The sequence below is a fragment of the Gigantopelta aegis genome, chromosome 8, assembly GCF_016097555.1.
Source record: "Gigantopelta aegis isolate Gae_Host chromosome 8, Gae_host_genome, whole genome shotgun sequence".
Taxonomy (NCBI): Eukaryota; Metazoa; Mollusca; class Gastropoda; order Neomphalida; family Peltospiridae; genus Gigantopelta; species Gigantopelta aegis.
In genome coordinates, this window is record NC_054706.1 from 58,944,460 (window position 1) to 59,014,459 (window position 70,000).

The 70,000-nt window shown below is 38.0% G+C and overlaps 2 protein-coding genes across 2 annotated transcripts in view; both read right to left on the minus strand.

Moving 5' to 3' along the window:
- Positions 1-15,727: 15,727 nt before the first annotated feature.
- Positions 15,728-47,842, minus strand: LOC121380253 (broad substrate specificity ATP-binding cassette transporter ABCG2-like). The gene is made up of 17 exons (XM_041509091.1): positions 47,018-47,842; positions 44,113-44,172; positions 42,603-42,717; positions 41,347-41,499; positions 38,273-38,430; positions 37,372-37,523; positions 35,226-35,327; positions 33,253-33,313; positions 30,944-31,052; positions 29,634-29,699; positions 27,829-27,914; positions 26,881-26,970; positions 25,301-25,425; positions 23,909-24,063; positions 21,490-21,579; positions 19,494-19,558; positions 15,728-18,054 (listed from the first exon to the last, which is right to left on the minus strand). The coding sequence occupies exons 1-17, from the start codon at positions 47,287-47,289 to the stop codon at positions 17,904-17,906; spliced, it is 2,010 nt and encodes a 669-aa protein (XP_041365025.1). The 5' UTR covers positions 47,290-47,842; the 3' UTR covers positions 15,728-17,903.
- A 5,359-nt stretch (positions 47,843-53,201) lies between these two features.
- The window catches only part of LOC121379757 (broad substrate specificity ATP-binding cassette transporter ABCG2-like), a 52,857-nt gene continuing 36,058 nt past the window's right edge, over positions 53,202-70,000 (minus strand). The window contains exons 13-17 of the mRNA XM_041508405.1: positions 69,073-69,197; positions 64,064-64,218; positions 62,388-62,477; positions 57,119-57,171; positions 53,202-56,582 (exon numbers count right to left, since the gene is read on the minus strand). Of these exons, the coding sequence (XP_041364339.1) occupies positions 56,432-56,582; positions 57,119-57,171; positions 62,388-62,477; positions 64,064-64,218; positions 69,073-69,197 (574 nt within the window). The 3' untranslated portion in view covers positions 53,202-56,431. The remainder of the gene's footprint in view (positions 56,583-57,118; positions 57,172-62,387; positions 62,478-64,063; positions 64,219-69,072; positions 69,198-70,000) is intronic.

The window sequence follows — 70,000 nt, forward strand, 5'->3', positions numbered from 1 at the left end:
CTGAGTACGCCCTCTGGTGAGCTGGTGGTTACGTAATATTTAACGCGTAACGTCAGGAATGAGCCTTAGAACTAGAGAAACACAATCTACCTGGTTTTTGCGGGATGATAAATAGTCCTACATTGCAATGTTCTGTAATAATACACATCCCAGTAAGCCAGCAATAAGTATATTCAGCACTATATATATCTTATTTTTCAATACAAAATAAAATACCATTGTCAAAGTGGCTACACAACAAGTCGAAATGTTTTATCCATGCATTAACCTACGTACTAAAATGATACACGGTGTGTTTTCTTAGTTAATTGGTCTATGCTGTTAGTTGCTTCTACCTGTGATTCCCGATTGGCAGGTGTGTATTTGATTGGTAACCAGACGAGCCAATTAATTGATGCTGTCTAGACACAAACATACATACCGGTATTGTGGAATATTACCTGTCTCCCCTAAAATGGTAATGGACATGGTTTATTACTGTAAATAGTTCTGTAAAACTATTGATTAAGTAGACTGTTCCATCTAAAACCACAGAACTGACCAATTACGTAGACCCAAAGAAAAGAAAATTATCACTTGGGTATCGTGGATTGTTGTTTTTGCTCCAACGTAGCATATCAATAGGCCTAATAGTGTATATTTTTCCTTTGGATTATTTAACAGAAAAAAATAATATAACCCCATTTTGTTCCGTTAATGCAACTTGAAATATATTTAGTTAAATAGTTTATTATATTATTACGTCATTTATGCTGTTTTACAAGTCAGGTTGATCAAAGAGAAGCGCCTTGTCGAAAATTACTGCTTTTGTTTACACTGGACATACAGGAGATGGTCAGGAGCTGACGTCACTTCGCCCAAAGCTATACCACCGGACGTCACAAAAACGAAACAAAATGGCTGCTCCCAGTTAGCAGGAATAATCATGTTTTTTTATTAACTCTAAAATTACGCGTTTTTTATTTGCTAAAGTGTCAGTATGTGTTGGTGGTCCGGATATGCATCTTTCCAACACATAAGGCTCTTGTTTGGGTTGACCCTACCTTTTGCATGTACAAGAAGTTAAACTTTGTTTTGTTTAACGACACCACTAGAGCATATTGATTTATTATACATCTGCTATTGGATGTGAAATATTTGTGGCCGAATTTACGAAGCATGTTTTTCTTAAACGTGGCTGTTTAAGCATTGTAAATGTAGGTAGTTACACGCGTGTATGTCATATGGATAGGCTTTGTAAATTCGACCCTTGGTAATTTTGAGTCTTGTAGAGGAAACCTGCTATATTTTCCCATTAGTATCAAGCAATCTTTTATATGCACCATGCCACAGACAGAATAACACATACCACGTCCTTCAATATACCAGTCGTGGTGCACAGGCTGGAACGAGAAATGGCCCGATTGGCCCACGGACAGGGATCGAGTCACCTCGGTGATACATTCAGCCGATTTGATGTTTTACTCGTTCCAACCAGTGCACCACAACTGGTCAAAGGCCGTGGTATGTGCTTTCCTGTCTGTGGGAAAGTGCATATAAAAGATCCCTTGCTGCATTAGGAAAAATGTAGTGGGTTTCCTCTGATGACATGTCAGAATTACCAAATGTTTGACATCCAATAGCTGATGATTAATTAATCAGTGTGCTCTAGTGGTGTCGTTAAACGAGTACAAAAGGTCTGAATGTGAATGTTATAAATTTAAAAAAATAGTGTTAAAAGAAATTGTTTGTATGTAATGTAATTCACGGTATAATCTTTACATTTCACAAGAGAAAAGAAACTTAAAGCTTGTTTTGTTTAACGAAACCACTGGAGCACATTGATTTATTAATCATCGGCTATTGGATGTCATATAGTTTTTGAGAGAAAACCCGCTACATTTTCCCATTAGTAGCATAGAGACAGGATAGCACATGCCACGGATTCTGATATACCGTAGTGCACTGGCTGGGACGAGAAATAGCCCAATGGGCCCACCGACGAGGATCGATCCCAGACCGATCGCGCATCAAGCGAGCGCTTTGCCACTGGGCTACGTCCCGCTCCAAAGAGAAATTAATAAATATGTTTGTCATTAAGCAACTTTGAGACAGCCCATTTAATATATTCTAAAAGAGAATCTAATTAATGTTTCTCAATTCAACCATTTATCATTTTCCCCTTTATATAAATCCAGGGTTGTTTCTTTTAAATGTTGTATGTCATTGTGACGAAGCAAAATTTAGTTTTATTGAAAAGGATTGGCACGAGTTAACCACCTTACTAGGCTAACATGACATGCGCCCTGTTATTACAGGGGATATCCGTTACACTACACTTTTTTACCTCTTATTGTGGTTACTAGTGTGTCAAATATAAGTCATGCGTATCACAAAGCAAACCGGTAAAGCCGTTTATATTGATCAAATAAGAATAAAAATAGCAGCAAGGTAAACTGCACTGGATTTTCGACAAATAGGAAGAAAGGATGGAAGGAAGGAAATGTGTTATTTAACGACACACTCTACACACGTTTATATGGCGTCAGACATATGGTTAAGGACCACATATATATTGAGAGAGGTAACCCGCTGTCGCCATTTCATGGGCTACTCTTTCCGATTAGCAGCAAGGGATCTTTTATATGCACCATCCCACATACAAGATAGTACATACTATGGCATTTGTTACACTAGTTGTGGAGCACTGGCTGGAACGAGAAATAGCCAAATGGGGCCACCGACGGGGATCGATCCTAAACTGACCGCGCATCTAGCGAGCGTTTTACCACTGGGCTACGTCCCGCCCCTTCGACAAAATAGTGTAATATGTATAGTTATGATCGGACATGAGCACACTTAACCATTAAATATATAATATATATAATATACATGTATGTCGCACTGGGGGGATGGGGTGTAGTATAATATCTCCATTGTTGTTTCTTTTATTACTGGTGGGTGATTTGCATAATGGGTAATGTTGTGTATATATACTCTTCAAAAGAAGAAACGCAAAACCACATTGTCGTAACATTTGGAGAATTGATTTAATTATTGAATGGTGAGTCCGATAATTACCAAATGTTGCAGGATTGTTCACAATTCACTCTAGTCCATTGTGAGTAAGTGATAGGACACACCACCAAGGTCAAGGTCATCTGGAGTCAATACCGGGTGTGGCCTCCGCGTGTGTTGACAACTGCCTGGCACCGCCTGCCCATTGAAGCAACCAGAGTACGGATGACGTCCCGGGGGATGGTGGCCCACTCGGCCTGCAAGGCTGCTGCCAGCTCGGGCAGGGTCCCACTGTGGTTGTCGCTCCCGGAGGCGTCGGTCCAACTCGAGCCATAGATGCCAATTGGGTTCAAATCCGTGATATCGATGGCCAAGGAAGGACATTAATGTTGTTGTTCTGTAGGAAAGCCGTTGTGAGACGTGCTGTGTGAGGCCTGGCGTTGTCATGTTGGAACACTGCGTTGGCGTTGGCCATTCAACTGGAACGATGTGTGGCCGGAGGATCTGGTCAATGTAGCCCTGTGCATTCAGGTTGCCCTGCACGTGGACCAGGTCAGTTCTGCCAGTGTGTGAGATGGCTGCCCACACCATGACACTACCCCCGCCGAATCTGTCCACTTCCTGCACGCAGTTTGCCGCATAACGTTCACCACGACGCCTATACACGCGACATCTTCCATCATGACGTCGGAGCAGAAATCGGGACTCGTCACTGAACCACACCTGTCTCCATCGCAGTTGAGGCCATTGTCGATGAATCTGGCACCACTGCAGTCGGAGTCGACGGTGTTGTGGTGTTAAGATGACACCTCGAAAGGACGTCTGGCACGAATTCCTACCTCACGTAGGTGGTTCCGTACGGTCTGGTCGGATATCCTGCGCAAACCTGGTATTGCTGGGCTGTGGAGGTGGCAGTAGTCAATCGTTCCCGAAGGTGGCGTACCCGGATGTAGCGGTTCTGCCCGGGGTAGTGACCCGTGGTCGACCGGATCTAGGGAGGTCACGTGTTGATCCATGTTGCTGGTAACGGTCCCACAGTCTGGAGATGGTGCTTGGGGACACATGGAATGCCCTGGCAACGGCCGTTCTGGATTCGCCTGCGTCTAGTCGGCCGATGTTGTGGAGCAAAAGAGACATAGCATTGTTTCTCTGCGGTTCACTGAGACGTGGCATGTCCTGGATTGTCAACTGTCGGCCAGATACAGAGGCCAGGCAAGCGAACACCCTGCACTTTTATACTGTCGGTGTTCATGTTGCACGTGCAGACAACGCACGTGCAGTGGTGACATGGTTTGCACGTGGCTGCGTTTTTGCGAATATTCACATTTTGGAACTTTATTGTACAGTAGCTGCGTTTTATCGAATGTAACCGTGGGAATGTGTTTGGGACATGCAATGACCTTATATTCACAAAGCATGAACCGGTAGGAAACATAAAATCGGAGTTATAACCCATTTGTACCCTTTTGCGTTTCTTTTTTTGAAGAGTATATATATATATATATATTATGTAAGTGTGACAGATGTGTGAAACGTTTTTCTGTAATATGAACATCCTGGGATGGCTCAATATAAGCCAACAAAGAGATTGACCAAATTAGCTGCTTTAATTTGTTTATAATCAAGTTGTTGTGTTTTTTAACAGCACTGGGGAGGTTCCCACTCCCACCCCTCCCTCCCCCCACCTGACTCTCTCTCTCTCTCTCTCTCTCTCTCTCTCTCTCTCTCTCTCTCTCTCTCTCTCTCTCTCTCACTCTCTCTCTCTCTCTCTGTCCCTCTCCCTTCTGTCCCTCTCCCTCCTGTTAATAAATCAATGTGCTCTATTGGTGTCTTAAACAAAAGAAACTTTTAAAACTAAAATACCAAGACAAAATAATTTTTTACAAACTCATAGATGTGTTCCCCGCATTTCAATCAAATGCTACATAGAGAATGGCTGTTAAATACCATTTATCTTACAACGAGTTGTTATAAAATGTATTTAAAAAGTTGTAAGATAAATGGTATTTAACGGACATGAATGTATTATTCTATTTCTAACATATCCTCAAAAACCAGATTTTAAGCACATTTTAAAAAAAAATTTCGATTAAAAATTATTTACAGCCCTTGTACTTTTAGCTAACTTATGTGTCACATACAAATGATTGTCGGGTTAACTATACGTCACAGTGTAATCGATTTCGATCATGCTGTTTTTTCATTGGATACATGGCATTGGTGACCTGGTCATCACCTAGGAGCAGCCAGTCGTATGTCTTGAAATTGTGCAAAAGGTGTACTCATTGTGCTTTCCATTCATATTTTTAAATCGGAAAAATACTTGCTGTCAATTTTTATAATTAATGTCAACAGCATAATTTAACAAAATCTATATTTTAATAATTTTGTTTTGCATTGAATGTGTTTATAATGTTGTTTGATAGATTGATAGATAGATGTGTGGCGTAGGAATGCAAAGTTTCATTGATAACTAGCTTAAAGGGACAGACCTTAGTTTTTAAACACTAAGGCATATTTTTCTTCTTGACTCTACTTTCAACCTCGTAAAAAAAAATTAGTGTAGTGATTTCCTGACCACAGGTCTGTGTGATGTGTAGTGCTGTAATGTAGCGTAGCCTATAACCCTCTCGCTTTCAGCTGCAGCCACTGAATAACCTGACAAGGTGAAAAGGAGAGCAGATGCTCGTAAGTTCCACCCTCCCGGTACATAACCTCTCCACAGACAAGATTCCCTCAGTACCCCTGCTCTCTCAGCTTGGCACACTACGGTAACTGGGCCATCGTGGACCTAGGCTAGATTGAGGGGGATCTCGGAGCAGCTGGAGCCCAGAGCTGCAGTGTGCATGGACACAGTCTGACACTCACTAATCCAGTCCCAGCTATGGGCAACTAGCACGGACAGGCAGAGGACGTAAGTCACAGAAGACTGTCTAGAAGGAAATCTCTGACCCAAAAACCAGAGCAGGCTAGTCCCGATAGTCTTGTCAAGCAGCTAGGCTAGGAGAAGATGACTCCAATCTAAAACATCATTGGGTAGATAACACTCACTAGTCCTGGTAGACAAGTTATCTAAGAGAAGAATAACTCAGATAGTAAATCACCCGGGTGTAATGGACTCGATAGCCTTAGCTGGTAACCATTCTTGAGGAGGAGGATTAATACCCCGAAGACATCAGCCATCACGGCATAGGAGATAATCGGATGTCTACGCTTTAAAACATATGGCTGTACAAGTAACATTAGAAGGATGTGGTGTCGTCCTGTTTGACCGCAGCCAGGATGGGACGGCGCCGAGCTCCCAGTCTCGAAAGTGGTCCAAACCAAACTATTGACCGCAGCTCTGAGTCTCCTGACACGACTTGGGGAGATCAAAGTAGAGCTACCAGTCAACAACAACTTCGCATGATGCATTGGAATGCTGAAGGAGTGCGACAAAAGAAGACAGAGCTGCAGAACTTCCTCAAAACCTAAAGCATTGACATCTGCTGTATTCAAGAAACCCCCTTAACAGCTCTCATAGACTCTTTGTCCGAGGCTATGAACTTCAGACAAGACCGGTAAAATCGAACAAAAGGTGGAGTTGTTACACTCGTCAAGAACACTCTCTCCTCTGTGGAAGTGGAATTTGAAAGACCAAGTGACGCAGACACAGAATACATCACTGTAAAACTTATTCTACAACACAGGAACGTCACTGTCTGCAATCTCTACAGACAACCAAACAAGATGATTCAGTTTAACAACATTCAGCCTGATGATGAAAATTGGATTGTAGTAGGCGATTTCAACAGCCACTCTCCCAGCTGGGAGTATCAAAGCCTAGATGCCAAGGAGAAGAGGTAGAACATCAACCATGTGATCCTAATAAATAAACCAGATGACCAACACACATTCTACTCCAGAGCATGGCGGAGCACCAGCAACTCTGATCTTGCTATTGCCACTGTGACATCCAGAAGATCACTGCTAGAGAAGTGTGCCAGCAGCTCGGAGGTAGTGACCATAGGCCAGTCATCCTGAACAAATCAATCGCACTGAAGGTAAGTTGCAACCTAGCTGGAACTACAAAAAGGCAAAATGGGATCTCTTTAAAAAACTGACTGACTCTTATCACCAGGAAAATCTCTATTTCAAAGAAGAGTGTTGACAAAAACGCCTGCAGCTTCACAACTGCCGTCCTCGATGCAGCAAAGCAAACAATACCGAGGGGAAGAAGACGAAACTACTAACCATTCTGGAACTCCACAAAGAGCTAAGTGAGGCCAGGGATATTATGGAAAAAACTCCAAATAATCGAAACATCGCTAAACACAACCAAGTCAAAACAGCATTTATCGACAAAAGGATAAAACAAACTCGGAAAAGCTGGCAGGAGAAAACCTCATCCTTAAATCTTGAAAAGGACACAACAAAACTTTGACAACTCAAGAGAACCAAAACAATTCTCAAAATAGATAAAGGTGCTGTCACAGGGAAAGCAGTGGCAAAGTCTACCAATCTAAAAGTGAAGCAAACTCCCATCAGGTAAACAGAAAAAAGATCAGAGAATTGAAGAAAGCTCCAGACCCAGAGATTAGCTCATTCATGACAAAATGTTTGAGCCTACATGAGCTTGCAGATGCACTGATAAAGCTCAAACAGAAGAAGGCACCAGGCCCTGATGGAATCACAAATGAAATGCTAAAACACCTCGGACCTGGAGCGAAGCGAACCCTCTTGCATATTGTCAATCAAAGCTGGCATACAGGGAAGGTCCCAGCAAAGTGGAAAGAAGCCCACATCAGACCTATCCTTAAGAAAGGAAAAGACTAGCTGCGTGGGCAAACTGATGGAAAGAGTCACCAACAAGTGACTTCTCTGGCATCTGGAGTCCAACTCTATCCTGACTCCTACACAGACAGGCTACCGACAGCATTACAGTACAGAAGATCAGCTGGCTTACCTTACCCAGGAAATCGAGAATGCCTTCCAAGAGAAAACGAAAGTGCTTGCAGTCTTCTTTGATCTGTCAAAGGCTTTGACACAATCTGGAGGGGCTGTTGCTCAAACTTCTGGAAGTAGGTATCAATGGGAAGATGCACAGATGGCTGAGTGGTTACTTGTACCAACGCACTGCAGGAGTGGAGGTAGACAACATAGTCGGCAACATCGTCAAAATGAGAGAAGTAGTGCCCCAGGGAAGTGTGATATCACCAACCCTGTTCCTTGTCTACATAAATGACATCACAGCAGCCATACCAAAGTACATCTCCAACACCCTACATGCTGATGACCTTGCTATGTGGAGCTCCGAGGAGCAACCTACAGAATCCGACTCATCATTAACAAAGTAAATGATTGGACCAAAAAATGGGGACACCAGCTCAACCAAACAAAAACAGTTTCAACACTCTTTTCCCTTTCTACTCAAAAGGAGAAAGTGAAGCTAAAACAGACAAGAGCTGTCAGGAAACTGTCATTAATGAAAAAACTGGCTGGGACTAACTTGGGTGACACCTCCAAGATCTTCAAGCAGGTATACACTGGAACTATAAGACCTACCATGGAATATGCCTCTCCAACCTGGACAACTGTTTCAAAAGCAAACAAGAATAGGTTGGATAAAGTGAAGCACATGGGCCTCAGAATCATCCTTGGTACTATGAAGAGCACTCCAATCAGAAAAATAGAAAAACCAACAGACCTTGAACCTCTGGAGTCCAGGCGAGAATATAAGGTCCTCATCCAAGGAGAAAAGATGAAAAGATTGTCGTCACACCCCCTACACCAAAAATTCCAGGACAAGAAAAAAAAACAGACTAAAAAGGAAAACTCTCAACTACTATGTGAAGGACCTGTAAACAATGGCTACTGATGAGCTCATGCAAAATGCCAGTCAATATGAAGAGCTTTCTCCATGGCTGGTCACTAACGCACCATCTCCCAGATATCAAATTGAATGTTCCAGGACTTACAACAAAGGGGAAGCAATCATCATCTCAACAGCTGGTACTCACCGTAGAAATGATAGACAGGCGATGTCCAAAGACAACCTGGATCCATGCATTCACAGATGGCTCAGCGGAGAATGCTATACGAAAAGATGGAAGTGGAGCATACATCATTAATCCAGATAGCTTCTTGGCCTCCCTCTTCATTCCAGTTGATGAGCTAAGCTCGAACTACAGAGCAGAATTACAGAGCGTCTGATAGAGAAAGGAAAGAAACAGAATACACTGCTGCTTCTAACAGACTCCTTGTCAGCTCTCCAGTCACTTTCACCAGGACCTTCAGAACTTCTGATTAGACAACTGCAAGAAAAATTGAATGCTCTTAATCAAAGCTGCAAGCTGATACTACAGTGGATCCCTGCACATGTAGGAGTTGCAGGCATTGAAAACGCCGACCAACTGGTCAAAACAGACAACTGCCTCCCACAACCCAACTCTTTCATATCATACAGTGAAGCCAAGACAATCCTAAAGGTAAAATTCAAATGTGATTGGAAGACGAAGAATGGTGGATACAATCCTAACTGTGACAGCATTAACCAACTAGACAGAAAAGAACAAACTTTAATCTTCCGTCTTCGCACTGGACATTGTGGCCTAAAGAAGCACCTAAAAAGGATAGGACTTGCAGAGGTGGCCCAATGTGAATATGGTGCTGATGAGCAAAACACCGGAACACGTTCTACAAACCTGCCCGCACCTAGAAGAAATTCGACAGAAAGTTTGGACGGAAGACACGTCCCTCAACACCAAACTCCGGGGACCTGTCGACGACCTCCGGAAGACGGCAAACTTCATTTCCACATCCTTTGTTCATTGGTGTGCGGTGTAATAAATAACATACTATACAGTGCATGCTGTTGTGTAATTATATGATAATTTTATATAGATTTTTTTTAAACATGATTTTGTTTGGTAATGGAGTGCCAACTAGTAAACATTTTATGTTTACATATTTTTTATCTGCCATCTTGAATATCTGGCAGTCATTTTTTAAAATGGCTACCTGAATTTAAAAAAAAAAATATTTGCATGCATATATATATATATATATATATATATATATATATATATATATATATATATATATATATATGCCATGAAGAACCTGACACAAAGATAATCTTTGCATCAGAAATTGGTAAACAAGGATACAATGTTGATATTTACTCATTATATAATCAGTGTTCTTTCTCTGTTACCCGAAATTGGCCCTAAACATTAGGACAAGCCAGAACAGTGACGTGATGGATGACGTGTTTACAGACACCGCAATGAACGTTTGCCAACAACTGCATCGCCCAAGTTGACAGATTCGGTGGAGGGAGTGTCATGATGTGGGGAGCCATCTCATACACCGACAAAAGTGAACTTGTGTTCGTACAAGGCAACCCGACAGCTGTACGCTACTGGGATGAAATTCTTCACCGTCACATGCTTCCCATTTTGGATTGACAGAGAGAGAACCCTTTCAGCAGGACAATGCCAGGCCGCATAGGGCACATGTAACAATGGATTTCCTACAGAATGAGAACATTAATGTGCTGCCATGGCCATCAAGATCGCCAGATCTCAACCCCATTGAACATCTATGGGACGGACTGGACAGACGTGTACGCCAGCGTGACCCGAAGCCTCAGATGCTTCTGCAACTGTCACATGCACTGCAGGACGAATGGGCTAGGATTCCACGTGCCCGGATTCAGACTCATTCAGTCCATGCCAAGGAGATGTTGCGCAGCGATTGTTGCTGCTGGTGGCCACACAGGGCACCGATTTCGGCGCCCTTGTGTGATGCTGTTTGGTAACGAAAACCGCCTCCACTGCCCTGTCCATAGCAAGAACATTGTCACATACTCATGTAAGCTTTGACTGTGATACGATCATAAATAACAAAATTATGCCACTTTGTATTAGAGATAATTCCATTAATATTTTGCCTATGCAGTCTTTTTTGGACAGAGTATAATTTGTAAAACAATTTTTAAATCCAGTATCTAATTTGTCAATTGCTATACATTATGAAAAACTTGTGATGTTTCAATCCTATTTTTGTCCTAGTTTTCCCTTTTATTTTCCTACTTTTGTCCTACTCATTTTATAAACGCAATCCCAGACTCTCCGAATATTGAATAAAATGTGAGCCACTGAATACTGCATGAAAGGTGCAATCATAAATGTGAAATCATTAAAGAAATCCACCGACATTAAAAAATAACAAACAACAAAATGTACAAATATTTTTAATCGATAGAATTAGCATGAAACTGAACCTGTGATTTACATACCGAGGGGTATCAATGACAAATTTTTAAAATAATGTAAAACTACCTTAATTATCTTTAGATGTGGCATCTTATCTTTCAGTGGAAGTTTGTAGGCCCCATACAGAAAAAGTTGTATATTTTATAAAAGTGGTTTCCATTAAACTAGGTTAAATATTAAATAAAATTATTTTCGGATGTGGTATTTTATCTATAATTGGAAGTTTGTATACAGAAAAAGTATTTTATAAACGTGGTTACCATTCAACTTTCTTAAATATTAAACTAAATGTGTTTAATATGTTCAGCTCCTACCACTAAAATTACATACTCGAAAATGCCCCAAATAAATGTATGCAGAAAGATGTTTCATATCAAAATGGTTATATATAATTAATAAGTATTAAAAACATTGATAACCTGTTTCCTTCAGACAATGCTTGATAAAATTATACAAAGGGCAAATGTTTAAGGAATCCCATTTTTTAATTGAAAAAAAATCCCTATATTCTTTGTGAAAAACCCTAAAACTTGGGGGGGGGGGGGGGTGATAACTGGGAGAGGGGGTTGTGAAAGTTTACAATAAAGCTAGTATTTACTTGCAACATAATGATTGCAATTTTTGCAGGAAATGAAACTCCTGAATTTGCTGCAATGGTAGCATGTTTCCTACCCATAGAACTTTTATTAACAAATAACATTACATAATACATGTTCTTGTTTCAGCAATATTGTTGTTTTTATAAATTAGGAAATAAAATTAAGTTTGTGCTTGGCTTACTATACAAAAATAACATTTTAAATAAGAGGGGAAAAAGAAGTTGATACAGTAAAATGTAATGCTAGTTGCCACCACAAGATACATACATGTATAAATAGCAAGTTAAAAAGAGTTGTACATAAAAATATACAAAAGGAAAAATAAAAAAATAAATTGATATAATGTATACAATTTCAAGAATTAAATGACTTATATAAAAGGGCATAGACTATATTTATATAAGTTTATTCACGTTTAAGAATAAAAGGACATCTTTAAAACGGCATTTTACATTAAAGGCATACTGTCACAGATTTAAGAACCTTATTTCTCTAAAAATGGATAATAAATGAAAATTACTTTAATATTTGAAACCAAATCTAGCTATCGCATCACCATAACTGAATCACGATGGAGTGAACTCCAAGTCAACCCTGTTGACAATATTAGTTTTTGAATTATAGACCATTGCCATAATTCAATTATTTTTATGAAATATTAATAAGTGGAGTATGGTGGCTATGTAGATGGTTGAATAAAGTACATTTAGGGACAAATCAAATTTATATATTTTTAGGTAATACTTTGTTAGGTTATTTAATAGGTCAGTGGTCTGTGACATTATGCCTTTAACATATATTTTAGAAAATACTTTCGTTGCACGAGTATCTTTGGTCATTTGGCTATACATACTGCAGTGTCATGAGGTAGCCTAAATACTTGCTGCATGACAAAACATGTATCAGTATTTATAACAATATAAAATATACATATACTGTTAATAAATTACAGAATCTGGTGTGCAATATGTATGGCCAAGGATCAAAATGCACAATTTAAAATATATATACATATATATATTACAAGCAGCTTTTGCTTTCAATCTTAGTTGTGCCAGTATTCCAGATAACTGATAACTGATACTTTCTAGTATTTGTTTCCAGATTAAAATCTAAGAAGCAAAGATTGAATTCCACTCCACGAAATAAATGCATAAATCCTGGTTTAAACTGCAATCTCAGACATTTAATATTTCAGCATTTGGAATAGATAACATTTCTTTGGGTGATGCAGCCTTTTATTTTGTTTCATTAAGGCATTAGGAGAAACATGGCTACTTTCTTACAACCTATCATTTCAGGTTTTCCACAGAAAAACCCCAATAAAACAAAAATTTATATATTTGGTTGTTTTAAATATTAAACAATTTAAAAAACTGAAAAACATCAATACATTATTTTAAAACAAATTTTTAAACCTAAAAGATACATAAAAATTAAATTCAGTTGGCAGCAATAAATCTTAAACAATTTTAAAAACTGAAAAACATCAATACATTATTTAATAAAAACAATTTAAAAACCGAAAAAGCTACATAAAAGTTATGTTCAAATGGCAGTAATGAATCATACAAATTTTCAATTAATTGCATTGTTAAAAATTCCTTAAGTCTACTATCATTATAAAACTGTAGGAATGAATAAAGGAATGAATGCTTAATGACATCCCAGCACAAAAATAACATTGGATACTGGGTATCGAACAGAAAGCTGTAGGATGCATTATCATCATCATAATTCAAAAACAATTGCACAATAACCATATACACATATACATATCATTAAAAACATTATATAACAGAAACATGAGCTTTACAAAACTTCATCATTCAAATATACCTGTACTGAACGACAAAAGAAATATAAATTTATATTAAATTAAATTTAGTTCTCTTTAAATTATTTCAAATTAATCAGCTGGAATCCCATTATTTTTTCTTGTGTCTTTTAAAATAATATCTTGTGATCATTGTATGCCCATTTCGACAATCTATTTACTGAATTAATTTTTTTAATTATGCATGTTAAAATATTCACATTTCTTTTTTGTTCAGTATAATACCAAAAATATATATAACTCCAAGTAACATTCATCACAGCAATATAAATATCACATGTAAGAACTTGCAGACTAGAGATCTAACAAGGGCAGTGTAACTAATTGGTGCAGTGCCAGATTTATAAGAGGGCAATTGCCCCGGCTCCCCCCCCCCCCCCCCCCCCCAAGACTAAGGATTTCCTTTATAAATTTTTTTTAAATAATTATAAAATTAGTTAATTTTTTTATTTGTCATGTAATTTAATTTCTATGTTGAAGGGCCCCCCAAACCTGAAGTGCCCCAGCCCCCCAAGGTCTAAATCCGGCCCTGGCCACAAGGCAAACCTTTGGTTAAGCATATTTTAGTAACAGTTAATGTTAATACTGAAATTAACTACATAACATAAACAAGCTTTGGTACCCTAGGCAACATAATACACGCCCTGAAAAAAAGGGTTGCCAAAACATGACTCGATGTGGAATTTACTTGTAAAAATAGACAAGCATGTTTTTTCAGCACCATCTTTCAAATAAGGGAAGTAACTGTCAGTGTATAACTTAGAACAAAGTGATTTGACATATTCAGTCCGACGCCCAGCCCCTGGCCATGCCAGAGACCGGATGTTGGATGGACATCCCTGAACCTTTTTTGGATATAGGCGTGTTAATAAAGTTGAAAGAAAGATTTGACATTATTATTAATTTTAATTTAATATGCATACCTTCTGTCACTATAATTTTTCTAAATAGGGTTGTAATATGTGTCAATATAAAATATACTTGTTTTAAACAAGCATGAAATATTTTGTAGCACCATCTTTCAGATAAGGGTATAGTATGGAAACTGTCTATGAATAATTTAGAATAAAAGGTTTAGGGCCTACTATTATTATCATTTAAATTTAATATATGCATCTTCAATCCCTAAATTATTTGTGAAATAACTCTAAAAAGCATCACTATCATTACTACATTGAATGATATATTCAGCTACATTTGTACAAAGTGCATTTAAATTTTAGTACAAAGAACTTAAAATGTCAACCAATTAAATACTGTATACATATTTAAAACAACGTTTATATCAGCTCTTGCAGCCCAATGCCATATACCAGTCATTAAAACAGATGCTTTCTTTTTGGTTATAAATGTTTTGCATAGATTTGTGAACTATATATTGCATAGTCATCCAAAATGGATGTTTTCTATATCAACCGACAATAAAACATTGTGATAATAAAAGTACCATTAACTCTTGTATACCTCATATGCCATTAATTATCTTTTTAATACATTTTTGAAAGATCATTATTTCACAAACTGATTTCTGTTATCATGTAAAAAAAAATTCAGCACACTCCAATTTCCATCATGAGTATAAAATATCAATATATATTCTTCAAAAAAAGTAGGGGAACCTAAAATATTAATGTTAATATCAACTATTAGACTGAACATACATTTTTACCACAGACATCCTAGTAAAGAACGTTCAGGTCTGTTTATCAACACACCGAAACACATTCTATAGTTTGCACATGCAGTTGCCCCGTACACGTGTGTGGGGTGTCATTCTTTATTTTGAGAATTTCCAGGAAGGTCGATTAATCACTGTGGAACATTATTTCTGTCAATCTTTTTCATTCTGTTGATCATACAGTTGTTATTGTTTTGTTTTTAGTCATTTTTATTGTTTGAATTTGCGATTTACTGATAAAAAAAACGTTATCTTTCAAATTTCACTTCTGACCCCAATCGTCCTTAAAGATCTTTGGTGGTTATAAAGCCTACTGTAATACTAAACTACCGGTTGTAATGTTTGCCCAATTAATTCACTATTATCATATAACCATTCCCCACAGCTAATGTACCTTACAATTTTGGTAATTGTAAATTCTTATTATAGTTCCCCTATTTTTTTTGTTAAGAGTATATATCACAGACACACACACAATGTTGCTATGAATTATACAATAATGTGTATCGAAGATATGTCGCTATAGGATATGTGTTGCTGGTACTTGGGGCCCCATGCTTATAAAACTATTAAGAGACCAGACTCGATCTCTAATGACGTCACATACATACAATTTGTATGGCATTGCCATGAGGTTACTGTCCCAGACTCTTATTAGTCTCGAGTCTAAGACTAAACATTTTATAAGCACCAGACGAGAACTCTTCGCTGAAAGGTCTTTCACTGACCGACTATTCTAACCCTGACCCTAACCCTAACTATCTGCCAGTGAAAGGTCCAGTAATGCATGTTGCTATGGTAACCTAGTAAATGTATATAACAAATAGTTTTGCTGAGAATATTGTCAACATACACAGTCGATACAAGGATGGAATGAGAATATATAAAAGATGTTTATCTCACATAAGTGTTACCCTGAGAATTAAATTACATATATATAATCCATGTATAAGATCCAATTGTATATAACAGATATGGTGTTTACCTGACCATAAGATCATCTTATATAGCAGATGTATACAGTTTTAATATGAGCAATAAAAATCAACTTGTTGATATTGTTGCTATGAGAATATCATTCATAAAGAAAACATACTGTGAGAACAAATAGAAAACTCACATTATCAGCATAATATATAAAACAACCCATATTGTTATAAAAATAAATTAACTTATATCACGGTCACCATGTTCTATATAACAATGAGCAAGTAAACAAACAGACATCATGATGTTCAATAATAAGCAATATTAACTTGTTAAATATTACCAATGTTATCCAATTAATAAGCAGAAAACAAATGGATACCATGTTGTACAATAATAAGCAAGTAAACAAATGGATACCATGTTATCCAATTAATAAGCAAGTACCAAATGGATACCATGTTGTACAATAAGCAAATTAACTTGTGCCAAGGATACTGTTTTGTCCAATAAGCAAGTTAACTTACATCATAGATACAGTGATGTACAATAATAAGTAAGTTAACTTACATCATACATGTAGATACAGTATTGTACAATAATAAGTAAGTTAACTTACATCATAGATAGTGTTGTACAATAATAAGCAAATTAACGTACATCATGATTCTGTGTTGTACAATAATAAGCACGTTAACTTACATCATGATTCTGTGTTGTACAATAATAAGCAAGTTAACGTACATCATAGATACAGTGTTGTACAATAATAAACAAGTTAACTTATGGTACATCATGTATACCATGTTGTACATAAGAATAAGTTGCATACAGTGTATCATGAATATGGTGTTGTACAATAATAAGCAAGTAAACTTACATGTTGTGCAATAATAAACAATTTATATACCATGGATACTGCATTGTACAATAAGCAAATTAACTTGTATCATGGATATAGTGTTGTACAATAATAGGCAAGTTAACTTACATCATGGGTACCGTGTTGTATAAGAATAAGTTACACATAATACCACGAGAAAACTGTTGACAATAATAAGCAAGTTAACTCACATCATGGATATGGTCTTGTATAATAATAAGTTACATAATACCATGAGGAAATTGTTGACAATAATAAGATAGTCAACTTACATCATGGGTACCGTGTTGTATAAGAATAAGTTACACATAATACCATGAGAAAACTGTTGACAATAATAAGCAAGTTAACTTACATCATGGATACCAGAGGCAGATCTGGGGGGGGGGGGGGCCTAAATTGTGCGACAGTTATAATTTTATTATATATTAATTTTCGTTTTTTTTTTATGATCCCCTCCAAACCTCCCTCAAAGTTCAATTGGTATTCTGCTTCACGTCATTGGGGGCCCCCCATAATGGATTTTCTGGATCTGCCACTGAATACAGTGTTGTATAAGAATAACTTACACATAATACCATGAGAAAATTGTTGACAATAATAAGCAAGTTAACTTACATCATGGATACCATGTTGTATAAGAATTATTTACATAATACTACGAGAAAATTGTTGACAAGTAACCTGACTTGAATCTCAGACATGCATGTAATACTGTTGAAGATTACTTCCATTTTTTCAAGCGCCTCAGCTGTACGTATGTCAAAGTTAACAGTATGGCAGTCATGATAATCAAGGCGACCACCGGTTTCCACAGGTCCCAGACTGTAACGTACTTAATTCCCTGAGTATCGAGGTACGAGGCACCAGTGGTGCTGAAATAAAAGGTAACAACTCTTACAGTTAAAGTCAAAGAAATATTTTTACGTTAACTTTATAATAAAATTACGGTCTATCAGCTGTACAGTTTAAATCTGTTTTATTGTAGGGCTTTATTTAATGACAGACTCAACACATTTTATTTATGGTTATATGGCGTCAGACATATAGTTACGGACCACATAGATATTGAGACAGAAAACCCGCTGTCGCCACTTCATGGGCTACTCTTTTCAATTAGCTGCAAGTGTTCTTTTATATGCACCATCCCACAGACAGGGTAGTACATACCACGGCCTCGATATACCAGTCGTGGTGCACTGACTGAAACAAGAAATAGCCCAATGGGCCCACCGACAGGGATCGATCCCACACTGACCGCTACAGTTACAGTCAAAAAATTACTTTTACGTTAATTTTATAATAAAATTATGATCTATGAGCTGTATAGTTTAAATCTGGTTTTATTGTAGCCCACTGGTAAAGTGATGACTTGATGTGCGTTCGGTCTAGGATCGATCCCCATCAGTGGACCCATTGGGTTATTTCCCGTTCCAGCCAGTGCACCATGATTGATATATCAAAGGCTGTGGTGTGTGCTATCCTGTATGTGGGATGGTGCATATGAAAGATCCCTTGCTACTAATGAAAAATTGAAGCAGGTTTCCTCTCCATGACTAAATGTCAAAATTACCAAATCCAACAGTGAATGATTAATAAATCAATGTACTCTAGTGGTGTTGTTAAACAAAACAAAGTTTAACTGTTTTATTGTATACTTTGTATTCCCAAACAACCACAACACACATCACAATAGGGAATTATCATGGACCGTGAGGAAGGAACCCTCTATCGGAAGTGAACTGTGTTGTGAGACCTGTGTCTTGTCGTCCCAACCCCTCCCTCCTGAAATCACCTCTGTCAATATTCTCTTTACACATTTTGCTCATGCATGATGGCTATTATATAAGCCTCACCCTGTACATGGCCAAATTACCAATTGCTAATTTTTATACAAAGTGACTACACCATTTAGTCTTTGGCTATTAAAATACTCCTTAAATTAATAATATTGTAATAATATTTAAGGAAACACTCTAAATATCTGAAAAATTTACTGAACCAAAATTTATTTCAGAGTGAGCCCTATTATATTCAAACACACTTTATGGGTTGTAGCAAATCAACCGAGTTTATTTTGTGAGTGCTGGGTCTTCTAATAAAATGGCTAGGGATTTTCGAAGCCATCTTAGCGCAACGAAATCATAAAACCATCATAGGCTGTGACATCACTACACCACATGACATAGTGATGTCATAGCTTACGATTGTTTTACAATTTCGTAGATTAAGACTGCTTCGAAAATATGGGCCCTGCCATCCACACAGCCCCACCCTCAACAATCTGTTTTTCTGAGTCCCAATTGTAACTCACCAGACATTAGTGCCATTTTCCAAGGAACAGAACGTCAGCCCATGAAGTTCGTTTATACTTAGTGCCTGAAAACAAAAAAAAACAGAAATGTTTTATTAAAAGCAGAAACATTTCATTATTCAGCGAAAACTTTCAGCTTTCATGACATGACTCAATACTGCTAATTAGTATGAATAAGGATGGTGTGTTTGAAAATCTGTTGTTCTGCAACCACTGTTTGCACTGGCAGACAACAATGTCTGGTTAAAGCAAAGTGGTAAACTGTGAGTTTAAAAACAATTTTTTGATATAACAATTTTAAGATCAAGAAGAATAGAAAAGGAAGGAAATGTTTTATTCAACGATGCACTCAACACATTTTATTTACAGTTATATGGTGTTAGAATAATTCCATGAATCTTCTTTGATATCATACTGCAAACGGCTTGCTTCTTTAGACTGATCATAGAAGGTTTTTTTACATCGAAAGTCAAAATAACACACGACTGACAGGAGAATCCTATGCAGCAAGCTTAAAGACATCTCTATTCTTGCCCTCATAGAATAAACCAAATTTATTACATACCTATACCCTATCTTACTATAGTGATAAAGACATTATGAAACTGTGTGATAAATTTATTTTGTATCGCACATACGTGCGATCTGCATGGACTGGAACTTTTAAATGGGGAATTCCCTATTTTATTTTTTACTGCAGTTAGCGCTGTTTATTTACCGACGTCATATATGATTTACAAATTACATCACATCGTATTTGAAACATTACACAAGGCTGCTGCAGAGTATGATTCTTAACATTAATAAATCCATGAAAGGAGTTTTGATCATAGATTTAACAAAGTGTTGTTATGACGTTAAATTAAAAAACGTTTTTTGTAAAACATAAAAGAAGGTATGTATGTCAAATACAGAACTTCACATATGTTGTTTTCACTTCCTATTTATTGCACTTGTTTATTTTGTGAAAGCACATGCCACTCGACCGTTACGTGGTCTCGTGGTATATATTCTTGCGCAAAATAAACTTGTGCAATAAATAGGAAGCGAAAACAACGTATGTGAAGTTCTGTATATATTCTACATGATTAATCTATTATCTAGCTTCGATACACCATCATGCCTGTGTTAAGCATTCACCAATCATAATTAACATCACTGGATTTGAAAACATTATTGTCGTCCATCTCTATTCCTTGCAATAATCCATCTGAGCCACATCGTTTAAAATATTCACAAAATGAGAAACATTCATTTAATATCTTATACAGTGAAACCCCTCAAAACCAGACTCTCTGTAAACCGGAATTCCATCAAAACCAGATGTTTTTCGCAGTCTCATTTTAAATATAACTTTTATAAGTATTGAACAGAACCTCTCCAAACCAGATACCCTTTATAACCAGAATGATTTACCTGGAGTATCCAGTTTAGCAGGGTTTCACTGTAAATATATTGTAAAGGTTAGGGCTGTTTGACAATTGATGACATAGGGAGGAGGCACCATATTTATTATCCTAGGCCCTACATGTATCTTTTCTTCTATACATACATGGTTTAAAAAAAGTTTTAAAACATTAATGTGCATGGGGGTATACAAAATAATCTCTTTTACATAGAGGATCTGCCCTATCTTTTCTTCTATACATATATAGTTTAACCAAAATTTAATTTTATGCTTGGTGGATATACTTGTATATAACAAATGTCTCTTACCCACCATAACTTGGCAAATATACTCATACTCATCTTTTTCCCTATATACATGTACTAAAATAAAATTTGATTTTGTACATGGTGAATATATTTACCATTGTGTGACACCCAATAGCCGATATATTTTTGTGCTGGGGTGTCGTCAGTCAGTCAGTCAGTCAGTCAGTCAGTCAGTCACTCAGTCACTCACTCACTCACTCACTCACTCACTCTTCTACCCCGAAGCCCACCCTATGTGATCAATTTTAGAACAGCCCTTGTTTTAAACACATATACTGACATCCATGCTGTAACGAAGAATGCTGAGCCATCGTAGCCAACCCAGCCAGTCGCTCATGGTGTCCAGGTTTATCAGCAGACCACTGAAAAGCTGCAATAGAAGAAAACAGAGGTTGTTTAAACACGTACGTGTGTTGACAATTTCAAGACATACGACTGGCTGATCCTAGGTGATGACCAGGTCAACAGTGCCATGCAATGAAAAACAACACAGTGGAAATCGGTTACACTGTGACATATAGTTAACCTGACAATCATTTGTCTGTGATGCATAAGTTAGCTACAAGTGCAACGGCTGTAAATAACGTTTAGTCGATAAAGATGTTAAAATTTGTTTAAAACGTGGTTTTTGAGGATATGTAAGAAATAGAATAAATACATTCGTTTCCGTTAAGATACCATTTACCTCACAACTCATTGTTTAGAAACGTATCAAACTCTCTTTCGCTCATTAGATACCTTTTAACAGCCACTCATGTATTATTCTCTATGTCCATTGTGAAATGTGTTCTATTAACAATGAAAACATATTACCAGTAGCTAGACTTAAATATGCAATACACAAATTATGAATGGCAAAATGAAAAGAGGGCAGCAACCTGACTTGACAACCAAACCACTGGATGAAAAATAAACTGAAATCTTCTTAAATACAAACACTCAGATGTTTCCTGGGCTTTAAGGTGGACACCAAAAATAAATAGCAATTTGGTCAGAAAAAATCGGTAGCCGAATTCTGACAACATTTAGCTAAATAGAATTATTATTTAAAATACACAAATAAATGACACACAGTTTTTAAATTTGCTTTTTTAGTGAAGTGGTGATGACATATATTTGGAAACCATTTAGCTATTTGGCAAATGACAGCTTTGTGGTGTTCTATTATTAGTATTATTAAGCCCACGATACATCTACGAAGTCTCCGAGACCTTGTTTCCGATACTTTTTTCGTAATGTATCATCAAACGTCTTCGACGCTTTGTTTCCGAGACCAGTATCTGGAGATAGGTCAGTGTTCTATTTGTAGAGAGAAGTTTCCGAGACTTCGTTTCCGAGACCAGTCTCTGGAGATAGGTCAGTGTTCTATTTGTAGAGAGAGGTCTCCAAGACTTTGTTTCCGAGACCAGTCTCTGGAGATAGGTCAGTGTTCTATTTGTAGAGAGAGGTCTCCAAGACTTTGTTTTCCGAGGCCAGTCTCTGAAGATAGGGCAGTGTTCTATTTGTAGAGAAAGGTCTCCAAGACTTTGTTTTCCGAGGCCAGTCTCTGAAGATAGGGCAGTGTTCTATTTGTAGAGAGAGGTCTCCAAGACTTTGTTTCCGAGACCAGTCTCTGGAGATAGGGCAGTGTTCTATTTGTAGAGAGAAGTCTTCGAAACAAAATATCAACTACCAATCAGAATATATAAATAAATCACATGACATGACTGGTCATATGGTATTGGGAAAAATGCACAGTAATAATAATATTAATTGGAACAGAGAGAACATTGAAGTATTAGCCAGACTTTAGCAGGAAACACCTTGCTTGTACAACACTAAAAGTAATATATACTACAACAGAGTCATCAGATATTACACTTTGTGAGACATACACTGTTGATAACAAGGTTTTCATTCTTTTAAAATTTTAGCTGTTAAATTATTTATTTCACTGTTAAATATTTACTGTATTAATATAATTATTTTATTCAACACTTTATAAACTGTTAATAATGCAGTTGCATGCTTTTCTGCCATTGTGCAAAGAAATGACAGTGTTTCCAAAATAAAGTCTCTCAAAATAAAATAAGTGTAGGCCTATCATCAAACGTCTCCGAGACAAAGTTTCTGAGATTTTGTTTCAGAAACAAAGTCTCAGAGACTTTGTAGATGTATCATAGGCTTTAGTATTAAACTTCGGATCATATACATGTATGTCATCCATTATACTACAATACAAATTAATGATCTGCAATCACTATATTCAATAATATCACAACAAGCTTAAAATCCATAACTCAGTTCACTGTTCACTGTTAGTCTGCTTGTTAATATATAGAGATATCATGTTTTTTGTCAAATATGATTTATACATGTATGTCATCGAGTGAAGTTAGCAATCATATCATAGTGTGATATGATTGCAAACTTCACTCGATGAGATATAAATCATATACGACAAAAAAACATGAAATTTTCTATTTATTATATAACTTTTGGCAATTTACCTTTATTTTTAAAATGCCAAAAGCAAAAGAGTTCTGGCTTTCTTACAGTGAAGATAACACTGTCTACAGTGACGATAACAGATTTTAGAGTGAACTAGTGAAATTTTCACTCTAAAATGGGTTATCATCACTGAGTGAATGATAACACTTTTATTTCACTGATATTTTAAGGTATTTCACTAAATGTTATATAATATTGTGTGTTGTTACCATCATGAAGCTGTATATAGTTGAGATGATCAAGTTGGCTACGGCTCGGAGACGCATGCTGGCGCTGATGGCAAATGCCAGACTGCACGCCGCCAGCGTCGTGTGGAACAGAGTTATCAGGAAGATGAAGAAGTGACTAGCTGTTGGCTGTAGACCTGAAATACAATTTTTTTAACTGTATGAAAATACAGAATTCAGTTTGCTAAAAGATAAGTCACAATACCAATATTAAAATAACATTCTGAAAACATAACTGACAGCAGTATCGACTGTACTCAGAACTGCGGCCTAATTCACTAAAGTCTCGCTAATTTGCAATCACACAGTGCAATGCAAACTGTCTTACAAGGACCATGTGATATTGATTATAAATGCAGAGCTTTGTAAGTTAGGCCCCTTAAATACAAATTAATTTAGGGGTGGTAAAGTGCTCGCTTGATGCACGGTCGGTTTTGGATCGATCTCCGTCGGTGGGCCCATTGGGCTATTTCTCATTCTAGTCAGTGCACCATGCCTGATATATCAAAGGTTGTGGTATGTGCTATCCTGTCTGTGGGATGGTGCATGTAAAAAATACCTTGTTACTAATGGAAAAATGTAGCGGGTTTCCTCTCTAAGATTATATGTCAAAATTACCAAATGTTTGACATCCAATAGCTGGGGCGAGATTTAGCTCAGTCGGTTGAGTGCTCGCTTGAGGTGCTTGCATCACCTCTGTAAGCCTGGGCCCTCACAAAGAAATACTTTGTCCCTGGGGTTGGAATTGCCATATCCATATCCCACAACAGTGATATATTCAATTTATATTGCACTATAGAAAACTGTTTTAGCCTACGTCCCTGAGTTTAACATTGTTATAGGTGTAAGAAGATGTCAACAGTGATATATTCAATTTATATTGCACTATAGAAAACTGTTTTAGCCTACGTCCCTGAGTTTAACATTGTTATAGGTGTCAGCAACAGGGCGGAGAGGGGAGAGGGGCAACTGTATATTAATTTGACTTTTAACTTGGGAGAAAATAAAATTTTGTTTTGTTTAACAATACCAATTGTGACTAGAGCACATTGATTAATTACTCATGGGCTATTGGATGTCAAACATTGGGTAATTCTGACATATAGTCTTAGAGAGGAAACCCACTACATGTTTTTAATACAGCAATGGATCTTTTATATTGACTTTCCCACAGACAGGAAAGCATATACCACAACCTTTGACCAGTTGTGCTGCATTGGTTGGAATGAGAAATAAAAACAATCAGCTGAATGGATCCACCGGGGTGGTTTGAGGCAAGCCTGTGAGGCAAGCACTTCATGCGAGCACTCAACCAAGCTAAATCCCCTCTCCCCTCTTACCTCCAGTGCTTATGACCGTGCAGTGAGTACATACCTATCATCCAGTAAGCTACAGTACTTAACGCCGCTGTCGGAAGAAGCCTCATCGGAATAACATCACAGAATATTTTAGACAGGAAGAACGCCGACACTCTGTAAAAACCACTTATGTTTTCATGCCTGCAACAAAGAAGAAAAATACTTTAGTGTTATTAATGAAGCATATACCCGGTAATAATCCCAAATGTTATAATGTTTAGATTTTATTTTTTTTATTTAGTTACATGAACTTGTGCTATAAACAGGGATTCTAGATTATGGTAGCCCCACTTCCATGGCTAGTGATACATGTATTCAATGTTGGGCTAGTAAATAACTACTATTACCATGCCCTATGGCAAGTGAACACAAAAGTTGTCATATGCTGCAATTTAGTCTATTTTTTAAATATGAATATCCTAACCCCACTCCCACCCTCCACCCCACCCCCACCTCCTAATCTTAGTGTTTTCAAGCTCCATGTCCCTCTTTAGGTGACATATCTGATTATTACTATTAGAAAATTACTGATCTCATGGCTAGTGGATTTTATAAAAATTCTAGACGCCCTGCTAAAAACATAAAATATGTATATAAAAGTTGTTTAAAAAAATAATTGTCCATGCATTTAGTATAATAATTAAATCGCTCATGAAATAAGTTTCCTTTGTCACTCGCTAAAGCTTGTGACAAAGAAAACTTATTTCACAAGGGATTTAAAACTTAATAATACATAGCAATTCATTTAATACCCTTTATATAATATATTTGACAGCTATAATAGTTGCTAACAAAATATTTAAAAAGTGAAATAAAACCAAAAATGCCATACATGACCTCTGGTCATGACCAATGACAGGGCTTCTAGATTATGGTAGCCCTATGACTAGTGATATTCAATGTTGGGCTAGTAAATAACTACTATTGCCATGCCCAATAGCTAGTGCAAAAAAAAAAGAGTCAAATGTTGCAGTTAAGTCTAACAATGCCAGAAGTAACTACTGAACACTCCCCAAAGTGGTCAGACTAAGCCCACAGCTAAAAGCTGATGGGTAATGGCAGGTGTGTGGCATGGATAGCCACGAAAGACAAGCGCATGTCGCAGTTGGAGAGACAAGGATTGGGATGTGGAGGTGGACAGCAAAAAGAAGTTGAAAGATAGGAGGAGTTGACAGATCGGGAAGAAATGAGATGGAATTCAAAGAAGAAAAAGGAAAGGGGGTAGTGGGATATAAAAAAAAGAAAAGAAAAAGTCTATTTTGTAAATATGAATATCCTGCCCCCACCCAAAACCCCAATGTTAGTGTTTTTAAGCTCTATCTCCCTCTTTAGGTGACATATCTGATTATTACTATTATTTAGTAAAATTGTATTAACTTAAAGTAAAGTAGGGCTAGTGAATTTTTAATTGTGGCCAGTAAATTTGATTTAATCAATGATCCCATGGCTAGTGGATTTTTATAAAACTTCTAGAAGCCCTACCAAAGATAAACATCTCTTTGAATAAAATACATGTCATTTCTCAGTATGGTTTATTTAATATTTTTCATATTTAGATTTTTAGATGGTAAAATATGATGTTAAACTCATACTCACATAAAAATTGTCCTTTCTTTAATGAAGAGCTCCACTGCTGACAGATTTCCAAACACTTGATTCATGATGAGAAAGAAAAACACACCAACCCTGCAAGTTAAATAAATAATAATTTGAAACATATCAAAACACCAACCCTGTAAACAAATAAATATTGATCTAAAACACACCAACCCTACAAGTTAAATAAATAATAATTTGAAACACATCAAAACAACAACCCTGTAAACAAATAAATATTGATCTAAAACAGACCAAAACTGCAAGTCAAATAAATATTAGGTTACCGGTAATTTGAAACACACCAAAACAGAAACCCTATAACTGAATAAATATTTGATGTAAAACACATCAACCCTTCAAGTCAAATAAATAAATAAAACACATCAAAACATAAACACTGTAACCAAATAAACATTGATCTAAAACACAGTAAATACCAAACCTGTAAAGAAATAAATATTTGATTTAAAACACACTAACTCATACCAATGTGATTTTTTTGTTTTAAAAAGTACTTCAAAAGGATTAAATATCAGTTCTCAGTATGGTAATATCATTAACAGCTTCCCTTAATCCAAAGTTAGAGGGGGTCAATTAATCACTTCCCTCAATGGTTTTAGTTAGGGTCAATTAATCACTCCCCTCAGTGGTTTTAGTTAGAGAGGGTCAATTAATCACTCCCCTCAGTGGTTTTAGTTAGAGAGGGTCAATTAATCACTTCCCTCAGTGGTTTTCGTTAGAGAGGGTCAATTAATCACTCCCCTCAATGGTTTTAGTTAGAGAGGGTCAATTAATCACTCCCCTCAATGGTTTTAGTTAGATAGGGTCAATTAATCACTACCCTCAGTTTTTTTTTTATTGTGGGTACTGCTATTTCTGAAACATACCACTGCCTAGGCAAATCCTGTATTCACCCATGACTGTTAATAACCTAAATGTACTAACCTGTTCTGTATTCCTGACTCAAGTGAATTGTCCAGCTGGTAATATATCATTCCGACAACAACGGCAAACAGCAACATCACTGTGATCTGAAACAACAGAGCACTGAAGGATGCATAGTACCAAAGAAGAGAGTTCCGTGTCAAAGTTTGAGGTGCACCGTCAAATATTTATGGAGTAAAAGCAGCTGTGGGTGTGATTGGTAGTAATATGTGACAATGATTATTTATGCAAATACTATTATCCATTGACAATAAATAAATACACTTTTATTTGTTATACAGCTGTTATGCAGTATATACTAGAGGTTGAAACTAATGCGGGGTACACCCAAAAATGGAACTGCAATTTTCAGCAAAAATTATGGTTGCTATTTAAAGCATTAATTAAATTTCTTAAATGGTATGTGACCCCCATTTTCTTGCAGGTAGAAAAGATGTGAGGTTCCACACTTTTTATTGCTGTACTTCCTGAGTGTGTTGATACGCTGCTTATATCAGTTTTATTAGTATACTTTAACATTATCGGCAATAGGAATTAATTTGGTCTACTAGAAACTTGTAGACCCTAGTCTGAATCAGTGAACACTGACACTAAGTTTGGTCAGTCTACAAACATGTGGATAAAGTTACAATAGAGAGAAACAAGAATATGTGATGTTCAAATGGGAAAATGCTCTCTTAAAAACAGACTGGAGCTCATCTCTATAACCGTTACTTCTCAGAGGTATATGTGTATTTAGAATGATAAAAAAAATGGATTTTGTGGCATTACATACCGGCCTTGGTGGTGCAGTGGTAAAGCCATCAGACTAAAGGCTGGTAGGTACAAGGTTCGCAGCCCAGAACGAGTTCTTAAGGACTCAATGGGTAGGTGTAAGGCCACTACACACTCTTCTTTTTCACTAACCACAAACCAACTAACAACTAACAACTAACCCACTGTTCTGGACAGACAGCCCAGATACCTGAAGTGTGTGCCCAGGATAGCGTGCTTGAATCTTAATCGGATATAGGCATGAAAATAAGTTGAAATGAAATAAAGGTGGCATTTCAAACACCAGGATAACCATAATCACTTCGGATGTATGGAAATGAATATTCTAATCAATAAAATATAAGTAATGTCTCATTTTAAAAATCAAAAACTGCTTTAATAGTGAAAAATATGCTGTAGTGTTTAAACACTAGGGTCCTATCACTTTTAATTTCATATGGAATCTATTTTCTCTTCTTTTCTTTTTTTTGTTGCAGATTTCATTTAATCATTTGTCAAATCCAACCCTGAGAAATAAAAATGTCTGCTGTTACTCGACCATCTTATGAAAATTCCAACTCATAACTTTTACCCCACCTCGATTCCGTAGTTATTTTTAATAGCATTTTTATACATATCTCTTCTGTCCCAACTCTTCCTGGATGAAAAGGAAAGATAAGTTTTCAATGAGGACATCCTGCTATTCATTAGGTTCAGTACTCTGAAATTTGGTCAGTAATGTATGTCATTTCATGGCGACTGTCCACTTATCATTTCTTGTAATTGTGAGCATGTGATTACAACATGGATACCCTCCAGATTTAGGTAGGAACCTTCAGAGAAACTGAAGTTCATGATTTTGGCACTATTTTTAGTAAACTCTAAACCAATTTCAACCATTTTTATTCAACAGTGCACTCAACCAAATTTCAACCCAGGTCTTACAGTTGGGAGACAACTTGATGTTTAACTTTGTAATCTTAAATATGTAAATTTTAAAAAGAATTTATAAATAATTTTTAAAGATATTACAAAATCATGTGATAACATACTTGACTTATTGCAGCCTGTGGGTTTCTTGTGATGTTTTTTAGTGACCTCATGCCAACAATCACCAACTGAAACAAAAAAATTATATTTATACTTATATATAAAATAACAAATAACAAATACAAAAGAGTCCATAGACTAATCCTTTTTAGTATTTTCTTTAATGATTCACTTACTTAAAACATGAATAAACTAAAAACATGAATTCTGTGGAATTAAATGTCTCACCTACCATAAACCTTTTTCAGTTCACTGTGAAGAACACTCACTGGTGCAACTATAAACCAAGTTTCACCAACTTAGGATGCAAAATTTAATAAATGTAATACCTATATCTTGCCTTTTTACTTCGAAAAGGCGATACAAAAAACATACAGATTAAGTACTACCGTTGAGGCAAAGGAAAAGGTTAGGTAACTTATAAGCTATGCAAATATAATTCATGTAACCAAACAATCAGTTACACAGGTAAAACTCACGTGAACCAACTTCCTGCAGGGCTAGCTCTGGCAAACAATTGGCAAATTTAATTTTATGGTCTCACTACACAGATGTCATCTGCCATTGAAACCCATGTTAAACTGCCCAACTTCAAGCGAAGATTGCCCATAGAACAGGTTCTCGTTGGCACGAACAACATACACCATTGCGAACATACATTATATAAGCATTTATATTCACTCCAAAATTGAGAACATTTCCGTCTCAGTTTTTTGCTATATGACCGCATCTGGCTGTAGTACCGGTCCGAACAGGTGGTTCATTAACCGATTCACTCCGGCTGTCACTTGCGCTATATAGCCTACCCATGTCCCAAAAGGTCGATGCACAATATTACAAAATAACATGGGCAAAATACAACCAGAAGGCTTACCATTAAACATACATATTGTTTTAATTCTTCACCATTTCCTAGAAGTGAATATGTGAACATAACATGTGTCACAATTAGGAACTATAGTGGACCGTGATGAATGAACTCTCACTCGGAAGTGATCTGTGTAGTGAGACCGTAATTGAGCAAAACAATTACATGTAATAATTGATATTTTGTTACAAAATAACTCAGTTTCTGCTATTTTAAAAGTTTTATAGATAATTTGGGAAAATTGTTTGACCTCTCAGAGCTAGCCCTGTTCCTGCCTGCTAAAATTTGGAAATAATGTCTCCTGTACTAGCTAATCAACTTATCTACCTTTTTTTATTCTAAGGGTTAAGGAAAACCAATGGATAAGAAAATAAAGAGGGTGAACTGAGGTGTTAATCGGGTTGAAACAAGAAAAATTTAAACATTCTGTTCAAATTGTCAGACCTGTCTGTGGAACGATGTGGCATATGCGACTCTGGCCATGCGTACAACTCCCCCACTCTTCTCCTCCTCTAGGAACTGACTGTAGACCGGCTCGACCTTCGACATGCATCTACAAACATGAAAATACACAGAGCTCTACGTTAGTAATGAACATTACCAAACACAGGTGTGAGACCAAGCATGGCCTAGCTGGGATTCCCTGCTAGTTCTGGGTGAGTGAAATATTTTGCCAATTTATCTTTTAAACTTCAAACATTGCAAAAACTCAGATATTATACATGAAATTATTTCACCAAATTAAAATAAAATTTGTCAGTTTGTTTTGAAATTTGCAAATGGCAAATGCCAGGAACGAGACCCTGCTACAAAACACTTGTGTGAAACCTTGTGTGGTCAGGAAACATTTTGTTCAGTATCAAATCACGATTCACCATCCAAGCTTTAGAAATCACTACACAATTCTAAATGTTAAATAGTAGTTGCTAATTGATTTTCAGTCAATTAACAACTGTTCTTAATAAAAAAAAAAATAAAAAAAATATTGCCTGATGGCCATTTTTGGCTTTTGCAGGTTGAATGACTAGTCTTGATTTTTTTGTGTACACACCATTTTCAATATTACTTCATAGGCATCAAACTGGTGGGAGGTGGGGAGGGAGGGCAATTATATATTAATTTATCTTTTAACTTCATTTTGAGATAGGGGTGCCATGTATGACCTTTAGTTAGAGGGTAAGTGCTCCCCTGCACTATCACCATCCCAACTTCCAACACCTCTATATAGAGAATAACTAGTTAATGACGTCAGATATCGGCTTTATCCTGTGAAACTAAGAATGGGAAATTTCTCATTCGGCCTGAACAGGATAAAGCAGATATCCGACATCATTAACTAGTTATTATCTTTATCCTGCAGACCATAAAACTTAATGTTAATATTTGTTGGGGCTAGTAGCAGGATGTGACTTTGCTTTAAAATCCATTATCATGTTTTGTCAATAGAAACGGTGGTTACAGGATAAATATATAATATGGTATTAAAGTCGCACGCTCTAGTTGCAGCCTGCGAAAATTAATTATAATTTTGGTTAATTTACAAAACTGTAACACACTTAGATCACGTTTTTATAAAATAGAGTGAAATAGCAGGTTTTATATCGATAAATTATACCATGGGAATCCCCGTGACCCATTTACTTGAAATAATTTTAAAAGTTAGTATTCTGATGTCATTGGTAGATGTCGCTCGAAGCACAGAAATGCCTATGTCACGACGAATTTCCCAGAGTGCACACAGACTTGGGGTGCGTTCCTTTCACCTCTCCTGAGCATGTTCTAACTGTTCTCTCCTGGACAGCGAAAGGAATGAGTTGGGGTGCTTTTCTTGAGAAAGTGGCTGCAGCAGCAATCATGATACTTGAATCGGAATAAGATGACAATGATAGTCCGTCACTGACCATGTTGACTATACTACAGTGTTTGAAATAATAGAGTTTATATATAAACTGCAATTACCCTACATTTGCTATTCGGCACTGGGTACTATTGGTTTTAAAGGTTTGTAACGTTTTGTATTGAGATACTTACTTGTCTGAACTTTATTGTTAATGAAAATGTTCACGAACTGTAAAGAAAAACCTCACAAATGAACGACAAGCAAATGACAACAAATCGGATGTTGATTGCGCGAACCGTGCACGAAAAAACAAACCGAATCAAAATGATAACGGTTACGTGGTATACCAATGTCTGTGACGTTGAAACGAGAAGATCCCCTCTAAAAATAGAATAGAACTTGTCTGCTCAATGTTTTTTTCTCAAACGCATGTGCGTTTTTAAGAAATACAAAAGATGCACTTTGTGGTACATGTATTACAAACACCAGGATTACCAGGATTACCAAAAAATCAGAAAAGGATCAGAAAAACCATATACAAAAGGACGAGTGCCAGAAATATTTTCTAGCACAACCTGTCTCATAAATTTAATGATTAATTTAGTCTAACTATACTGTAAGTCTCTTCATTTTATTTTTGTAACGTGACGTCACCTCTAAGCTGACACCCATGTTACGTCACGAGTGTGAAAGCATACAGTGGTGTCGAGAAGACCTACTCATATTATGTGACGTCATATACTACTTTCTTTAAAAAATTACGTAATCAACCGGTAGCAACTGCCGTGTACATCCTAATATTAACCAATGAAAAGGGCGGATTAGCGTCTATACACAGGTGGTAGACGGTTTTTCTACCAACCCTTTCTAGCACCTTTCTACGACATCATTGTGCTAGAAATAAGATACTTACTGCTCATGCCATTTTGAGTTTCTGAAGCTGTTGACTATTGATGATTGCAACTGGGTCGAATCTGGAAAAAAGAGAAACAATTACAAATAATGTTTTTCTTTTAAGAAGACATATGTATACATAAACATCTCTAAGCCAGGTTAAGTAACTTGATAGCAGTATTGTTGTTTTAAAGAATTTCATTTTGATCCCTAAAATATTTAATACTTTAATAATTTTCTCACAATGTCTGGCAAATGATTATCTTTTTTATGGTATGGTGAAAATAACAGCCACAATGCATCTAAAGGTTATCATTGTCTGTTTTTATAAATACAATGTCTGTTTTTATAAATACAATGTATCTGCATTAGGCCTACTGTTATTGTTACTTTATTTACATATCCAAAACAGCACATTCTATTACATGTATATTTGTTTCTGTTATAGAAAATTTACTAAACCTTTTTTTTTTTTTTACATTTCTGCTATTTTTATCACTCAGGAAGTAAAACGGTTTCCAAACTCATTTCTTATGTTTTGTATTTGTTTTAATTTATTGATGGAAGCAATAAAATGCATATCATTATTTAATTAAATTTATATACATGGTCAAACAAAGTTGCATTCAGAACGACAAGATTCTTGTCTTATCATATCGTAGCAACACTGGCGTAACCAGAGGGGAGCCATGGCTGTCATGGGCCCCACAAAGTACACCTCTTTTTTTCTCCATCAGTAGCGTAGGAAGGTGCTGAAAAGTGGGGGGCACATACACATATATATAAACCATCACTGCTGCTACTGGATCAAGAAAAGTGTAGGAGGCACATGTCCCCCTCCCCCCCCCCCCACCCCCAATGCTTTCTACTTCAGTGCTCCATCATCTTTTATATTTGATTGTCGCCCTATTACACCACTTATAGACAGTGTATTTGCCACCCACCTCCCCTCCAATATAAAATCTTGTATACACACAAATGTGTAGCAGAACTTATAAAATCAGCGAATCCACAAAATCTGGCAAGTTGACTGGATAGGGCCATCAGAAGAAGGGGGTGGCAGGGGCAACATATGCGTGCCATAACGTTATGGAGTGTTCACCTTATTTGAATGCAGCCAATTCTGTCAAGTCATCCACTAAATATTTTCTCCTCTGCTCCTCCCCACCACACTTTCAAATATACTCCACAGGCCCTATTTAATTGTCTGAATACTAATGATGGCTGCTAAATACATGAACAGGGTTCGAACTTAATGGTCGCCCGATCGCCCTTGGTGACTGAAAGCGACGACGGGCGACTGAAAACCCATAGTAAGGTTGCCTGCCTGGCGACCAATTTAAAAAAAAACAACATTTAATCAATAATTGATAAATAAATAAAAGTACAGCTATGTAGCCTACTTTGCACCATGAAAAAGTGTAGGTCTGCTTTTACATATAAACATATGCCCAATATAAGAATAGGTGTAAGGTAAGTTAAGTGGCATGTAAAATTGGGCACAAATTCATGTCGACAAGATTCAGCCCTGGTTATGTGTACACGTCATAGATCGTATCCACTGAACATTATATTTTAGGGTTTTTTTAATTATTATTGTTTCATTGAGATGGGGTGGGGGGAGGAAGGGGTTGTGTCGGTTATACCAGTGCTCAACGTTTGGTGAACGCAAGCATCTTTGTTTGTTGGAAATTATATAATCGGGAATACCACAAATGTATTGACAGTGACAGTGGGGAGTCACAGTGGCATGTCTGTTATTTATTTAAAGAGTGGGTTGGTTGAGTGCAGGAAAATACTCAAAATAAATGTTTTCTCTTATAATCTGTTGCAATATTGTTTGTTTTTTTAGAAAATATTATTCGGGCAAGTAAAAATAGATCCGGGCAAGTGAAAGTTCTGTCACCACTTGCCTGGATAGCAACTCAAAAAAAAAAGTTAAGCGCAGACACTGATGACGTCAGTAATACTGTTAGATGTGGATAACATCACCTGTGACCACACCGCCCTGTGTGTTTGTCAATGTAGAGGAATGCTCGTTGATCACATCCAGGAAGAAGTCGGGGGGATTATTGTGCTCCTCACACTTGTAACCTGTAAAACCAATTGTGTCAGTTTAATACTCATCTAATACATACTTTTATCATCCATTAAAGGCTTTTGTAGGAGATATTGCTGGCACTATAATTTGCTATATCTCCTGCGAAAATTCTCCTTGGAGATATTGCTTTTTATAATCTTGATTGGTCAAATTTTTCATCACAAGACATTATTTTGTTACGTCACTTATATGTTTCAACGCTAAACCTATCACTAGTGACGTCACGCTACTGTCGTTCTGTTAGTTAACACGTCTCCCGCTGCCAAAATTAATGACATTCAACCCACATTACTGACATTAAAATTACAACAATGATAATGGATGATAAAAAGAATACCCCCCTCGTGTCTTATGATATCATAATTTATCAGCACTCGTTGATAAAAGTATAAAAATCCTCAGCAAGACTCGGATTTCATACTTTTATCAACTTGTGTTGATAAATTATGATATCACAAAACACTCAGGGAGTATCCTCTATTTAGCATTATATAATACAGAACAATAACCATTCCAGGACTTTTAACAGTTACTGTTACATTTGGTGAGAAAATATACGATTCATAAATTATTTTTTTTTACAGACAAAACCTTTTTCCCCCCAATTCCTTATTGACAGCTAATTACAAAATATTTTGTGATGGGTTTGGGTTTTTTTGTTCCATTGATAACAAGCAAAATGTTTAATCTAAACCCTCACTTTTGTGATTTTCACCTCTAACATCAGAACAAAAGGACCTACATGGACTCTAAAACATGGAATAAAACAAAAGTCGGCATGAGTATTTGGGGTAAAGCTTTTTTCGCTGCCCAACACATTGAGCGATATAAAACATTCAGTAGCCAAATGCATAATGCCCAGAGGAAATTACATGTACTTCTTCCTGATCACCGAGACTTGCATCAAATTATTTACCCTGAGATCCTGATTCTTCCTCGATAACAAGGAATGTTTGTTACCTTCCCACGAAACACCCTCAGTAAATCAGATCCACCATTAGTGAAAGCTCCTAAATGGACCTACATCCCCCTCTGGCCTCAAACTTAAGAATTTTATTACCCACAACAATTTTTCTTTTAAACCGCCTTGGGTGAAAAAGGCCCACCAACAGCAACTTTAAGCCTCCCTACAGCAATTTGTTTTTTAAAGTAGCAAATAATCATGGCTGAAAGGTTATTTTGCTGTACAAATGTACAAAACTGTGTATACATTTTGCAATCACTGGGGAAATTTACTGCGACACAAGAGTGTTATTGGTGATACCACTGAAACCACAGCAATTTATATCATAATGACGCCAACTGCCGTCTGAGCTAGAGCCTCTATGAGTCCAACATATTGAATTCGAGTACTCAAGGATCAAACTTGACCCGGACTAGAGTACCCGACACTTGCGCTAGATGATGATGAGATCAAGGAATAAACCAAAATAGCATTATGCACCTTAATTCCAGCGCTGAACATGGATGCCAAATCATGCCATTGTATTGCATTTAGAAACCGGTTAATATGTTCAGTGTTGCGACGGACGGATGACCAGATTAAAAAGAGAAACTAGTGAATGATCATATAACTATTATGTAACTTATATCGTTGATTATCTACTACTGAAAAATATTGTCCTACATTGTCCATTGTATTATAAATAGTTGATAATTGTATTTCACCTTGTATGGGTACTCGAGTCCTGTGAACGGACTCGTTAAGTTCGAGACCTGTTCCCCCGGTGTTAAATCCTGTCACGTTAACTGGGTTCCCCCAAGAGCTTACACAGTCTGAGAGCACTAGCTCTGGGTGATCAGAAAATTTCACCAAATTATCTCAAAAACAGAAACCTAAAGCTATTTCCCAACAAAATATTAATTATCACAGACTTTTTTCTCGCCAAATTAAAATAAAATTTGCAAATTGTTCTTAAAATTCACAATTGGCGTATTTGGCGAGTGGCAGAGCTGGCCCTGACTGACGATAAAAACTAGTCTAAAACAATAACAATCACTCTGTAATATCAGAGTTTACTGCAACATCAGACAAACCTATTGATGAGAAGAAGTCCAAAGCCTCTGCAGGTAAACCCTGATAGATGACTTCTCCTTTAGAAAGTAGGATCATGTTGTCAAAGAGACGGTAGATAGAAAACCGTGGCTGGTGGATGGAAAACACAATGGTGCGGCCTTTCACAGACAGTCTGAAACAGGAAAGTGTTGTTTATATTTTAACCTGTATCAACACAACAATTAATATTTCACAAATGGGTAAAATAAAATAACAATCAGTACGCCCTATTACGGTACATCAGAAACATGTACCAGTACTTCATGTTTGAAAATTTCAGGTGAGTGATTCACTCACCTCACAAGCTTCAAGCAAGTGATTTATGTTTCATAGAAAAGAATCTTCAGTAAAGCTTGAAGATATTAATAAAATGAAGTTTGGAATAACACACACTAAACAATCACTGAATCAGTGTAATGTTATTCAAACACTGGGGCCAACTGTAGTTAAAACAGCTTCTTTTAAAGCAACCAGCGGAAGGCTCACTATAACCACATTTTTTGGTGGACGATAGAAAATGCTTATGAGATGAAATTATGGTCTTTCTGGGCATACTAGCATACTTCAGATGTAAAGAACTGCCTTAAGTTCCGCCAGTGAACATTTCACTAACATTCGCAAACTATTTGATTGGTTCTCAAAGTGGTAATTCGGTTTACTGTGTAGTGTAAAAATCAGTCTAGCGAATGTTAGTGACAAGCGGTTGACTGAACTTACAGCTGATGTACAGTTAAACACTTGCAAATGTTCAGCAAGAGAAAACAAGTCTAATATGTTCACAAACAATTGGGTAATTCAATTTTCAAAAAAATGCAAAAACTAATCAACCAAATTTTCTGATTGTCTGGATAATATTTTTTTTTAAGGAAGGGGGAGTATTACCTCTTTAAGAGAAGCATGACAGAACTGGCCGTGCTTGCATCGAGTCCGGTTGTTGGCTCATCGAGGAAGAGAACTGGGGGAGAAATAATCAGCTCCATTCCAATGTTCGTTCTCTTTCTTTCTCCACCAGATATACCACGGCTATAATCTGTCCCAACCTAGAAACAAAAGTAAGTTTTTCAGTTCCATGTACAGATTCAAAATTTGTATAACCTCAAAAGGAGATTTGCCAACAAACTGTATCACCTTTTATTTTGTTTGCCTAACCAGGATTTTTTTAAAGGGACACGCCCTAGTTACGGCTAGTTGTTAACCATTACGGCGTTGTTTTTCGCTATTAAACCCATTTTTCACAAATAAAATTGCACTTTACTTACATTTTATTATTTAGAATACACATTTCCATTCACCTGAAGTACTTTTTGGTAATCCTTGTAATCCTGATGTTTGTAAAACCACGAAATGCATTTTTTGTATTTCTTAACAACAGGCGTGCACTCGAGAAAAAACCGTTAAGCAAGCGAGGTCCAATCTATTTTTAGAGCAAATCTTCCTGTATAAACGTCACAGACATTGGTATACCACGTGACCGTTATCATTTTGGTTCGGTTTGTTTTCTCGTGCACGGTTCGCACAATCAACATCCGATTTGTTGTCGTTTGCTTGTTGTTCATTTGTGAGATTTTTCTTCACAGTTCATGAACATTTTCAGTAACAATAAAGTTCAGACAAGTAAGTGTCTGAATACAAAATGTTACAAACCCTTAAAACCGATAATTTTGCTTACGATATCTGGAGAGGGGATACAACCAGGACAGAACAGTTGGAACATGTCCAGGAGAGGTGAAAAGAACGCACCCCAAGTCTGTGCACACTCTGTGAAATTTGTCGTGACGTAGGCATTGTTGTGCTTCGAGCGACATCTAACGGTCATCAGAATACTAACTTTCAAAATTATTTCAAGCAATTGGGACATGGGGATTCCCATGGTATTTATCGATATAAAACCTGCTTTTTCACTCCATTTGATAAAAATGTGATCTAAGTGTGTTACAGGTTTGTAGATTAACCAAATTATAATTTATTTTCGCTGGATGGAACTAGGGTGTGCGGCTTTAACTGACTGATTATTCAGCTACTTGCATTCAGTAAATTTTACTTAAATGATAAATAGGTTTGTGCATATTGTGCCACTCATTAAATTTGCAACTTGTGAATTTTAAAAACAGTTGGGGGATTTTATTTTAAACTGGCAAAAAACAATTCATGTAATGACAAGTCTTCTAGAATTATTATAAACTTCACTAGCTATGGGATCAATGATTTAAAAAAAATTTCAGCCACGATTAAAAATTCACACACCCTACTTTACTTTAAGTTAATACAATTTTACTAAATAATAGTAATAATCGGATATGTCACCTAAAGAGAGAGATTGAGCTTAAAAACACAATCGACTTAACTGCAACACTTGACCTTTTTTTTTTTTTCACTAGCCATCGGGCATGGCAATAGTAGTTATTTACTAGCCCAACATTGAATATCACTAGCCATGGGAGTGGGGATACCATAATCTAGAAGCCCTAGTAATAATTGATATTTTGTAAAAAAATAACTGGGTTTTGCCATTTTTGTACTTTTAACAATTTGGCGTCTGCTCACCCAGACCTAGCCCTGGGAAGCCTGATACTGTTTGTTTTGTTTGAGGAATGAATTAGAACGTGATTATTTTCTCCTTGATCGAAGTACATTAAAGAATGGTAATAAAAAGAAAAAAGAAAGAAATGTTTTATTTAACAGCGCACTCAACACATTTTTTTTACGGTTATATGGCATCAGAACACACAGATTTTGAGAGGAAACCCACTGTCGCCACTACATGGGCTACTCTTTCCGATTAGCAGCAAGGGATCTTTTATTTGCGCTTCCCATAGGCAGGATAGCACAAACCATGGCCTTTGTTGAACCAGTTATGGATCACTGGTCGGTGCAAGTGGTTTACACCTACCCATTGAGCCTTGCGGAGCACTCACGGTTTGGAGTCGGTATCTGGATTAAAAATCCCATGCCTCGACTGGGATCCGAACCCAGTACCTACCAGCCTGTTGACCGATGGCCTAACCACGACACCACTGAGGCCGGTCTAAAGAATGGTAATATGCCATATGGCCAGTAGAGGGTGTTTTATGTGTACTATGCAAGGAGCTGTCAAATGCATTTATACTCCTGTTATGGACAGAACTCTCTGGAGAAGTCAGATGCTGTGCCCATGACAGGCATGCTTGAACAGTTCTTTGATGATGGAAGCATGCCAAAAACTACCCACACATTTATACCATATCAGTTTGCAGTGCACGTGTTTCACACTTGTTAAAGTGTCTATTCAATAATAAAGATTATATTTTTGTATTTATAGATTTTGATGGAGCTGCATGGCAACCTGTGAGAGTATGCATGAGATGGGCAGTGATGATACTGTGTGGAGGAATGCTATCTACAGGGTTTTGTGTAAACCATGAGTGTTCGTGATGGAGACGGCCCATTATAATGTGTCACAGGCACCTGATGTGTATGCATCTCGGATGTTGCTCCGCACAGTATGCCAATTAACTGTTGTTGTGTTTTATGTACGAAGGTGGTGAAGGAGAACAGCAGTTTACACGAGTATGCACCATTTAGCTTATGTGACGTTGAAGGTTTCTTTTCTGATAAGAGGCGAGGTGTAGTCCAGTGGTACAGTACTCGCTTGATGCTTGGTCAGTTAGGGATCAATCCCCGTCAGTCGGCCCATTGCACTATTTCTCGCTCCAGCCAGTGAACCACGATTGGTATATCAAAGGCCATGGTATGTACTAATCTGTCTGTGGGATGGTACATATAAAAGATCCCTTGCTACAAATCAAAAAGAGTAGCCCATGAAGTGGCGACAGCAGGTTTCCTCTTTCAATATCTGTGTGGTTCTTAACTATATGTCTGACGTCATATAACCGTAAATACAGTGTGTTGGGTGCGTCGTTAAATAAAACATTTCTTTCTTTCTTTCTACCTGGAATGAGAAAACTACTGTGTCTCACCCGAGTGTCGGCACATTCTGTGAGTGACAGTTCCTGTATGACCAGCTCAACTCTGGTGATTCTCTCCTTCATCGATACGTTCTCCGGGAGTCGGAGAGCGGCGGAAAAATGAAGGTTTTCCCTCACAGACAGGGTTCCCATGATGACATCATCCTGAAGTATAATAGAAATTTGCAACATTTAACAAATCGGGTAAGTTTAATCGTAGAAATATTTTATTAGTCGGAAACATCTTACAATGCAGCAAACTCAGGAATGTCCCTTTAACAAATCGGATTGACATCTGATTATTTAAAATACAGGTTAATTTTCAGAAAATTGTGAGAATGATAGTTCTATTCACACAGTAGGACTACTCAGTTTCAGAGACCATTAAATAATTTTAAAACATTAAACAGTAATTGCTAATCACTTTTCAGTGGACTAGAAACATCGCTAATTAAGATTTATATCAAAATATATCAATATACGAGTTCTTGTATATATGGGCTTATGGCCTTACATACAATAAAAGAATTGAATCAAGATTTCAAAAACAAAATGTTCTCTGCTATTAAGTGTGTGATAAAAATGCAAATGTTACATTGGCTTCACAGCAATAGAGAAGAAACCCGTTTCAGATACAACATTTCTCTTATTATCGATAAGCAGTCAGAGATCGTTTTGGATACAACATTATTCTTAGTATCAATATGAAGTATGATTTTTTTTAAATTATTTCCGTGCTTATATCCGATTAAGGTTCAAGCATGCTGCCCTGGGTGCACATCTCAGCTATCTGGGCCGTCTCTCCAGGACAGATGGTTAGTTGTTAGTTGTTAGTGAGAGAGAAGAGGGTGTATTGGTCTTACACCTACCCACCGAGTCGTTAAAACTCACTCCGATAGCTGAGGTGTGTGCTCAGGACGGCGTGCTTGAACCTAAATTGGACGTTTTAAGCACAAAAGTAAGTTGAAATGAATATATTTGATTTGTTTTCCTCTGCTTGTTTTTTGCTGTGGACATCTTCTTAATTACAAGGGTTGCCATAGGTAAAAATGTATCGAGTGTGTTGCTAAATAAAACGTTTCACAGCTAGCTCTGGGTCAGCAGAAAATTTTGCCAAATTAGATATAAAATTTCAAAAAATGCAGAAACCCAGTTATTTTCTAATAAAATATCACGTATTTCATGAAATTATTTCGCCAAATGAAGATTGGCGAATTTGGCGAGTGACAGAGCTAGCCCTGTACGGTTTCTTTCGTTCTGTGAATTACCTGAACAACATACCCGACCATACACTTGAAGTTGGATGGCGGCAACGTCCCATCAATCAGGACTTGGCCAGAGATACCCGATGGATCTTTCCGTCCCGCCAGGATGTCAAGCAGGCTGAAAAGAAAATAGACTAATGTTAAAAGAGTCTTTCCCCGAGTTTGTTGCCACAACAACATAAATTAATTCAATATCCTTCATATGAATTTTATCATTTAAAGCCATCCTATTATTATTCCTATTCTCAGGGGCGATAAAGTATATTTATACATGTATGTAAAAATATATAAAAACATTAATGCGCAAATATGAAAATTAATAGAATACAACTTTGTACAATTTAAATTTTAATTACTTTAGATTGCTATTCGTATTCATCAAACCTTGTTGCAGGGGACAATATTTCAAAATCTTAGGTAACCAGAAGTCAGTTCATGTGAGTTTTACCTAGGTAACCGATTGTTTGGTTATGTGAATATAGTTCTCATAACCGATGAGTTAAGCCTACCTAATCCTAAAACACTTGAACTATGGTTCTGTGTTACATTGCTGTTTCAAATGTATTATAAAAAAATAAACTGATTTTCACTTTCATTACTGATATATGGTACTTTTAATTTTAGAATATAATTGTTCACCATGTAACCGATTGGTGGTTCTTGTGATTTTAAAGTTGCGTAACTGACATGCAAACTGAACATTGGTTCTCATGAAATATTGTGCCCTGTTGTTGTGAAAAAAAACTGAGGGGAGTGATTATGGGGACCCAATTAAGATATTACTATGTTTACCCTAAAACACTTGAACTATGGATCGGTGTTACATTGGTGGTTCAAATGTATTTAAAAACATAAACTGATTTTCACTGTCATTACTGATATATGGTACTTTTAATTATAATAATAATAATTCACATATAACCGATTGGCGGTTCTCGGTATACCATACACTGGCATAGAAAGTGGTGGGGACAGCAGCCATGGCCTTTATATATTTTTACATGTACCGTATTTATATATATGTGTGTGTGTGTGTGTGTGCGTGTTCCCCCCACACCCACACACTTTTTGGAACCTTCCTACACCTGTGTCATATAAATTTGCATGCTATGGGGAACTAAAAACTACTCTCCTTCAACTATATGTAGTGTTAGAGGAGTGAAAGCTCCCCATAAATGTTAAGATCAGGGGGCAATTTCACAAAACACCTTAAGTTTATGTATGCGACTAGTAGTTATACCGGGCATACATTTACACATGTTTGGCATCTATTTCATGAAGAAAATTACATCATTAAGAAAAATTGGAGCATTCTAAGAACAAAAGAAAATGAAATATGTGTATTTTTAACTATATTTGTTGTACTATAACAGTGATCAGAATTGTGGTTTAGTCGTAGATCTACATTTACATGCAAAACTAGGCTTACGATATCTTGTGAAATTGGGCCCTGATTTCTATATAATATTATGGTATACATGTACATATAGTGTAACTGTAATTAGTCTCTTACGATGTTTTTCCACCGCCAGTCGGTCCAAGAATAGCATTCATGCCTGGCTTCAAGATTCCGCTGAAAAATTAAAAACAAATTACATTGAAATCTCTCAAGACCAGAATTCCCTCAAAACCGGACGTTTTACCGAGTCCCTTTTTAAAAATCAGTATAGAACTTCACCTCTCTAAACCGAATCCCTAATTAATACCAGACATTTGTCTTGGTACCAAGGGTGTCCAGTTTAGAGGGGTTTCACTGTAGATGTATGTAAATGTATTTGTAATTTAGTCACCTTTAGAAGGAAGGAAATGTTTTATTTAACGACGCACTCAACACATTTTATTTATGGGTATATGGCATCAGACATATGGTTAAGAACCACACAGATACTGAAAAAGGAAACCTGCTATGGCCACTTCATGGGCTACTCTTTTCGATTAGCAGCAAGGGATCTTTTATATGCACCATCCCACAGACAGGATAGTACATACCACGGTCTTTGTTACACCAGTTGTATCACCTTTAGAATTAAACATATCGATGAATAGCCGACAGGATTAGATCCATGAAATAATTTGCGAGGGGACTAGAGAGAAAAGGGCACATGAGCCAACTCGTCAAAATGGTATTCCCAGGGCTTCTAGAATTTATTTTTATTTCCTCAAGCCATGGGATCAGTAATTTTAAAAAATGTACTAGCCATGATTAAAAATGCACTATCCCTACTTTACTTTAAGTTAATACAATTTTACTAAATAATAGTAATAATCAGATATGTCACCTAAAGAGGGAGATAGAGCTACCATTAGGGGTTGGAGTGGGGTCAGTACATTCATATTTACAAAATAGACTTGACTGCAACATTTGACTCTTCTTCTTTTTTCACTAGCCATCGGGCATGGCAATTGTAGTTATTTACTTGTCCAACGTTGAATATTACTAGCCACAGGAGTGGGGCTACTATAATCTAAAAGCCCTGATTCCAATAAAAAAAACAGGGGCAGGACGCAGCCCAGTGGTAAAGCGTTCACTTGATGCGCGATCGGTCTGGGATCGATCCCCGTCGGTGAACCCATTGGGCTATTTATCGTTTCAGCCAGTGCTCCATAACTAGTGTAACAAAGGCCGTGGTATGTACTATCCTGTGTGGGATGGTGCATATAAAAGATCCCTTGCTGCTAATCAAAACGAGGGGCCCATGAATTGGCGACAGTGGGTTACCTCTCTCAATATCTGTGTGGTACTTAATCATATCTCTGACGCCATATAACCGTAAATAAAATGTGTTGAGTGTGTTGTAAAATAAAACATTTCCGTTCCAATGAAAACAATCATAATAATAAGCGGGGGAAAAAGGGGCACTTGAATATTTTTAGGGGGGAGACAGGAACCCTGGTCCCCTCCCTTGGATACACCTTATTTAATTTTATTTCAACTTACTTTCGGGCTTATATCCAATTAAGGTTCAAGCACGCTGTCCTGGGCACACACCTCAGCTATCTGGGCTGTCTGTCCAGGACAGTGGGTTAGTTGTTAGTTGGTTTGTGGTTAGTGAGAAAGAAGCGGGTATAGTGGCCTTACACCTACCCATTGAGCCCATGGAGCCGTTACGAGGCTACAAACCCTGTACCTATCAGCCTGTTGTCCAGTGGCTTAACCATGTCAATGTCATGACGCCACTGAGACCAGTTATATGTGTGGTGTCCCATCCTGACAGGCTTTAGATCTCACTAATTTAGGCACAGCAGTGTTTTTTGTCTGTTCTGAACATACCAAGGTCTTTTTAGTGCAGTAATGTTAATAATAGCTGGTAAAGAGTTGTACATATTCAGAAATGCATTTCAAGTTATTTTAATCTAATTACAGCTTGACATTCCATTTGTTTTGAGGTGAAATATTCTAAGTCAACATGATTATATACTTAATTTGGGCTTGCTTATTTTGAGCATGTACTTATTTTGGGAACACCCATTTATGGCCTGAGCTTTGATTTCAATGATTACACAGTGTATTTTGTTGTGTTTGTTTCTTTGTTTTAATGACAGCACCAGACTTACTGATTAATTAACCATTGGCTAATGGATGTAAATTAAAACATTGGATAATTCTGACCCGGTCTTCAGACAAAGGGGTGGAATGTAGCCGGGCCGGCTAGTGGTAAAGCACTTGCCTAATGCCAGGTCTAGGATTGATCCAGTCAGTGGCCTATTGGGCTATTTCTGGTATATCAAAGGCCGTGGTATGTACTACCCTGTCTGTGGAATGGTGCATATAAAAGATCCCTTGCTGCTAATCGAAAAAAGTAGCCCATGAAGTGGCGACAGCAGGTTTCCTCTCTCAATATCTGTGTGGTCCGTAACCATGTCTGACGCCATATAACCGTCAATAAAATGTGTTGAGTGCATCATTAAATAAAATATTTCTTTCCCTCAGAGGAAATCTGTTATGCTTTTCCAATCAGTAGCAATGGATTTTGTATATGCATTTTTCCACAGACAGGACAGAACATACCACGTACTATGATATACCAATGGTGGGACACTGCTTGGGGCAGGAAAAAAAATTTATTGGTCCACTGAAGAGGTTCGATCCTACGATCCATGCACCTCAGGCGAACGCTCTACCGACTGATCTAAATGTAAATTCCGCTCATATTTTGATGCGACAGACAGTCACTGCGGTAACATAAACATAAAATAAAGATGTCTGCACGTCAGAATAGACGTACAAAGTGCGTGGTTCAAAATATTATTAACTTGATGTGCGCCTTGCATACACGGTCGAGTAGAAAGCTTTTCTAGCAGTTTTACGTGCAAGCTAATCTAAAATTAAAACTCGCCCTTTTAACGGCCTTTATAATAAATTCGTTCGAGACAAAGAGATAATTATCCCTATACAATTAACATTATTATCGACTTACTGAATATCTTTTAAGATTTTCTTGCGTGTTTTTCTTCCACAGCATCTGATTCTGACGTCCACTTCGTAGGAAACGCCATGCACTGTCAAAACGGATCCCACCATATCAGAATTAGGAGCAGCATCCTTTGTCTTTACGTTATTACCACAATGCTGGGCGCTGTCCATTTCTAGGTGCACGTCCGTCTTTTCGCCCGTGCGTAAAAGGCTTGTTTCCATAACGGTGCATTCGTCGTTGATCATATTGCCGTTTCCCTTGAGTAGATCAGTCATGGCTTGTGAAAGTATTGATCGTTATAACGAACGGCATGAATCAGCTGACCAAAACAAAGAGATGTGGCCTATTCACCCTGCTCGCCATTGGTCAGCGCTTTCCCGTTAACTGGGACAGTAGCCAAGAAGGTCGCGTAGTCCTACGTAACGCAGCCGGTATTTTTCAACTTGTACCATACAACAATATTTTAAAACATTGGGTTCTTATTTTGGGGTTGGTGGGGGGTTTTGTGTGTGTGGTTTTTTTTTGGGGTTTTTTTTTTTGGGGGGGGGGGTTCCTTCTTTATTTGTTCACGTTACCATTATCAAGTATTATATATTGAAATTACTATTGTAGATAGATAAAATAAGAAAACTTAATTATTGTTTCATAATTTTCTACAATGTTTCATAACGTTCAACGCTGTAAAGTACTAACATACAATTTATTTCATATGTATTACTTAGTATATATATATATATATATATTTGTTTTGTTTTGTTTTATAAAGTTGTTTCATCTGAAAATACTTTAAATAGCAAAGCCGTATAATGCAGTTTCTCATTTACCTGGTTTGGGCGTAATAATATATTTGCGTATTGTTATAATTGTGATGTCACTGTTGTAAATGACGTCATTAGTTTGTAGAACTAAAAAAAAAAAAAAAGCTAAAAAAAAATAATAAAAAATTCAAATCGTTTATCTTTTAACAAAAAAACGATTCAATTCTGATCAAAACATCGTTGTTTTGGAGCTAGGTTGTTTATTTATGTATTTTAAAAATTATTTATTGTTATTGGTGTTTTAAAAAATATATATCATTGTTATTTTATTATTATTAAGCCCTATTTTTTTTTATTTTTTTTTTTGGGGGGGGGTTGTGGGGGAATAATGGATTATCCCCTTTATATGTTCCTCTTTTATTCTTTATACATTTAGAAAATTGTGTAGAACTATTCAAAGTGGTAAAGCGCTCTCCTGGTATGCGGTCGGTTTGGGATCGATCCCCTTCGGTGGGACCAGTTCTAGTCAGTGCATCCACGACTGGTATATAAAAGGTCGTGGTATGAGTTATCCTGTCTATGGAATGGTGCATATAAAAGATCCCTTGTTTCTCGTGGAACAATTTCCTGGGTTTCCTTTCTTTGACTATGTCAGAATGACCAAAATTAATATTTATATTCAACAGTCAATGAATAACAATTTATTGTGCTCTAGCGCACAGGCACTTATGGGCGTACATGGGGGGGGGGGTTCGATGGGTTCGACCGAAACCCCCCCCCCAAATCGCTTTTTTTATAATTTAATATATCTGACATTGATATCTGACATTATTATATTTACTCAACATAGAAATATATGCCCAATATCTCTGCAATCTATTTTGGAACCCCCTTTTTCAAAACTCAACATAGAAATATATGCCCAATATCTCTGCAATCTATTTTGGAACCCCCCTTTTCAAAATCCTATGTACGCCCATGGCACTTGACACAGATTAGTATAAATGAATAATAATAAAATAAAATGCTGTATATATCGGTAAACTTGATATATTTCCGCAGTATTTTGCTCATAGCCTACTCTCTTCAAACATGACAAATTTATTGCCACTTAACGTGTATTTACATATACCAAACATTTTGATCTCTACTATATAACAGATATATATATATAGTAGGGATCGAATTTTTTGGTATATGTAAATACATGTTAAGTGGCAATACATTTGTCATGTTTGATGAGAGTGTAAGCAAAATATTGCGAAAATATTTAAAATCTACCGATATACAACACATTTTGAATTTTATTCATGTATACTAATCTGTGTCAAGTGTCTGTGCTCTAGAGGTGTCATTAAAACAAACCGGCCTCGGTGGCGTCGTTAATAAAAAAAGAGAAAAAAAAGAGAAAAAAAACGTTTAAAAGTTAAAAACGTTAATAGTAGGATAACAGAAAGTAGGCTATATTTTCGTCCATTAGTGGGCGGCAGGGGCCCGCCCCCCCCCCCCCCCAAATTTTCGATAGTTATAATTTTCATTTTTTTTACGATCCCCCTCCAAACCTCACCCAAAGTTCCCTTGGCATTCCACCTCATGTCACTATCCCCCCCCCCCGCCCCAAATGGATTTTCTGGATTCGCCACTGATGCTGGACTGACCACGCATCAGGCGAGCGCTTCGCCTATGTCCTGCCACCCGCACCCCATCCCCACCCTTTTTTAACAGTTAGAAAAATCTAATTTTGTGGGGCGTTATATATAATGGGGGAGGATGCAGGCAGTGATCATGACACTATGATTTGTATTATGTTGTGTTATGTAGCAACAGACAAAACATAAAATATAATTGTGGCGGAAGAGGTGTGATGGGGGGGGGGGGGGGGGCATGACGTATCCCATGACCACCCAACACCGGCTAGGCTGGTTGTTAGAGAATTGAAGCCAATTGATGATTCGTGCGAGGTAGAGATCCACCAATCCAGAAGCCGGAAGAAATGACACAGGCAGCTGTTACAAATCTGATGGTTGTCTAATGAGATAATTACGCGGCGAGTACGAAAATGTGTGTCAATGACATCATTCGTGTGTGGCGGGATGTAGCCCAGTGATAAAGCGCTCGCTTCGTGCGCGGTCGGTTTAGGATCGATCCCCGTCGGTGGCCCCACTGGGCTATTTCTCGTTCCAGCCAGTGCTCTACAACTGGGGTAACAAAGGCCATGTCTGTGGGATGGTGTGTATAAAAGATTCCTTGCTGCTAATCGAAAAGATCGAGTAGCCCATGAAGTGGCGACAGCGGGTTTCCTCTATATATATCTGTGTGGTCTTTTACCATATGTCTGACGCCATATAACCGTAAGTAAAATGTGTCAAGTGCGTCGTTAAATAAAACATTTTCCTTCCTTCCGTGTTTGTGACATGGCGGATATAGAGAATACTACACGAGTGGTCGTTAGATGTCATTAATCTTACAAGTTTTATTTAAAAACGAGCGAAAGCGAGATGGATATCTTTTTAAATTGTAAGTTGTAAGATATATTATATCTAATGGGCACGAATGTGGTATTATATGTTTTACACATCAAAAATAGGCCTAAATTTAAATGTATTTTCCAGATCATACTTATTTACGGCCCTAGCGCTTATCGTTAACTTTTGTGCCACAGGGAACTTCTGGACTGGTGGAAGAGACTCGGGGAGTGCTAGCGGTCCACTGGTTAGGGGACGCAATGCTTGCCTTGCCCCGGGCGCTGGCAACCCACTGCTGCGTTTAGCCAGACCGAGCAGAAGAACTATTTGATTGGTTTCCGACGTGGCCATTTGGTTTTACGTGAAGCCCATAAACCAGTCTAGCGGACGTTTTTCTGCTCAGTCTGGCTGAACGCAGACCGGTTTAACGCATATATACTCTTCAAAAGAAGAAACGCAAAACCACATTGTCGTAACATTTGGAGAATTGATTTAATTATTGAATGGCGAGTCCGATAATTACCAAATGTTGCAGGATTGTTCACAATTCACTCTAGTCCATTGTGAGTAAGTGATAGGACACACCACCAAGGTCAAGGTCATCTGGAGTCAATACCGGGTGTGGCCTCCGCGTGTGTTGACAACTGCCTGGCACCGCCTGCCTATTGAAGCAACCAGAGTACGGATGACTTCCCGGGGGATGATGGCCCACTCGGCCTGCAAGGCTGCTGCCAGCTCGGGCAGGGTCTGGGGCTGTGGTTGTCGCTGTCGGAGGCGTCGGTCCAACTCGTCCCATAGATTCTCAATTGGGTTCAAATCCGGTGATATCGATGGCCAAGGAAGGACATTAATGTTGTTGTTCTGTAGGAAAGCCGTTGTGAGACGTGCTGTGTGAGGCCTGGCGTTGTCATGTTGGAACACTGCGTTGGCTTTGGCCATAACTGGAACGATGTGTGGCCGGAGGATCTGGTCAATGTAGCCCTGTGCATTCAGGTTGCCCTGCACGTGGACCAGGTCAGTTCTGCCAGTGTGTGAGATGGCTGCCCACACCATGACACTACCCCCGCCGAATCTGTCCACTTCCTGCACGCAGTTTGCCGCATAACGTTCACCACGGCGCCTATACACGCGACATCTTCCATCATGACGTCGGAGCAGAAATCGGGACTCGTCACTGAACCACACCTGTCTCCATCGCAGTTGAGGCCATTGTCAATGAATCTGGCACCACTGCAGTCGGAGTCGACGGTGTTGTGGTGTTAAGATGACACCTCGAACTGGACGTCTGGCACGAATTCCTACCTCACGTAGGCGGTTCCGTACGGTCTGGTCGGATATCCTGCGCAAACCTGGTATTGCTGCGGCTGTGGAGGTGGCAGTAGTCAATCGTTCCCGAAGGTGGCGTACCCGGATGTAGCGGTCCTGCCCGGGGATAGTGACCCGTGGTCGACCGGATCTAGGGAGGTCACGTGTTGATCCATGTTGCTGGTAACGGTCCCACAGTCATGAGATGGTGCTTGGGGACACATGGAATGCCCTGGCAACGGCCGTTCTGGATTCGCCTGCGTCTAGTCGGCCGATGGCATTGTTTCTCTGCGGTTCACTGAGACGTGGCATGTCCTGGATTGTCAACTGTCGGCCAGATACAGAGGCCAGGCAAGCGAACACCCTGCACTTTTATACTGTCGGTGTTCATGTTGCACGTGCAGACAACGCACGTGCAGTGGTGACATGGTTTGCACGTGGCTGCGTTTTTGCGAATATTCACGTTTTGGAACTTTATTGTACAGTAGCTGCGTTTTATCGAATGTAACCGTGGGAATGTGTTTGGGACATGCAATGACCTTATATTCACAAAGCATGAACCGGTAGGAAACATAAAATCGGAGTTATAACCCATTTGTACCCTTTTGCGTTTCTTTTTTTGAAGAGTATATGTAACAGAGCAATCGATTTTGATTGTGCTTTTTTCATTGGATATCACCGGTGTTCGTGTGGGTCTGTCTGTGTGTGGGTCTGTCTGTGTGTGTGTCTCTCTCTCTCTCTCTCTCTCTGTGTGTGTGTGTGTGTGTCTCTCTCTGTGTGTGGGTGTGGCCGGTGTTTGTGTGTGTTATTATAGTTATACGTTTTTTTTTTTTAAAAACGAATCGGGCGAATGTGCAGGAGGGGATCTAGACTAGGTGACCTATAACATATAGGCTAATCGCTTCACAGTAAACCAAATGGCCACGTCGGGGGGACCAATCAAATATTTTTGTTTGTTGTTGTTAACGACATTACTGGAGCACATTGATTAATTAATCATCGGTTATTGGATGTCGAAATTTTATGGTAATTCTGACTCGTTATTAGAGAAAACCCGCTACATTTTTCCAATCAAATAGTTCGCGGATGTAATGCTAGGATCAAACTACCAACTGCCAGCACAAAGTTGGCCAACCTTTTGCTCTCACGATTTCCACGACTGTCCAGTTGCTAGTCTGAACACTCTTACAACTCTATTCTCGTTGTATAACCCATTGGTTGTTAATCTGAGCGCACGTACCCGTCGTAAGTCGGGAGTTGGGGGAAATTATGATGCAACTGTCGACTTTCTGCTGACAGTTGGTAGTCATACCCTAGCATTAGCGAAACGTTTGCTGGCTGAACTTGGGGAAGATGTTGGCAAATCGTGTTTGACGCCATCCAATTACAAATGTTGAACACACTCCACCCGCCTCCAAAACACATTTCATATTGTCTGTGTGTAGATTTACGGTAGTTAGTGCTTGGAATAGCACACATCACAGATTAAACAATTTTGTCCCATGCTCAGCCACTGGCCTTGCCAGAGACTGAGGGACGTGGGATGGACATGCCTGAACCTCTTTTGGATATAAGCACATAAATAAAGTAACAGTAACAGAGTTAATACATGCAAATTTAAACATCAATAAAAGATATAAATTATAACAAGCTAGCTCAATGATGGAAAACCATTTATTAATTACTGGGTATTATAATATGATGAAGTCACTGTGTGTCATTTTCCATTGGTCAACAGAAACAGTTACAGGACAGCTAGACCAATAATAGGGTTTACAATTCATAACATAAGGCCATTATAAATTAAATAATAGATTTTTATCCAAAGGTTTTTTAAAATGGGCGAGGAGGGTGAATTTTAAAATTTATATATATATGAAAAAAAAAATCCAGAACATTGGAAATACTACTTATCAAGTAAAAAAATAATAATGATAATAATTTCAGAAGGGGGGGGGGGGGTACAATAAAAACACCCCGGGGGTTGCCTTTATCCTCGGGGTGGTCAGGGATGAAAATCTAGGTATTTTATAATGTGCACCTACCGGCTGGATCTAGTGGGAATTTCACTATTAGCTCAGTTGATAAAGCACCGAGAGTCTGTGGTTCGAATCCCCTCAGTGAAGGTTGATTTTTATCTGTTATAATAATATTTTGGGAAAATTTGTTTGTACGACATCACAATTTAACCCTTTCAACCAGGTGTGATTCTGCTTTCGAACTGACAACCTCGAATTTATCAATTGTAGTACAGTTCAGAAACTGTCCGGTGAAATGTTGAGTTCAGACCCACATGAATCAGTGGGACCGAGAAGTGTGTGTGTGGGGGGGGGGGGGGGGGGGGGGGCCTGTACTACCCCACTTGAGAACAAAAATATACTCTCCTTTTTTGTACTACTCTATATAAAAGTAAAGGTAAAACAAAATATGGCTTATGTCCCCCTACTATGGAGGCTGTGACACACCACTGGAGGAGGTGCCCACCCAACCTCCCACCTCACCCCTCAACTCCAGATCCTATAGGCCTGGATTTTTTTAATGGATGAATGAAACATGTACTGGCAGCATGGTCATCATTATTATTATTTTAAAGTTTATTGACATTCTAATAATTTAAAGGTTTTGCGAAAATATCTTCATATTTTTTCTCACAAATTTCTAATAGAGGCTATATCTGGAGTGTGGGGCACAATCTTTAGCATTGTCTTTAGTAGTCTTTAGTGGTGGTGGGGGATGCACAAGCAACATTTGAATCTTTATGGGTAAAAAAAAATATTTCAGTCCCTGACCCCAGGTCCTATGAGCATACAGCATGTTTCTTCTCTAAAATCTTTATATTAAGCACATTTATAGTTATTACAACAATAAACATTCATAAAAAAAAATATATTCTTTAAATAGTGGAAAAGGCAAGATGTCAGTATTATACCAATAAAAATAAAATATTGTTAACAAATAAATGGCAATGGCAAGGCAAGATGCTAGGACAAAATTATTTTAACAAGCACTATCAAAAATATACCCACACATAATTTTTTAAATGCAAGCAACTGTTCATCTTCAACTAGATTAGACAGTATAATGCTTTGGTGTAGGCCTACATACCATGTTTGGAGTTATGTACTCAGAGGGCCAGTTATATATATTAATTGGGGTGGGTCAGTCGGCAGAATTAGATGGGACAATCTTCAGAGTTGGGGGGAGGGGGAGCAATGGCAGAGAAGGTAACACCACACAATGAGCACAGGTTTCTGGTGCTGATTATTATAGCGAGTACAACAAAAATAATATACAGTAAAACCCCTCTAAACCGGACACCTTTGGAACCAAGACAAATGTCCTGTTTTTAGAGGGATCCGTTTAGAGAGGTTCAGTTCTGTCTTGGTTTTTAAAAAGAGACTGTAAAACGTCCAGTTTTGAGGGAATTCCAGATTACAGAGGGTCCAGTTTTGAGAGGTTTTACTGTATATATATATATATAATTATTTTTCAGAAACAGTTTCTGAAGGGTTCCCATGCAGACACGAACCGACAAAGTGTTTCCCATGAAATGTGAAATCCTATGGCCTGCTAAATCATCCACTGCAAAATGTTCATTATGGTACAGGATTAGTCAATCTCCCCCCCCCCCCCCACCTGACCCCCACCAAGACACCTAGATCCATCACTGCAAAATGTTCTTGATTTAACAGGTTTAGTCAAATAGTCTTCCACACCTCACCCCCATCACACATAGATCCTCCACTGCTGTATGTTCTTGATTTAACATGACTAGTCCAATAAGAAGATCAGGGTTGTTGGTGGTGTGTTTAGTATTACTGTTTTGTCAAATAGTTGCACACACGCACACACACACACACACACACACATATCCCCCACCCCACACATTCCCACCCCCATCAACATGCCTAGATCCTCCACTGCTATAAGTTCTTGATTGTACAGGATTAGTCCAATAAGAAGATCGGGGATTTTGGTGTTGTTTTTAGTGATACTCATTGTTTTATTTAATAGTCACATACACACCCACCCACCCCACCCCTGCCAACCCCACCAACATCCTCCACTGCAGTACATTCTTGATTAGTCAAATAAGAAGATCTGGTTGTTGGTGTTGAGTTTACTGATACTCATTTTGTTAAATAGTCACACTCCCACCCCCGTCAACATGCCTAGATCCTCCACTGTACATTCTTGATTAGTCAAATAAGAAGATCACAGATATTGGTGTTGAGTTTAGCATTACTGTATGTTCTTGATTTAACAGGATTAGTCCAATAAGAAGATCAGGGTTGTTGGTGTTGTGTTTAGCATTACTCACCGTTTTGTCAAATAGTCGCACACACACACACACACACACATATCCCCCACCCCACACATTCCCATCCCCATCAACATGCCTAGATCCTCCACTGCTATAAGTTCTTGATTGTACAGGATTAGTCCAATAAGAAGATCGGGGATGTTGGTGTTGTTTTTAGTGATACTCATTGTTTTGTTTAATAGTCACATACACACCCACCCACCCCACCCCTGCCAACCCCACCAACATCCTCCACTGCAGTGCATTCTTGATTAGTCAAATAAAAAGATCAGGTTGTTGGTGTTGAGTTTACTGATACTCATTGTTTTGTTAAATAGTCAAACACCCCCCCCCCCCCCCCCCCCCCCGTCAACATGCCTAGATCCTCCACTGCTGTACATTCTTGATTGTACAGAATTAGTTAACTAAGACGGGGATGTTGGTGTTGTATTTATCGATACTCATTCTTTTGTCAAATGGTCACACACCCACCCACCCCACAAATATGCCTAGATCCTCCACTGCTGTATGTTCTTGATTGTCCAGGATTAGTCTAATAAGAAGATCAGGGTTTCTGGTGTTGTGTTTAGCTTAGCTTCTTTATTCGTCTCAGCTGGATGTAGGCCAAGATGAAGGTTATAACTACAAAACCCAAAAGGGCCACTTCCTTCTGCCAGAGATCCCAGGTGGTTGCGTACTGGATACCCTGTGTATCCATATACTGATTTCCAGATGTGCTGAAAATAAAATTGTAGGATGTGATACAATATAATCTGTCATATGTTAATTTGGTAAAGCGCTGGCTTGATGCGCAGTCGTTCTGGGATCAATCTCCATCGGTGGGCCCATTGGGCTATTACTTGTTCCAGCCAGTGCACCGTGACTGGTATATCAAAGGCTGTGATATGTGCTATCCTGTTTGTTAATATGTGGGATGGTGCATATAAAAGATCCTTTGCTACTAATGGAAAAATGTAGCAGGTTTCCTCTCTAGTTGTTAGTTGGTTAGTGGTTAGTGAGAGAGAGAAGAGGGTGTAGTGGCCTTACACCTATCCATTGATCCTTAAGAACTTGCTCTGGGTTAGAGCCGATAACGGGCTGTGAACCCTGTACTTACCAGCCTGTAGTCTGGTGGCTTAACCACTGCGCTACCAAGGCCAGTCGCCTGTGTATTAATACAATTCTGATTAATTATTTATATGCATGTTCACTAGCTAACTGCTGAACATAAGTTACGTAACCCCTGTATGTTTAGACACAAAGATAAACTCACCAGTTGGTTCCGGTACAGAACATTTGATCCTTTAGTTCATTGATTGTCAGTGCCTATAAAGAAAAAATGTTTCTGATCATATCAAGGTGTATTCTTTTATTATATATAATACTACTCAAAAGAATTTAAGGGTCAGACGATATTTTCGACATTATTTTCTGAATATCAATTATATTAGCTAGACCATAATGTCATGCATGGTATTGTTCCATTTTGACGAAAGTGGGTCTAAGCAACCCATAAATGAATTAAAATCCACTGTCATTGACACTGTCGACTAGTTATAATGGCGAAAACATTTGCACGTAAATTAGGGCGAAAGCGAAAGGTCTGCTAAATGCCTATAACTTGCTTTTTCACAAAGCGCTTCATTTGCACACTTTGCACGTGTATTCCATGTTCCCAATGCTGAATTTCCGTATAACTGGAGCTTGCGTTCGTGTACGGTGCACACTCCAAATTCGACAATGGTACGACTTCAACTGACTATCGAAGATCGAGGAAGGGCTATTGCTTGGCTTCAGGATGGCAATACGCAAACAAATGTTGCTCTGAGACTTGGTGTCAGTCAGAGTGTCGTTGGCCGACTGTGGCAACAGTACCAAGCAACGAATTCTGTTCAAAATCGTCCACGTTCGGGAAGACCCCGAAGCACTACAAATAGAGAGGACCGCTACATCACCAATATGGCTCTACGTCAACGCACAACCACTGCACGCCGATTACCTGACAATCTGCAGACTGCGACTGGAACTCGAGTGTCTGATCAAACCATACACAATCGTCTGAGAGCCAATAATCTACGCTGCCGTCGACAGGCTGTTCGACCACCACTCCTACCACATCACAGAACGGCCAGACGTCACTGGTGCACGCTTCATCTGCGGTGGCAACGTGTTCAGTGGGGTCGAGTGATGTTCAATGATGAGTCCAGGTTTAGTCTCCAGTTCAACGACGGTCGGGTTCGTGTCTACAGACGTCCTGGGGAGCGCTTCGCTGACGTTAACGTTAGACAACGTCACCGGTTTGGTGGTGGCAGCGTCATGGTGTGGGGCGGCATTTCTATCCACCACAGGACCCTCCTCTATGTGGTGGACGGCAATCTGAATGGAATCCGCTATCTGAATGAGATTATCCGGCCGTTGGTTCTCCCAGGCCTTCAGCAGATTGGCGGCGGGGCAGTTCTGCAGGATGACAATGCCAGACCCCACCGCGCCAGGGTGGTAACGGACTTTCTCAGACAACAAGGTATCGCCAGGATGGATTGGCAAGCATATTCGCCTGACTTGGCCCCAATAGAGAACGCCTGGGACGAATTAGGCAGGAGAATTCGGGATAACCATGCCCCTCCGGCCAACCTTCATGATCTGGGTCAACTTCTTATGGCAGAGTGGCAGGCCATTCCCCAAGAGTTCTTCAGACGTCTGATCAACAGCACGAGGCAACGATGTGTCGAGTGAATTCGCGCCAGGGGTGGATTCACACACTATTAAACGAATGTTCTAATGTGTAAAATCCATGTTTGACAACCTTCAACTTTTGACAGCATGTCATGTGACTTTCTTGTATACAGTGACGTTTATTTGTGGTTTTTTGTAAATATGGAACAATAAATTAAATTTTGGGTGTAGTTTACATCATCAATCTAATACACTCTGAAACTTATTTGGTTATAAATTTTTTACCCTTAAATTCTTTTGAGTAGTATATATGCTTTAAGCACTAATTACTGCATTTTTGTTTTCTTAATAAAAAATTGAATCTTTATCATCAAGTATAATAAGTTATGACAATAGCCTCTGTCAAGTATACCTGTTATTTTGAGGAAAACCCCACCTACATTTACAACTAGTTATTTGCAAAACAAAATGTAACACAACCTGACAAAGTTATATACAAAATTTCATTTCAGTACCTTCAGGCAAAACAAATGTTGAATTTTTCTTTTTTCATAGCTAAGTTTAAGGGCCATAACTCTGTCAAAAATGTATAAATCACCATAAAAGTCAAACGTGATCTGTAACAGTACATGATAAAGTTATACACATTTTTTTAGTTCAATGTCTCAAAACATTGTGAATAAACTCATATGGAAAACTATATATGGGACAGATGGATGGACAGACAACAGACAGACAGAAAGACCAGAGCCAGTTTAAGGATCCACGGGGCCTGTAGCACAAATAACAGCGGGACCCCCTTCCCAGGATATATATTTTGCAACCCCTTGGGGAGAGGGGAAAAATAAATGTACACATCACTGCAGGGCCCCTTGAAGAGCGGGACCCGTAGCCACATGCTACAAGGATAAACCGGCTCTGAGAAGGATGGAAATGACAACTTTAGTATCTTCTGGTTGGATTGGTAGGGGGCTAATAACAGGCATGTTAAACATCACAAGGATGGCAATGACAACTTTAGTATCTTCTGGTTGGACCGGTAGGGGGCTAATAACAGGCATGTTAAACATCACAAGGATGGCAATGACAACTTTAGTATCTTCTGGTTGGACCGGTAGGCGGCTAATAACAGGCATGTTAAACATCACAAGGATGGAAATGACAACTTTAGTATCTTCTGGTTGGACTGGTAGGGGGCTAATAACATCTTCTGGTTGGACCGGTAGGGGGCTAATAACAGGCATGTTAAACATCACAAGGATGGAAATGACAACTTTAGTATCTTCTGGTTGGACTGGTAGGGGGCTAATAACATCTTCTGGTTGGACTGGTAGGGGGCTAATAACATCTTCTGGTTGGACCGGTAGGGGGCTAATAACAGGCATGTTAAACATCACAAGGATGGAAATGACAACTTTAGTATCTTCTGGTTGGACTGGTAGGGGGCTAATAACATCTTCTGGTTGGACCGGTAGGGGGCTAATAACAGGCATGTTAAACATCACAAGGATGGAAATGACAACTTTAGTATCTTCTGGTTGGACTGGTAGGGGGCTAATAACATCTTCTGGTTGGACCGGTAGGGGCTAATAACAGGCATGTTAAACATCACAAGGATGGAAATGACAACTTTAGTATCTTCTGGTTGGACCGGTAGGGGGCTAATAACAGGCATGATAAACATCACAAGGATGGAAATGACAACTTTAGTATCTTCTGGTTGGACCGGTAGGGGGCTAATAACAGGCATGTTAAACATCACAAGGATGGAAATGACAACTTTAGTATCTTCTGGTTGGATGGAAGGGGCTAATAACATCTTCTGGTTGGACCGGTAGGGGGCTAATAACAGGCATGATAAACATCACAAGGATGGAAATGACAACTTTAGTATCTTCTGGTTGGATCGGTAGGGGGATAATAACAGGCATGATAAACATCACAAGGATGGAAATGACAACTTTAGTATCTTCTGGTTGGATCGGTAGGGGGATAATAACAGGCATGATAAACATCAAAAGGACGGAAATGACAACTTTAGTATCTTCTGGTTGGACCGGTAGGGGGCTAATAACAGGCATGATAAACATCACAAGGATGGAAATGACAACTTTAGTATCTTCTGGTTGGATCGGTAGGAGGCTAATAACATCTTCTGGTTGGACCGGTAGGGGGCTAATAACAGGCATGTTAAACATCACAAGGATGGAAATGACAACTTTAGTATCTTCTGGTTGGATCGGTAGGGGGATAATAACAGGCATGTTAAACATCACAAGGACGGAAATGACAACTTTAGTATCTTCTGGTTGGACCGGTAGGGGGCTAATAACAGGCATGTTAAACATCACAAGGATGGAAATGACAACTTTAGTATCTTCTGGTTGGACCGGTAGGGGGCTAATAACAGGCATGTTAAACATCACAAGGATGGAAATGACAACTTTAGTATCTTCTGGTTGGACTGGTAGGGGGCTAATAACATCTTCTGGTTGGACCGGTAGGGGGCTAATAACAGGCATGTTAAACATCACAAGGATGGAAATGACAACTTTAGTATCTTCTGGTTGGACCGGTAGGGGGCTAATAACAGGCATGATAAACATCACAAGGATGGAAATGACAACTTTAGTATCTTCTGGTTGAACCGGTAGGGGGCTAATAACTGGCATGTTAAACATCACAAGGACGGAAATGACAACTTTAGTATCTTCTGGTTGGATCGGTAGGGGGATAATAACAGGCATGATAAACATCACAAGGATGGAAATGACAACTTTAGTATCTTCTGGTTGGATCGGTAGGGGGATAATAACAGGCATGATAAACATCAAAAGGACGGAAATGACAACTTTAGTATCTTCTGGTTGGACCGGTAGGGGGCTAATAACAGGCATGATAAACATCACAAGGATGGAAATGACAACTTTAGTATCTTCTGGTTGGATCGGTAGGAGGCTAATAACATCTTCTGGTTGGACCGGTAGGGGGCTAATAACAGGCATGTTAAACATCACAAGGATGGAAATGACAACTTTAGTATCTTCTGGTTGGATCGGTAGGGGGATAATAACAGGCATGTTAAACATCACAAGGACGGAAATGACAACTTTAGTATCTTCTGGTTGGACCGGTAGGGGGCTAATAACAGGCATGTTAAACATCACAAGGATGGAAATGACAACTTTAGTATCTTCTGGTTGGACCGGTAGGGGGCTAATAACAGGCATGTTAAACATCACAAGGATGGAAATGACAACTTTAGTATCTTCTGGTTGGATCGGTAGGGGGCTAATAACATCTTCTGGTTGGATCGGTAGGGGGCTAATAACAGGCATGATAAACATCACAAGGATGGAAATGACAACTTTAGTATCTTCTGGTTGGATCGGTAGGGGGCTAATAACAGGCATGTTAAACATCACCAAATTTTTAGATACTCAATAAAATTAATTAAGGGCCAGTCAACCTTTTTTGGTCATTATTATTATTATTATATCATATGTTTTAGAGTTTACTTGTTTTGTTTAACGACACCACTAGAGCACATTGATTTATTAATCATCGGCTATTGGATGTCAAACATATGGTAATTTTGACACAGTCATAGATAGGAAACCCGCTACATTTTTCCATTAGTAGCAAAGGATCTTTTATATGCACCATCACACAGACACGAATAGCACATTCCATGGCCTTTTGATAAACCTGTCATGGTGCACTGGCTGGAACGAGAAATAGCCCAATGGGCTCAACAACGGGGACCGATCCTAGATCGACCACACATCAGGTATGTGCTTTACCACTGGGCTACGTCCCGCCCCCTTGTATCAGTTTTAGATGTACTCAGTATTGAAAACGAAACTCACATCCACGCTGTATCTAATAACACTAAACCACTTGATCCAGCTGATCCAGTCACTGAGGTCATTCAGATTACGTAGCAAGCCTCCAAACAACTGAAAGAAAAACTTTTAGTTATTTTCAATAACAATAAAAAAAAGTAACTTTTAAAAAATAATAAAACTGTTTAAAATAATTCTGCTACACCTCCAATTAAAATGTATTGCCTCAATTGTTTGAAATTTTTATAAATTATGAATTACATCATTTTTCCAATTGAAATTGCATGAAAAAGTATTAAAGTAGCAACCCCTGCAATTCTCCACAGCAATCAGCAATGCTGTGGAGATTGCCGTGGAGTTTTAAATTCTCCACAGCAATCAGCAATGCTGTGGAGACTGCCGTGGAGTTTTAAATTCTCCGATCAGCAATGCTGTGGAGATTGCCGTGGAGTTTTAAATTCTCCACAGCAATCAGCAATCAGCAATGCTGTGGAGATTGCCGTGGAGTTTTAAATTCTCCAATCAGCAATGCTGTGGAGATTGCCGTGGAGTTTTAAATTCTCCAATCAGCAATGCTGTGGAGATTGCCGTGGAGTTTTAAATTCTCCACAGCACTTTTTTGCCTGAACCATATTCAGGTTTTTTTTCAATGACGTGTTTCTTTGCCGTGGACATTTTCTTAATTGCAGTTGAAATAGTACCCACAACTGGTGTAACAAAGACTGTGGTATGTACTATTCTATTTTTGGGATAGACATATAAAAATATACCTTGCTGCTAATAAAAAAAAAAGAGTACCCTATGACCTGGCAACAGCAGGTTTCCTCTTACATTATCTGTATGGTCTTTAACAATAATTTGTCTGACACCACATAATCATAAATACAAATGTTTCTTACTGTATCATTAAATAAAACATTTCTTCCTTCCTTCAAGTGCTACTCAAAGGAATTGACATGAACTGATATGGACAGTTACAAAAAAGTATGTTTTATCATCCATTAAAAGCTTTTGTAGGAAATATCGCTGGCACTATAATTTGCGATATATATCACTTCTTATAATCTTGATTGGTCAAATTTTAATCACAAGACAATGTTTTGTTATGTCACTGTGTTTGTTTCAGCGCTAAACCTACCATTAGTGATGTCATGCCACTGCCGTTCTGCTAGTTAACGTGTCTACTGCCGACATTCAACCCATATTACTGACATTGTTTACAACTGTCGCAAATGAAAAGAATGATAATGGATGATAAAAAGAATACCCCCCTCGTGTCTTGTGATATCATAATTTATCAGCACTCGTTGATAAAAGTATAAAATCCTCGGCAAGCCTCAGATTTCATACTTTTATCAACTCGTGCTGATAAATTATGATATCACAAGACACTAGGGAAGTATCCTCTATTTATTTAACACCACTAGAGAATATTAATTTATTAATCATCAGCTATTGGATGTCAAACATTTGGTAATTTGTGACTTGTAGTCTTATAGGAAACCTGCTACATTTTTCCATCATGCACCATCACATAAACAGGATAGCATATACCATGGCCTTTGGTATACTAGTGGTCTTGCACTGGCTAGAACGAGAAATAGTCCAATGGGCCAACCGATGGAGATCGATCCTAGGCCGACTGCTTTACAACTGGGCTACTTCCCAACATTGAATCTTGACAGTATAACAGAACTTACCATCATAATTACGAATGACATGGAAATACCAAGATTGGCAATGGCAAAGACTCTGACACCGGCACTGATGGCAAAAGCAATACCAGATGCTGCTAGAGTTGTGAAAAAGATATTCATGGTGAAGAACAGGTATTTCGTAACAGACGGTTGAAAACCTAAAACAAATAAAACAAAATCATGTTTAGATATTTTTTTCTGAAATGGAGAGGGTAGCAATATCCTTTTTTTTGTTATAACCATCAGTTAGATACTACTTATCAATCAACTGTTATTAGAAACTGCTTACCAATCAACTGTTATTAGAAACTGCTTACCAATCAACTGTTGTTAGAAACTGCTTACCAATCAACTGTTGTATTATACCGCTTACCAATCAACTGTTGTTAGATTCTGCTTACCAATCAACTGTTGTCAGATTCTGCTTACAATCAGATGTTGTTAGATACTGCTTACCAATCAATTGTTGTTAGATAATACTTACCAATCAACTGTTGTTAGATACTGCTTACCAATCAATTGTTGCATTATACTGCTTACCAATCAACTGTTGTTAGATATTGCTTACCAATCAACTGTTATTACAAACTGCTTACCAATCAACTGTTGTTAGATACAGCTTACCAATCAACTGTTGTCAGATACTGCTTACCAATGAACTGTTGTCAGATACTGCTTACCAATCAACTGTTGTTAGATATTACTTACCAATCAACTGTTGTTAGATGCTGCTTACCAATCAACTGTTAGATACTGCTTACCAATCAACTGTTGTTAGATACTGCTTACCAATCAACTGTTGTCAGATACTGATTACCAATCAACTGTTGTTAGATACTGCTTACCAATCAACTGTTGTTAAATACTGCTAACCAATCAATTGTTGTATTATACTGCTTACCAATCAACTGTTGTTAGATTCTGCTTACCAATCAACTGTTGTCAGATACTGCTTACAACCAGCTGTTGTTAGATACTGCTTACCAATCAATTGTTGTTAGATAATGCTTACCAATCAATTGCTGCATTATACTGCTTACCAATCAACTGTTGTTAGATATTGCTTACCAATCAACTGTTGTTAGATTCTGCTTACCTATCAACTGTTGTCAGATTCTGCTTACAATCAGATGTTGTTAGATACTGCTTACCAATCAATTGTTGTTAGATAATACTTACCAATCAACTGTTGTTAGATACTGCTTAACAATCAATTGTTGCATTATACTGCTTACCAATCAACTGTTGTTAGATATTGCTTACCAATCAACTGTTATTACAAACTGCTTACCAATCAACTGTTGTTAGATACAGCTTACCAATCAACTGTTCTCAGATACTGCTTACCAATGAACTGTTGTCAGATACTGCTTACCAATCAACTATTGTTAGATATTACTTACCAATCAACTGTTGTTACATACTGCTTACCAATCAACTGTTGTTAGATGCTGCTTACCAATCAACTGCTGTTAGATACTGCTTACCAATCAAATGTTGTTAGATACTGCTTACCAATCAACTGTTGTCAGATACTGCTTACCAATCAACTGTTATTACAAACTGCTTACCAATCAACTGTTGTCAGATACTGCTTACCAATCAACTGTTGTCAGATACTGCTAACCAATCAATTGTTGTATTATACCGCTTACCAATCAACTGTTAGATTCTGCTTACCAATCAACTGTTGTCAGATACTGCTTACCAATCAACTGTTGTTAGATGCTGCTTACCAATCAACTGCTGTTAGATACTGCTTACCAATCAACTGTTATTACAAACTGCTTACCAATCAACTGTTGTCAGATACTGCTTACCAATCAACTGTTGTCAGATACTGCTAACCAATCAATTGTTGTATTATACCGCTTACCAATCAACTGTTAGATTCTGCTTACTAATCAACTGTTGTTAGATATTACTTACAAAACAACTGTTGTTACATACTGCTTACCAATCAACTGTTGTTAGATGCTGCTTACCAATCAACTGCTGTTAGATACTGCTTACTAATCAACTGTTGTCAGATACTGCTTACCAATCAACTGTTATTACAAACTGCTTACCAATCAACTGTTGTCAGATACTGCTTACCAATCAACTGTTGTCAGATACTGCTAACCAATCAATTGTTGTATTATAACGCTTACCAATCAACTGTTAGATTCTGCTTACCAATCAACTGTTGTCAGATGTTGATTACCAATCAACTGTTATTACAAACTGCTTACCAATCAACTGTTGTTACATACTGCTTACCAATCAACTGTTGTCAGATACTGCTTACCAATCAAATGTTGTCAGATACTGCTTACCAATCAACTGTTGTTAGATATTACTTACCAATCAACTGTTGTTACATACTGCTTACCAATCAACTGTTGTTAGATGCTGCTTACCAATCAACTGTTGTTAGATACTGCTTACCAATCAACTGTTGTTAGATACTGCTTACCAATCAACTGTTGTTAAATACTGCTAATCAAATTATTGTTGTATTATACCACTTACCAATCAACTGTTGTTAGATTCTGCTTACCAATCAACTGTTGTCAGATACTGCTTACCAATCAACTGTTGTTACATACTGCTTACTAATCAGCTGTTGTTAGATACTGCTTACCAATCAGCTGTTGTTAGATACTGCTTACCAATCAGCTGTTGTTAGATACTGTTTACCAATCAACTGTTGTTAGATACTGCTTACCAATCAACTGTTGTTAGATACTGCTTACCAATCATTGTTGTTAGATACTGCTTACCAATCAGCTGTTGTTAGATACTGCTAAGCAATCAATTGTTGTTAGATAATGCTTAGGTCTCACTACAGAGATGCCATCTGCCATTGAAACCCATGTTAAATTGCCGAACTTCAAACGAAGATTGCCAATAGAACGGGTTCTCGTTGGCACTAACAACATACACCATTGCGAACATACATTATATAAGCATTTATTTTCACTCCAAAATTGAGAACATTTCCGTCTGTTTTTTGCTATATGACCGCATCTGGCTGTAATACCGGTCCGAACAGGTGGTTCATTAACCGATTCACTCCGGCTGTCACTTGCGCTATATACCCATGTCCCAAAAGTCGATGCACAATACTACAAAATAACATGGGCAAAATACAGCCAGAAGGCTTACCATTAAACATACATATTATTTTAATTCTTCACTATTTCCTAGAAGTGAATATGTGAACCATAACATGTGTCACAATTAAGAACTATAGTGATGAATGAACTCTCACCCGGAAGTGATCTGTGTAGTGAGACCTAACCCGTAGAGTGTTGCAGATGTGTATGGTCTCACTACACAGATGTCATCTGCCATTGAAATCCATGTTAAATTGCCGAACTTCAAACGAAGATTGCCAATAGAACGGGTTCTCGTTGGCACCAACAAGATACACCATTGCGAACATACATTATATAAGCATTTATTTTCACTCCAAAATTGAGAACATTTCAGTCTGGGTTTTTTTATATGACCGCATCTGGCTGTAGTACCGGTCCGAACAGGTGGTTCATTAACCGATTCACTCCGGCTGTTACTTGCGCTATATACCCATGTCCCAAAAGGTCGATGCACAATAATAAAAAATAACATGGGCAAAATACAGCCAGAAGGCTTACCATTAAACATACATATTGTTTTAATTCTTCACCATTTCCTAGAAGTGAATATGTGAACCATAACATGTGCCACAATTAGGAACTATAGTGGACCGTGATGAATGAACTCTCACCCAGAAGTGATCTGTGTAATGAGACCTTACCAATCAACTGTTGTCAGATACTGCTTACCAATCACCTGTTGTTAGATATTGCTTACCAATCAACTGTTGTTTGATACTGCTTACCAAACAACTGTTGTCAGATACTGCTTACCAATCAACTGTTGTCAGATACTGCTTACCGATCACCTGTTGTTAGATATTGCTTACCAATCACCTGTTGTCAGATAATGCTTACCAATCAACTGTTGTTAAATACTGCTTACCAATCAACTATTGTCAGATACTGCTTACGAATCAACTGTTGTTAGATACTGCTTACCAATCAACTGTTGTTAGATAATGCTTACCAATCAACTGTTGTATTATACTGCTTACCAATCAGCTGTTGTTAGATATTGCTTACCAATCAAATGATGTTAGATACTGCTTACCAATCAACTGTTGTTACAAACTGTTTACCAATCAACTGTTGTTTGATACTGCTTACCAATCAATTATTGTTAGATAATGCTTACCAATCAACTGTTGTTAGATACTCTTACCAATCAATTGTTGCATTATACTGCTTACCAATCAACTGTTGTTAGATATTGCTTACCAATCAACTGTTGTTAGATATTGCTTACCAATCAACTGTTATTAGAAACTGCTTACCAATCAACTGTTGTTAGATACTGCTTACCAATCAACTGTTATTAGAAACTGCTTACCAATCAACTGTTGTTAGATAATGCTTACCAATCAACTGTTAGATTCTGCTTACCAATCAACTGTTGTCAGATGTTGATTACCAATCAACTGTTATTACAAACTGCTTACCAATCAACTGTTGTTACATACTGCTTACCAATCAACTGTTGTTACATACTGCTTACCAATCAACTGTTGTCAGATACTGCTTACCAATCAAATGTTGTCAGATACTGCTTACCAATCAACTGTTGTTAGATATTACTTACCAATCAACTGTTGTTAGATAATGCTTACCAATCAACTGTTATTAGAAACTGCTTACCAATCAACCGTTGTTAGATACTGCTTACCAATCAGCTGTTGTTAGATGCTGCTTACCAATCAACCGTTGTTAGATACTGCTTACCAATCAGCTGTTGTTAGATGCTGCTTACCAATCAACTGTTGGTAGATGCTGCTTACCAATCAACTGTTGGTAGATGCTGCTTACCAATCAACAGTTGGTAGATACTGCTTACCAATGAACTGTTGTTACATACTGCTTACGAATCAACTGTTGTTAGATAATGCTTACCAACCATCCAGTAAACAATGGTGGAGAAACACACCACCGGAATTAGCCGCATGGGTACAACATCACAAATGACCTTTGCGAGGAAGAATGCAGAAATTCGATAGAATCCACTTGCATTTTCATGTCTGTTACAACAAAAACATAAGAGAACATACAATTAAAACTCTGTCGTATTATACCGTTTTCTAAAACCAAATTCAATTTGTCATAGGAAAACATTAAAATGCCTGTTTGTAGGTAGTACTAAACCAAATAACTTCCGGCTGGGTCAAAGTTCGAGGGGCACCCAACTTTTGATAGAGAAGTGAACACCATAAGCCCTGTGATTGGTTATAAATGTGAGTGTGTTGGTTGTAAAAAATAATAGTTTCATCTGGGTAAAAAAAAAAAATGCAATTTTATTTCATCTAGTACCAATGTGTCAAGTATCCTTGTGCTTGAAACATGTATGGGGTACCTGTAAAAAAAAGTACTCAAATTTTGTGCGGAACTAGGGTAGTCATAGACGCTATCCGTTATCTCAGAAATGAGCAGCTTGACCCCCAATTTTTTGTGATTCACTTTAAGTGTGAGGGGTGGTAGTATTTACATCCGTGGCGTTTATGTCGATTGATACTCTGCAGGTAGGAGTTTTAGCCACATATGTTACTATTGTCATCTATGGGATTTGATTTGGTAGTATACACCCTGTAGGTGTATCAGTGAATACAGTAAAGGAAATCATGACAACGAGACCAGGCCCCGTGCTTATAAACCTTAAAGTCTAGACTTTAATAAAGTCCAGACTTTAATGCCAATTCAAATAGCATTACGTTAAAGTCTGGACTTTATTAAAGTCTAGACTTTAAGTTTTATAAGCACGGGGCCAGAAGTGGGGTATAAGTATGATTATTACCCCAGCGGGCACTCAGGACCGGGAAAATAAAAA

Excerpts from the sequence above, each read along its gene's own strand:
- LOC121380253 (XM_041509091.1), bottom strand. The coding sequence starts at position 47,289 with ATGACTGATCTACTCAAGGGAAACGGCAATATGATCAACGACGAATGC. Across the intron at positions 21,580-23,908 it reads CTATATACAGCTTCATGATG|CTTTTCAGTGGTCTGCTGAT; the intron begins GTAACAACACAC and ends CTTCTATTGCAG. Across the intron at positions 18,055-19,493 it reads GAAAATGGCACTAATGTCTG|CACCACTGGTGCCTCGTACC; the intron begins GTGAGTTACAAT and ends CTTTTATTTCAG.